This window comes from Lissotriton helveticus, chromosome 1_1, assembly GCF_964261635.1.
Source record: "Lissotriton helveticus chromosome 1_1, aLisHel1.1, whole genome shotgun sequence".
NCBI classification, from domain to species: domain Eukaryota; kingdom Metazoa; phylum Chordata; class Amphibia; order Caudata; family Salamandridae; genus Lissotriton; species Lissotriton helveticus.
The window spans coordinates 1,302,876,522-1,302,948,610 of record NC_136057.1 but is presented as its reverse complement, the minus strand read 5'-3'; positions in this window follow the sequence as shown (position 1 = coordinate 1,302,948,610).

Here is a 72,089-nt window from a genome sequence, read left to right as displayed (position 1 = left end):
TATTAGTCAACATCTACCTAACCCCTTACCAGATCTGATTAAATAATTCAACCTCACTTGTTACAACTGTGCCGATGACATACAGACCTTTCTAAAAATGGAAAGGCTAGAAGACCACCATAATTCAAAACTTGACAGCAACCCTTCCACCATAAATACATGGGTGATGAATAACCACCTAAAGTTCAACAGTACAAAGACAGAGAACATCAGCTCCGGAATATGCCCAAAATACCAGCACAAGGAAAGTAAGACCCCTCTAACAACATCAAGAGAAGTAAGAAACCTAGGGGTAAACATAGATTGAAACCTTTCCTTGATACCACATGTTAATAAGACAACAAAGAACACCTTCTACGCAATGACTACACTGAAAAACATCTTCCTATACCTTGGGTACCAAAAACAGGTACCATCTATTGTCACACTTGTAATGTCCAAGCTTTTACATTGGCAATCCAGTATCATCGTACACAAAAGATGGTAATCCCAAATTCTGCCACAAGACTATTTCTCCGTTTTCACCCAGGAGAACGCATGACTCCAGTCCTACAATCTCTCCACTGGCTGCCTATATCTAGAAGGGCAAAGTTCAAGGCACTCTGCCTTGTCCACAGGGCCTCCCAAGGAAAAGGAATGCCGTATCTACTAGTAAAATTTAAGAACACAAATAAACAGGTTGCTCTTCTTCAGGTTTGCACCATGGATCATCATACAACCTTGCTGCGGAATTGTTGAAGACCAAGGCATCATATATAAGATACGGGAGGGGGGAGACGCCAGGATACTGATTGAACTTGAAGCTGTTGTGCTTGGGCTATGGCCAATTGTATCTGGAATTTGATCAATCAGTATTGTATGCCCCTGTTGTGGTACATGCCGATATCTGTGATGTTTGTTTTGGATAAAAGATGAATAAAGATATATATATAAAAAAATCATACAACCTTGCTAGAAGAAATCCATAGGAGGCACTGCTTTCTCTCTACACTCTACCAAGCTCTGGGACTCACTGCCATCCAAGACTGAAAACATTCAGAAACATATACATTCCAGAACACAGTTGAATACATGGCTGTTTCTGAAAGAACTACCTCCTCCCACAACCCTGGGATAGAATCACAAGTAAGTCAAGTTATAACGGGGTGAGCTGTGGCTAGCCTGGTTATTATATAGGAATGGCAATGCACATATAATCCTTCGGGCACACAGGTCAGCATCCAATTGCCGTTCGTACAGGCTACATACCACCCTGATACTTCTTAATTGCAGTGGCGGCTCGCTTTGAACGGGAGTGGTGGGGGAGTGGATTAAAAACAAGTAAAAAAAACGGTACCTTCTCCGATCTCGCCGCTGTAGCCTCTCCTCCGTTCTCTTCAGGTCTGCTACAGCACCAGAAGCACTCAGGCTTCCAGGCTGTCCCAGCAGATCATGACGCTGCAGCGTCGTGATTGGCCTGAACGTCCTGTTTGGATGCTCAGGCAGTGCTTGGGGAGGCTGGGCATGTTCTCAGAGAACATGCCAACTGCACATGTTGGTTTAGCTGCTCTAGATGCCCGGCCAAACCGTCATGTGCACTTAGAGGAGTGCAAACCACTCCTTTCCTGCTCTGGCGTCACAGAGCCAGCCCCGCCCGACTCCCAAAAGAAAAGAAAATGCGAATAACGTCCTGTTATTATCATTTTCTTTTTCTCCTTTGCACTGCTGAAATAGCAGTGGGGCAGAGGAGCTGTCACTGCTTAATCGTAATCGTAATCTTTTTACACCCACGTAAGACATATCTGCTGCACGTCTTGTCTATCACTTATTATTATACCAGCCCACAAACCAGCCATCACCAACTGAAGAGGCATGGAATAATAGAAGATATCTGCTACATAATACAGGCCAATCAGAGAACTCTAATCTAATCCACCATTGCAGGACTCAACTAGTAGCAATATGCTGTGACTACATATTTTTTCTTTATTTCTTTTATTGGTTTTTGCAATTAAACCAAAATTCAATTCAGTAATGCTTCCTCCCATCCCCCCTCTCCCACCGCCCCATAAGTCTAGAGAGGCAAGTCCCTCTGACATAGCACTTTAAATATAAATTAAAATAAGGACCAGTACATTGCTTGCAGGCAAAGTAAATAGGTTGTACATAGTGCCTATAAATATGTTAATACTAAACCATCACACATTCCCGTGCATCCCTAGGCATATTCACATATCAATCCTCTCCAGGATACTCTTCCTGCTCCACAACAGTTTCCTCCAAGTCCGGCTGAAGGCGAACCTCAACCAGGTTCCACTCCATTCTACCCCCTTGGTCAGTCCCACTATACACCAATCTATGTCGGATGTATGACATTACAATGCATGCTTTTACATTGCATGCTTTTACAATGCGGTTTTTACAACGCATACCATTACAACGCATAGTGCTTTTAGGCGCTGGATAGTGAATTGTTTAATTTACTATTCCAACTCCAGTCCCCGTGGATAGTAGGGAAGGTGTTGGATAGTACATTAAACATGTTCCCTATCCTAGAGCGCCCCCCAGCGCAATGCGTTGTAATGGTTTGCGTTGTAAAAGTTGCGTCGTAAAGGCACTGCGTGGTAAAAGTTGCGTTGTAAAGGTTGTATACCATCTATGTCTCATCACGCATTCCACCTGTACCCATCTCGCTAATTCCCAGAGTCACTGCTTCCTAGTGAGTGGTCGGTTACTCATTCACCGTAATGCTATGCATTTCCTTGCCACTGCAAGACCTAACTCCAACACCTTTTCTGCATATTTAGTGTGATTAGATCTGGTTACTAGACCTAGAAGACATAGCTGAATTGTTGGCAATAGCGGCAGCTCAGTCAGCATTCCCAGCAGCTAGATTACTTTGTTACAGAAGGCCATGTCCATCATATATGAATATAGATCCCAGTAGCCGACCGACATCTAGTACAGTGCTCCTGTTTATTTGGGTCCAGTCTTTGTAGGCTCTGAGTCATGTAAATGTAAAATGTAAATGTATGTGTCTTGTAAAGCGCACTGCTGCCCTGAGGCGTCGTGGCGCTGTAGACTGCTGGGGAACCCGTCCTGGCTATCCCTGTGAGATGGTCCCTACTGGGTATCTCCAGGGTGAAACCAGGCATCCCCAGCGAATGTGGGTGGCCGTTGTAGAGATGAGGCAAGCTAATGCCCAGAGTTGCCGAGTATGATCCCTGGTTAGAGTAGGCACCGAGGCGAGAATTATCGAGTCTGCTGACCCTGGTCCACGACCCTGCCACGTCGGGAATTGAACCCTGGTCCCGGGCCGTTCTCTGCTTCCGGGTCTGCAGCCTCTAACCAGTGAGCCACACCACTCCACTGATGACTCATGATGACGTAATCTCTGTGCACACGCTTGTAATGTTTTAACTTCAAGCATGCATTACGGGTCATATTTCTACAATTGCCTAATATAAATGCCCATTCATGTTCACTCAACTCCTCACCGACATCGCCTTCCCATAGTGTTTTCAGTGTCGTGATACTAGTGGCTGTGCATGGTAAGAGCAAGGCAAATAGGCTTGTGATGAGTTTGCACTTTCCCCACAGTGCCTAATTCAGTACTTGCATCTCCGGTTCCTGCGGAAACCCCTCCCAGGCTTTCCAGATGGCCGATGCCAAACTGGCATAAACTAGAAAAAAAATTACTCTCAACATCCCATCAAGTGCAGAAGCCCGCATAACCCACCATCTTCATATAGATCTCCTAAGCGACGTGGAGCATCTCCTTCCCCCCGCCGTTGGAGAAATTCGGGCGTTGTGGGACTAATCCCAGTACTCCAGGAAACCAGCTGTTGTATGTATATATACTCTTTCCCGCCTTTGCATGCGCTCCCATATATGAAGTAGTGTGCGAGTTTGTTCTGGTAGAGTCGCCCTGCTCTGGCCTGTTTCCTAAGGCAGCGCTAGGACCTATCAGGGTCGAGTCAGGCGAGTGAACATCCCGGCTACAGGATCAACGTCCCCTTCCTGGAACCATGGTATTGTGTGTTGGAGATGTACTGCACAGTAATAGACCCTGAAATTTGGAACCTGCAGCCCTCCACTGTCCCAAGGAAACTTGAGGGCCTCCAGACTGATCCGTGCCCTTCCAAGTCTCCAGTATAATAGGCTTAGGAGCTCATCCAGTTTGCGGAAACATGATTCTGGAATTCGCATTAGCATGTGCTGTACCACATATAGCACCGAGGTAACATGATAATTTTGCTTAAAGCTGTATGGCCCATATCGGACATCGGGAACCGAAGCCATTTTCATATGTTTCTTTCTAGGCCATCCAGAAGTGCACCCACATTTGAGGCATAATTCTCAGGCATGTCTGAGCTGAGATATACCCCCAGATATTTGACCGGTGTTGGTTTCACTTTTACATTAGGTAAGACTGTATCCGCTGTCACAGCTGCCCGTATAGCGTAGAGTACCGATTTATCAGTATTTAGCCAGAACTCTGACTGCACCCCCACTTCCATCAGTGTGTTTGAGTACTGCACCCCATGTGTTTATTGGGTTCCTCTGTGTCGATCTCTCATTTGCCTCCCACCATCTTCCCGGCGTCCTCATGTCTGAGACATATAAGTTGAGCCAAGGGTTAGATAACCAAAGCAAAGATCAGTTGTGAGAGAGGGCATCCCTGTCGATCCCCCTCTCCACCGGCCAACTGTCCGAGAATCTGTGACCCACCGCCACTCTCGCTCTGCTGTCTGTATATAGCAATTTCAACCTTCGCAGATTATCTGCACCCAAGGTGTACCAACGGAGCACATGGTGCATAAATGTCCAGTTGACCATATGGAAGGTTTTGTGCTCATCCAGACAAGCCACCGTGCAGGGTTCCTCCACAGTAGCCTGTTCTGTGATAAGAATTACCTTCCGGATGTTATTGGTGGTGGTAAGACCACCCATAAAACCAGGTTGCTCCGGGTGTATGACCCCCTCTGCAATCTTTGACAGCCTCTGCACCAAAACAATTTTACCCAGTATTTTTGCTTCTACATTTATCATTGATAGTGGGTGGTATGATTCACAATCTGTGGGAAACCTTGCCTGGCTTAGGTAGGAATACTATTTTAGCCACCCTCAACAATGACGGTAAAACACCTGTCTTAAAGGCCTCTGTGTACATGGCCATCAGCGGTGCCCAAAGTAAGTGTACATATGACTGGTAAAATTCAACAGAAACCCCATCAGTCCCCAGGGTCTTTCCTGTGTTCATGTGTTTAATGGCCCAGCTTATATCCGATTCATCGAATGGTGCATTCAGTATGGCTCTCGTGTCTATATCTATACTAGGGAGGTATGCCTTGTTCAGTATATTCGCTATGGCAGCCTCATCATCCTGACTTGTTTGTGCATAGAGTATTGAGTAAAATTGAGCAAACTGGGCCAGGATACCCCCCTGTGTGGTCAGGGTCACCCCATTTGCATTTTTAACAGACACTATCGCATTTCCGCCCTTCTCCCTTTTGACTAACCAAGCCAAGAGTCGGCCTGGGTGATCGCACTGTTCATATTGTATTTCAGTGTAGATTTTGAAATCATGTTTCCCAAGAGTGTCCCAGGCCTCGGCCAGTTCCCCTTGCAATCCTTGTCATGCTTCCATACTTCTTCCATGTGTGGTGCTTATTTATCAATATCAGCTATCCATTGTTCCAGTTTTGTAACTGTATGCCCTAGTGATTTGCGCACACTATATGATGTAGCCATGTGTTTTCCCCATACTGTCACCTTGAATGCCTCTCAGAGTACCCCAGCAGATGCCACTGTCCCAGTATTGATGTCAAAGAACTCCCCACCACCTCCCTAATGTATTCCCGGAACACCTGATCCTGCAATGCCCCTGATTGTATATGACACTGCGACACTGGTGCCACATAGACCCGATCCTGCAGTTCCACTGCGAGTGGTGCATGGTCCAATAAGGTTCGGCCCAGGTACTGGTCCGTGCCATACTGCGCTATTTGTTCCAGGTGGGTGAATATATAGAATATCCTAGAAAAGGTCCTGTGTGAGAATAGAAAGAGTAACCCCTCTTTGTACCATGTTGTGTACTCCAGCAGGTTGAGTGTTTCCTTGCATTCCAATAATGCCCTAGAGGATCTACCAAGGGGTATAGTGGTGAGCCTGGAGCTGTCTAAGCGTCTATCTAGCACATAATTGGAGTCGCCCATACATATGATATAGCAATGGGCATAGGATGTCAATAGTTGTGTCACTGCCTTGAAGAAAACAGGTGTATCCATGTTCAGGCATATGTGTTCAAAAGGATCGTGGGTTTGCCACCTATCTCCTCACTACACTGACATATCAGCCATCGCCGCCTTCAATTCAGTGCGGACCTTAAGGGGACAACTGGCATCCACCCATAGCAACACTCCATGTACCGATGAGGTAAAGCTGTAGTACCATAGTCCATCCCCATTTGGTTAGTATTTTCTCATTTTCCTGAGGCAGCAGGTGTGTTTCCTGCAGCATTACTATCCGGGCCTGATGTTTTTTTACATAGGACCGGATCCTATGCCTATTTATGGAATTCTGTATCCCCTTAACGTTCCTGGATATCGCTTTGACCCCCTTGTATGTAGTGTGTGTGTCGTTTGCATGTCATGGTCCAAGCGTGCTAATATGTCATCGCCTTACCTGTGGCCCAAGCCTCTCTCCATTAACCATAAACAAACCCCCCTTATCAAACTGAGCTCCTGTGTTATCCCCACCCCCCCACCCATATAGCCCGACCCAACTCAGCCTCCACATTAGACACACATGATGTCTTCCTGTTAAAATCTAGATTGCGACGTAAACATTATCGGCGCCATCTTGTCCCTTTTTCAGGCTTGTATGTGCGCGTAAATAGCAGCCATTTTGAATGCCATGGCCTCTCTGCCCACTGCCGATAGCCAGCGCGTCTCTCCCACTCTCACTCTGACCTCGCAAGCATCCCCCGCGCACTGACAGCCCCCGCTCTCACATGCTTGGGCCATAAACCTCCTCTTCTGCGCGGTCCTGCCTCGGAACCACATCCCGTACCCGGCTAACACCTCCCTCCATCCCTTTCGTGATCACACATCCTTTGATGAACCCCTTTCCTCTGTGCCCGATTGTCAGACCCGATCCCAGGCCACCACCTGGTCCTGCAGATGCAGTTTATTGCCCCCTACAGTAGGAAGCTGTCCCTCTTCAAAGGATCTACGACTGATCAAAGCCCCCACCCCATGAGATCCGATCAGCCGCACACATTCCGGGAATTGGCGGAATGTCCAGCTGCGCGATAGCCATCACATGCTGAGATTGGGGTGGGGACTTCTACTGTAGATATGTGTGGGAACGGGCTTGAAGCGGGGATTCCGAGGATGTCTTTCCATACATCAAAGTATTGACAAGAATGTGTTTCACGCAATAAAACCATAAACTTGTGTATAAGAGACGAGGTCTCAGAAATGCGGTGAGAGCACCTCGAGAAGATACCCTGTTGTCTGATTTGACATGTTCTGCTCCGTCGGAATAAACTTCTGTTTCCTGCCTTCCAGTCTCCAGCGCCTGCCTCTTTGTTTAATAATCTCGAGCGGTATAAGAGGCGACTAACGCCGGGCAATACTTAAAGGTTATCAGTTGAAATCTGCCTACCCTTTTACAATTGGCGTCCCAAGCGTGGGGCCCATCAGCGACATGTGGATCCAGTGGGAGAGGTCCTGACGACAGAGTGAACGACTGCAACGATCGGGAGTGCACCTGCCCGATAGACCCTCGTCTGGCAGCCGATCATCTGAACTTCACCGGTTCCGAGCAGACCTCTCTCGAGTGGTCTACGGTCCTGACTGGAAACCATCAGGAGTGCCGCGGCAAATTACGGAGAATAGAGGACGATCGAGCGCTGGAAGCGGAAGACGAGAAACTGTCCATGCTGTCCGGGTAAGGTCGTGTAACACGACAAATTGCGAAGCGATTGTTTGATTGTTTGAAAAATACTAGTATTGCTCATTGATTGTTTTTGAGATATTCTCTGCCTGCAAACGGGGAAGAATAGGAATATTCCCTCTCCCTTTGCAGATGGTGAAGGGTAGGTAGCGCGGACCTTTGTCCCCCTTTGTAATCTGTTTTGCCTATTTTTCTCCCACTGATTGATTCATTGTCCGAACATTGATTGTTCGAAGTTGGTTCTTTTGAGATATTCTCTGTTTGCAAATAACGTAGAATAGAAATATTCTGTCTAGTCTTTGCAAGTAGTGAAGGGTAGGTAGTGCGGACCTTTGTCCCTCTTTGTAATCTGTCATGCCTATCTTCTCCCCACTGATTGGGAGCTGGTTCAGCCCGGACCGCTTATTAGAGATGAACCATCCAGCTCCACTGGAAGGCACCCCTAATAAGGACATGTTCACTAAATATGGATTAGTCACCGTGGCTTATAGTAAGCTATGGCACAAATACACAAGAAAGGATCAGGAAAGTCAGTGGCCACTGTGAGGATCCTTTGATGACGATAAAATAAACGTGCTGGAAACAGCCCTTCGTAACAATAAGACAATGCCCACTATGCTTGATAGTCTCGGCATGTGGCGCAAAGAAGCAGAGCAACGGAAAAAGAGAAACGGAGTTAGGTTAGAAAAAGAGCTACGAAAAGCAGCTCACCTAGCCGCTAAAAGGTTAGAGGAAGAGATAAAGGAGATAAAGGAGAGGGAGGAAGTCAAGCAGAAGCAAGAGTCCGAAACATCGGGCCAGTGTCCCGTTAGAACACCCTCTTCGCTCTACCCTGAGTTACCCTCGAAACAACGAGCGAACGATGATATATTACTAGGTCCCCCAATCATCTACATGCCCCCTCCATATGCCCCTTCCCAACCCTTAGTACAGCACCCGCAGCCCCCAAGTACAGGTGAGACTAGTGCCAGAACCTCGGTCCTCACGGCCTCCGCGCCGGCCGAGCCCCTTGTACTCAGTGCAACGCAAGCAGTAACATTAGATGACCCTGAAGCTAGAAAGAAAGACTCCACTAGAATGAACCGATTAAGCAAAGATGAACGAGCAGGGATCGATAAAATTGTGAAGACACTGGTGGAACGAAAAGAGAGTGAGGAATACGTAACGGATATGTACAATTCATATGCCAACAGCCACAGACCTCACTTTGTCGTGCGATTTTGTTATCATACCCTTAATGCCTATGAGGACCGATACCAAGACAAAGGCCCTGAGAGCCTAATGACTCTGTATAGGAAAGTCAACATTGGAGATGAAGGCGAGTGTGATGTGACGGACCTCTTCACGCGTACGCTTGAAGTTTTCCGCCACCTCACAGAACAGAGACTAGAAACTAACACAACGACTCCTGTGGCGACCGAACCCCGAACAGAGAAAACTGACATGATGATGCCTATAAAGGAGGCCGCTCCCTATTGGGTTCCCCCACGAGGACAGGGAACACATGATGACATTAACCACCAAGATGCAAGAGGGAGGGTAGTTTATAACTGGGTCTACCAACCATGGGATCGGCAAGACATCCTAACTTTCCGAAAGTCCTTGCCTGATTTACGAAAGAACCCCACTGCCTTTTATACGGAATTAGGCAGCCTTAGCGGACATCGATTTGTTTTTCGGGCTATGTCTGCCAGCTGATGTGTGGAAGCAAATCCGGAAAGTCGACCACCATGAGCTGTTCGGACATACCTGGTCACAACTCGATGGTATAGATAAACAACGAGAGCCTGGACAGAAACCTTTGAAATACATTTTAGACCTTCCAGATAAGATCATGCAGAAATTGAAAACCCTGATCCCAGAGAAGAAGGTGGACTGGTCGATAGTAACGGCCTGCCGCCAGAAACCCCAGGAAGACGTATCAGAATACTTCTCCCGGTTTGAGACAGTGTTTTCCGATTACAGTGGCCAGGACATGACCACTGCAACTGGACATCACCTGTTTGTCCAGAATTATATCAAAGGTCTGTCACAGGAAGTCTCACAGAAGCTACAGACTAGCGTGAGTAGTTGGGCGGCCTCCAAACCTGCGGCTATCCTTCAGATGGCCCAGTACTATGAGCATCAAAAGAATGAGAACGATAGGGCGACTGAGAAAATGAAAAAGGACCTGGAAGAAAGGGTGATGATTGCTCAGTTGCAAGGGGTGACTATAGGAAGGGAGCAGTACAAAGGAAGCTACCAATCGAATGCTCCTAGAAATCCACCCCATAGAGACCGTACATCCGCACCCTACGCTGGACGTAAAGACATCGACGAGAACCAGTGTGCGTTTTGCAAGGGATTTGGTCATTGGAAATCCCAGTGTCCGGTTCTGCGAGAAACAAACAAAAATAGGGACACAAGGGAGGTAGCGGGTGGGCCAAGAAATAGAGGACAGGGACGAGGGTACACAAACGACACCAACAACGACAGGCCAGGCAGACCCAACACGTTTGACCGTCCCCGACAGAACCAGTACCAGCAGTCTGACTGTGACGATGCCCACGACTTCGCATAGGACTGCCAAGGGCAAGGGAGGGATCCAGTCGAGCTCTATGTTGACCAGCAAGGTCCTTAAGTCACCGCTAAGGTCCTGGGTACGAAGTCTCCATTTTTGGTAGACACTGGCGCGACACGTAGTGCGTTATCTAAATGACTGATTCCAAGGGCAGCCTTGTCTGGCTCACACATAACATCAATAGGTTTTGATGGAACGCCCACCACTAATCCCTTGTCCACACCGATCTCCTTTGACTTGGATAATAACACCACTGACACGACGTTTTTACTTTCATCCAACATCCCCGATGCCATTATGGGACTTGACTTATTGAAACATTTCCGAGCTACTATTAGATGTTCACAAGACGGAGTTCGAGTCATTCTGTACGACAACCCGACTCTTTTCAGACCTTGTCCCACACGACGCATGTTCTCCATCACTGATGCTGACTCGTCCCTACTCGACACTCTCCCTCTGTGGGCCAAAACTGACTCGGACGTAGGACGCATGATGATCGACCCAGTACACATAACTGTTCGCCAGGACGCAATACTCCCAAACCTTCCACAATATCGGATATCGCCCGAGGGCGAGAAGGCATTGGTAAAGATCATCCAGTCCCTGATAGAGTGGTAGAGGAAGTAGTTAGCAATGTTTGCAACAGCCCTATCCTACCCATTGTAAAGAAGCAAGGTGAGGGAGATGAGAAAGCGTACCGCTTCATCATCGACCTACGAGAGGTCAACAAAGTAGTTGTACCTCAGTACCCCGTAGTCTCAGACATCACCACCATTCTGACTCTGATTTCTTCCACTGCCACCACCTTCACTGTTATCGACCTCAAGAACGCATTCTTCTCCATCCCCATGCACCCAGACAGCCGCTACCTTTTCGGCTTCACCTTAAAAGCCCGCTCATATAGATTTTGTAGAGCACACCAAGGCTACACTGAAAGTCCCAGCATCTATAGCCAGGCCCTCAAGAGACAACTGGACGCAGTCCAGTTACCAGATGGAGTGGTGTTAATACAGTACGTCGATGATATCCTCTTGGCGGCCGACACCACTCCACTTGCAGTCACAGCCACTATCCAACTCCTGCACTTCCTCGCGGAAAATGGCCACAAGGTCTCCAGGAAGAAGTTGCAATTCTGCCAACCCCAGGTCACTTACCTAGGCCACCTCTTGTCCAAAGACGGAAGAAAGCTTACACCCGATCGAATTCAGGCCATTCTAGAAACCCCTGTCCCTAAAACCCAGAAACAAGTCCGCTCCCTGGTAGGCCTTACCTCCTTCTGTCGACAGTGGTTGCCAAATTTCAGCCTCATTGTAAAACCACTACTTTCCCTGCTGGCTAGAAATGTCCCCTTCCCGCTCCCTTGGACCCCTGAATGCCAATCCTCCTTCAAAGAACTACGAGACGCCCTTTGTTCTGCACCAGTCCTAGGAACCCTCGATTACACGAAGCCCTTCTCCCTCTACACCCACGAAAGGGAGGGGTGCGCTTTGTCTGTCCTGACTCAGTCCATTGGCCCCAAGCAACGCCCATGTGCCTACTTCTCTGCCACTCCTGACCCCGTAGCCAGAGCTTTACCTGCCTGCCTTCGAGCCGTAGCTTCCGCTGCTGTCTCTATCCGACAAAGTGAGGGGATCGTGCTCTCGAACCCCCTTACAGTGTTAGTGCCCCATGCGGTTGACACCCTCCTGAACCAGACTAAGATGCAGCATCTGACTAGCGCACGACTGACTGGGTACGAATTGACTCTGCTTGCAACCCACATCACACTGAAAAGATGCACCACGCTGAATCCAGCCACTTTGTTACCCCTACCTGAGAACGACCCCAATGTGCCCCCTATACATGACTGTGTGACCCTCACGGACGAACAGACTAGGAGTAGGGTTGACCTCCGAGACACTGCCTTCCCAGATCCTGACGGAGAGTTATGGGTGGATGGCTCTTGTATTAAACTCCCCGATGGCACCACCTCAGCTGCTTATACAGTTACCACAGCCCGAACCGCAGTTGAGACCGCCCGCATCACGCAACGATCCGCACAAGCAGCGGAACTGATTGCCCTCACACGAGCGTGTATCCTAGCAACAGGGACGATAGCAAATATTTACACAGACAGCCAGTATGCCTTCGGGGTGGTTCATCATTTCGGGCTCTTGTGGAAGGAGAGGGGATTTCTGACCTCACACGGCACACCCATCCTGCACGGAGATCTAGTCTCCGCTCTGACTGAAGCGGTCCTCCTTCCCAAACAACTTGCTGTAATTAAATGCCAAGCACACAAAAAGGTGACGGACATCATTGGGCAGGGGAATGCACTGGCCGACATTACTGCCCGGACCACAGCCGAGAATAGGACAACGACACGCATATACGTGACCAGGTCACAAGCAAAAAAATGGAAGGACGCTAGGGAAACTATTAGGGACATCCAGATGGCCAGCTCACCACACGAATTGACTGAATGGGCACGGGTGGGATTGAAAGACGATGAAGGCTGCTGGCGGATAAAAGACACGAACAAATGGTTGCTACCCAACTCGTACTTGATCCCTATACTGACCATGGCTCACTCCCCTGCACACATAGGATCTGCCCCTATGGCCGAACTTGTCTCCAAAGTTTGGCATAATGACAAAATCACAGACTCAGCTAAACGTCTGGTCCAACAATGTCTGATATGCCTGCAACACAACCCTGGGAAAGGAACTGTCGTACCCCGGGGAGGGTTTGGGGTCCCCAACCATCCATTTGAAGTCCTACAGATGGACTATATCCAGCTAGAAAGATGCCAAGGACTGAAGTATGTACTTGTTGTCGTGTGCGCATTTAGCAAGTGGGTGGAAGCCTACCCAACTCGTGACAACACCGCCATTGCCACTGCAAAGGTACTACTGAAGGAATTATTTCCTCGCTACGGCCTTTGTCGAATTTTGTGGAGTGACAATGGCCCTCACTTCGTAGCCGAGGTTATCCAACTCATCTTGAAGGGGTTGGGTGTAAAACAAAAATTCCACGCAGTCTTCCACCCCCAATCTGCTGGACTGGTTGAGCGACATAATGCCACGCTGAAGCTCAAACTAGCAAAGATAGTGGCTACCACAGGACTGAAATGGCCGGACGCTCTCCCACTGGCATTGTTGTCAATGCGTTCCACCCCCACCAAACACCACTTGACCCCTTACGAGGTCGTTTTCGGCCGGCCCATGAGCGTCTGGTCTGCACCAAAACCGACATCCATTCACGACGTCCAGGACGTCCTAATGTCTGATTATTTGTACAATTTGACCAAAACACTGTCTATTATCCATCAACAGGTGCTGCAGGCCATCCCCGATGCTTCCAGGGGCCCCAGACACGACATCCGACCCGGTGACTATGTATTAATCTGAAACTTCCAGCGTGCAAAGAGTCTGGAACCCCGGTGGACGGGCCCCTGGCAAGTCTTGATCACCACCCGAACAGCTCTTCGAGTGGAAGGGAAGCGGAACTGGCTGCATGCACACCATTGTAAGAAAATCTCCTCAACCCTGACGACGACCGAAGACGTGGCCACCCAAGAAGAGCTCCTGAACAAAGACCGACCATCCCTGAGCTGTTACCCTGATACAGAGACACTTGAATTGGCAGAATTCCCCGATCCCACTGTGCCATCCAAAGAAGGGTATAACCTGCGACGAAAGGAGGGAGCTTCGGCTAAGCAGACCACTGACTAAGTTACAATTCTCAGAACGGTGGCCTAACATTACTAAGGCTGCCAGGAGAGAAGCCAAACGAAGTTTGTGGTTCTGCCCGCTACCGAGCCCCTTGAAGATGATGGAAGCGCCCGATACGAAGATGATGGAGGCACCCGACACGAAGATGATGGAAGCAACCGGACATCCGAAGACCCACGACAGAAACCCAAAGACTGACAAAATACACAGCTCAAAGACTATTGCCCTCTTTATCGCCCTTCTCTTTTGCCTCCTCCTCATGACAACCCTCTGGATCATGGAAGAGAGCGCACCAGCTCATAAGACATTTCTAACTACTGCACAGCCTACCACCATGAAAGAACACTACCTGGTCTCTCTTTCACCTCAACTCCGAGAAAGACGTAAGGAGTTCTGGAACATCTCCTTCGCGCAGTTGCTACACCAACACAACCTTGCCGCCAATGCCACAAATTGCTGGATCTGTGGGTTGTTACCACATGCCACTGGACATTCCATCCCCTTCATCCCTTCACCTTTCTCTGTCCATGGTTCCTGCCTTGCTTGGCTGATCCTCCTGCAGGAGAGTTACAGGGATAATGCCACTTCCAGCGAAACTGTGTCACACTTTTATCATGGGGTCTGGCTGAACAAAACAAGAAGAACTGCTGCTCCCTTTTTCCCTCTGACATCCAACGCCTCTATTCACATGGACATCCCTGCCAAAGAACGAGTTGAAATGCAGGTGTTCAACAACCCAGCCAGACCCACCTTTTCCTACCTCCGGAAACGAACAGCTGCCACCCTGACTGTGGCCCTATCTGTCGTCAATGTCTCGGGCCTTGTATGCATCGAAGGCCTTGGGACACAATTGGTGGGCCACAGCGCTTGCCGCATCACCAGAACTTTGGACTCAACTGATCCACCCTCTTTTGTCACTTCTCTGAACATGTACTTTATCTGTGGTACGAAAGCCTACACCTGGCTCCCAAAGGGCTGGGGAGGTACCTGCTACATTGCCTTCATCCTTCCGCCAACCTATGTGGCCCCAGCAAACCATCACCGACAAAAGCGAGCAAGAGACATTGAGCAAGCCGACTCTACCGGAGCACAGTTCCTGACGCAATGAAGGGACTTGTTCCGCTCTGGGGTCTGATGGCAAACAGCCGTGCCATCCGACATTTGACCCAGGCAGTTGAAACGACGATGAACATTACAGCTGGCATCCTCACAAACAATACAGCCGAGCTTCAGGCGGTCCGCCTGGTGGCACTTCAGAACCGCCTTGTTCTAGATGTGGTTCTAGCAGATCGTGGAGGAGCATGCCGTATCATTGGGTCCAGCTGCTGCACCTACATACCGGACAATTCGCCCTCAGTTTACAAAGCCATTGAACACCTCCACAGACTTTCCTCAGAAGTTCATCAGGAACAAGAAGAATGGTCGCTTGGGAGTTGGTTCTGGAGTGCTGTAAAGGACTGGGGGTGGAGGTTGTTTATGATCATATTGATACCGATTGTCGTAATATGTGGATTCTGCCTGGGTATTCAATGCTTGCCACCTCTGTGCTCACTTTTTGCTAACTGTATCTGCCCTAAGACTCTGGACTTTGAAGCTGAACGCATGAAAGCTTTGTATGAAGTTGAAATCCAAAATATAATGGGGATAGATATAGATTGACAAGCTGGCTAGATATGTTGAAAAGGGAGGACTGTTAGAATCTAGATTGCGGCGTAAACATGATCGGCGCCATCTTGTCCCTTTTTCAGGCTTGTATGTGCGCGTAAATAGCAGCCATTTTGAATGCCATGGCCTCTCTGCCCACTGCCGATAGCCAGCGCGTCTCTCCCCCTCTCACTCTGACCTCGCAAGCATCCCCCGCGCACTGACAGCCCCCGCTCTCACATGCTTGGGCCATAAACCTCCTCTTCAGCGCGGTCCTGCCTCGGAACCACATCCCGTACCAGGCTAACACCTCCCTCCATCCCTTTCGTGATCACACATCCTTTGATGAACCCCTTTCCTCTTTGCCCATTTGTCAGACCGAATCCCAGGCCACCACCTGGTCCTGCGGATGCAGTTTATTGCCCCCTACAGTAGGAATCTGTCCCTCTTCAAAGGATCTACGACTGATCAAAGCCCCCACCCCATGAGATCCGATCAGCCGCACACATTCCGGGAATTGGCGGAATGTCCAGCTGCGCGATAGCCATCACATGCTGAGATTGGGGTGGGGACTTCTACTGTAGATATGTGTGGGAACGGGCTTGAAGCGGGGATTCCGAGGATGTCTTTCCATACATCAAAGTATTGACAAGAATGTGTTTCATGCAATAAAACCATAAACTTGTGTATAAGAGACGAGGCCTCAGAGATGCGGTGAGAGCACCTCGAGAAGATACCCTGTTGTCTGATTTGACGTGTTCTGCTCCGTCGGAATAAACTTCTGTTTCCTGCCTTCCAGTCTCCAGCGCCTGCCTCTTTGTTTAATAATCTCGAGCGGTATAAGAGGCGACTAACGCCGGGCAATACTTAAAGGTTATCAGTTGAAATCTGCCTACCCTTTTACTATTCCCAACTCCCCAGTAAAACAACACTCAAACTTCCCTCTCCTAGCGCGGTGCCACCACGGTCTCCGTTATAGCCCCTAGGTACACTGACACACTGGAGATAAGAATACTTATGTACCTCCTCAGTCACCACCGACCTGCCTGTCATTCTCAAATCACTGTGAAGCGCTCCTCCTTGACTTAAAAAACATTTTATCGGCTACCTCCCTCCCTCAGTTATTGTTGACCTGTGTTCATAGCTAAGCAGCCTCTTTTGGGGCACGTGTCAGTGGTTCTCGATGAACTGCAGTGTCCTCAGCCTGATCGAAAAAATGGCACTTCTCCTGTATGTCCACTCATAGACACGCCGAAGGCCGGAGTGTATAGTCCAGATCTCGCTCCCTCAGTTTCCGTTTCACCTCCATGAATGACCTCTGCCTTTTTTGGGTTGCTATGTCGTAGTCCAGGTGTAAAGAGATCTGATTCCCATTGTCTTCCACATTGGCCTGTTGTATTGCTGCTGCTAATATGTCTATCTTGTCTTTGTATCACAGCATACGGGTTATTAGCATGCGGGGTGTGGCCCCTGGCTTGGGTTTTCCACCTGGAGTTCTGTGGGCCCTGTCTACCAGCAGCTCCCCCTCACCCCCCAACCTGGGTAACACTGTAGGTTGCCAGGACTCCAAAAACTGTTCCACAGTGGTGGTCTCCGTCCCCTCAGGCAGACTCTGCATATGCACATTGTTGCATCGAGACCTTTCTTCCAAGTCCGCCAGTTTGGCCTCCTGTGCCTTCCAACGTCTGTCCTGCTCAGCTAGTTGGCTAGTATGTGCCCCCAGTATTTCATCCGTGCAGTCCCTTACACACTACCTCATCTAGTCCATATCTTGCCCTAGTACCACCACTGTGACGACCACCCCATTTATTTTTTCTGTGAAGGCTTTGCTACCTTTCAGGATCTGATTCTTTTTTTTTTTTTTAAACCTTTATTCGTGTTAAAAGGATATACAAATCTGGGCCTACAACCAAATTGGCCGGCCACAATACGGAAATCGGGCAAAAGATCCAGAGCGAGCATTACAGTACCAATCATTAAGGAGCATGAGCGATACAATCCCGGAAAGGAGGAAACACGGAAGATCTAGGCGACCAGCGAACAGGAGCAGAGAAGGTTAATTTTATAATATGGGGAGAAGGAGTACGACAGGTTCAGTGTCAACATAGAAGAATCCGAATTCCCAAAACAAACCCTCAACAACAGTAAGGGGGTATGGGGCAGCAATACAGGAGAGGCAGCACCGTATACATAGGTATAAAAACAGTTGCGTTAAACACAATCAACATGCGATCACTATCGACTTTGCATGCCCACCACCCAATAGCACATCGGAACCAGCACGAAGGGATCGGATGAATTTCTTACCAAAACTAACCCGTCATACTAACCTTGGGTAATAAGGGAAGGGGAGGAAAGAGGGGGGGGGGGAGGGGGAGAGAGAAGAGGACAAAAAGGGAGAAAAAGGAAGAGAGGGAATTGAAAACAAAAAACGAAAGAGAAGAGCGCCACGCCGACACAGGCGTCCCGCGGCGGGGAACACAGGAGAGAGCAGGAGCATTAGCAACGAGGAGGGTATGGCAGTCGCTATGGAAAACAGCAGAACTATAAGAAGGAGGTCAACGACGCTACAGACCACCCCCAGTCATACCGCGGGAGGCAAGGACAGATGCGGCACTCCTATAAAGAGATACAAAAGGGCCATAGAACTGAGGAAAATGAACATCAAATAGGACCCAACCCACCCATCCCACCCTGCACCCCTGTAGAAGGCTACGGCCTACCCTTCAGACAGCGTGCCTGTCGCCCTAAACCAGAACCCGAAATGCAGTAGAGAGAAGAGAAAGGAAGAATAAATGAGACAAAAAGAGACATGAACACAAAGGAAGAAATGGGAGGGAGGAGCAAGAAGGCGTAAACAAATTCAGTCGGCCACAGCCCTCCGCCCAACCTTACACTCGTTTTACAAATGAACCAGAACGACACAATCTCGAGTGCCATAATACTTACAGGGGGGGACCTCCCACCGCGCTATGAATATAGGCAACTACACCACAAGTACGTAGACCAAAAATCCACCGGAAGTTGTGCACATCACCCCAATCCTTTCTTAACCACAAACCCCACCCACCACATGACAATGTGAAGTGAGCCGCTCGATGCGAGGCAAGCACACAATTGAGCGAAAGTACGATAAAGACGTAGACCAGGGGGGTCAATCAACCCGCAAGTGAGCAAAAGTTCAAATAGGTAGTTCAAATGTATCAGCAACAGCAGCACGGGCGGTAAAAAACAGGAGTTCAGTTTCGCCGTTCGTAAACGCGGGAGTTTCCCCGCTATGTAGAAACACGAACTCATAGATGCAGAGGCAGGCAGCAGTCCAGCATTCCTCCCAGGCACCCAAATGGGACCGGGCTCAGGCACAACATCCGAGTCCCCGATATCAATACTTCGAAGAGGAAGGAGTTCCAAAGCCACTGGCCCACTAAGTGGTCGATAAACAGTGGTAATAACCCTCGCAACAGCCGAAGGGGGTGAGCCAATGGAAGCACTGGGACAAGGGGGATGCATGAAGAAGCGTCCATCCAAGATGGCGGCGGACCGCGAGGAGCGTATAGGGGCATTGGGGGCCAGGGACGCGTGCAAGGATCTCAGGGCATCAAGAACATCTCCAATTGTAGGCTCACGCACACATGTCCAGGCCCCCGTGCAGTCCGGCAACCCAAGTCCGCCGCCACGCGGTGATCCATATTCCAGATAGGCGGCAGCCATTTTGTGGAGTCAGCCCCTTCACCACCCTCCGTTACTCTCAAAACAGTTCAAAATGTAGGACTTTACAGAACTCCGGGGGGTCCCAGCGATGGCGGCCTCGGTGCAGAAAGGGTACTCGCCCAATGCGGGGGTCCGCCTATATCAAACGCCGGCGCTCCTCACCAGCAGAGTACAGGCGCGAGGGTCCAGGGTCGCCGGACGCAGCAGCGGCGGGGGGGACCCCTTCACATAATCAGTCCCCGGAGCATCGCGCCCCGCATCAGCCTCAGGCCACCAGGACTGGCCCGGCTCAGGATCACCGGGATGTTCGCACAACGGCTCTCACCAGTGGCTCTCTCTCTCGGCCGAGGCCGACAGTCACATCAATACCAGGCCGGATCCCATAGGCGAGGTCCCGGGCCAGGCTCCACGGAGGCCCCGGTCCATTCGAAGGGCACAACTTCAGAACCGCGGCACGTCGGAGCTTCCGGGAAAGAAGGTGAGTATGAGCAAAGCGTTATGTTCCCAGTTCTTCGATAATGTGTCGTCTCCGGACAGGATATAAAGCAGGATATACGGGTCAGGCCGGAGGGCTGACGGAGCCGAGCTAAAAGGCAACCATTACGCTCGCGAGCCTGGCTCCTCCCCCAGGATCTGATTCTTCATGTCCATATTCGATGGGGGTACAGAGTACCCCAGGTTAGGTTCCTCAGCAGGTGGCGCACTCTGTGCCATTCTAGCTATTACCTCTTTGATAGGGTGGCGGGTCTGAGAGGCCGTGCTTGGGCATTCTTTAGGTTTTGGCGGCATCTGCACCTGGCAGGGAGTCACTTTTGGGTTCAGGATCTGGGGGGAATTGGGCTGGCCCCCAAAATGTGCACCTTGAACAGGTAGGGTGCACCGCGTGTTGCGCTGTGTGTAGTCGTCTAGTTTGGTCCAAGGGTGTCATGTAATGTTTCAGATCGTAATGTGCAACCTGTTGGAGCAGGCCAGGTCCCGGCAAAAGATCCTATCTATTCATCTGCTCTTGAGCGTCCCACATAAGGGCCCCCTAGGCGAAGGACCCAGCAGCAGCCTCCTCATGTGTCCATAAGAGACTTCACAAAAATTGGGGCGGGCAGGGGTGCCCCACCAGGCCTCTGCCTCTGGGCTTCTCTCGTGGTATTGGAGCGGAGTTCCCACCCCGTGTTACTTCAGCCAGGCAGGACTCCACCTGCAATTAGGGGTGCACTCTTATCTGTCCATGCGGTAGTCTTTGTGCATGGCATTATGTCTGTTGCACTGCTCTGATTCACTGCCAAGTGCCCCAAGGCCGTTAGGCAAAGTATTTGACTTTGTTACTATCATCCCATATCTGATTGTCACCTCGAGATATAAAGAAGTAGTCACATCACATTGCTACTAGTTGGTTCCTGCAATGGGGGATTCGATTGGAGTCCAATGCAGTAACCAGTAATCGGACTTTGGTTATAAGAAATACCATAAAGACACCTGTAGAGCTCATGAAAGCAACCAGCTAACCATATACTGCACTTCTATCCCTCACACGTCTTCATCCATCTCACGGCTAAGTGGTGCTTCACATAACACTTAATCGCACATCGGTGGTCATCACGCTCGACATGGAAACACTTACCTCATACGATTTTTTTTTAACTACCCCCTTCCAACCACACACCTTACATGGCATAGCCTACTGCCCATGTAGTCAAGAGCTTCAGTAGAGGAAGTAATAAATGTTGCAACACAACACAATAAAATGCATGATCTGCAGATTCTGAAGGTGCCACAAACATGTTCTGTGGATTGTTAAGGCATCACATGCATACTCCACAGATGTTTCTGAAGGCATCACACAGTGTTGTGTTGATTCTGAAAGTGTCGCACCTGTTCAACAGACGTGAAGGCATGACACAGATGAATATTACATTTTAAGTGCCTCACACCCATGCTGTGCAGTTTCCGAGGACATTACACATATTTTGTACAGATTCTGAAGGCATCACACACATGCTCTGTAGATTCCGAAAACATTTAACACGTTCACATATTCTAAACACCTCACATTGCTGCTCTGAAGATTCTGAAGGCCTCAAACACATGATTTTCAGATTTTGAAGGTTTCACATATGCTTCGCAGAGTCTGAAGTTCAGCAGTTCTTAAATGCCTCACACATATGTGCTGCAGAATTCAAAGCCAAGACACACATGACGTCCGGATCAAGTCATCATACATGTTCATCAGATTGTGAAGGTATGATACAAATGTTCTGTAGCTTATGAAGGCAAGAAATGTACATGTAGAATGACAGGAATATTCTGCAGACCATATGTTCTGCAGATTTTTGAAGCCATTTCTCATGTTCTGCAAATTCTAAAAACATTGCACACAGGTTTTGCTGGTTCTAAAGAGATCACACACGTTTCGCGGATTCTGAAGGCATCAAATGCGTGTTCTGCAGATTCCGACGCATGCCACACTTACCCTGCAAATTCTGAAAGCAGCAAACACATGTTCACACATTCCAAGAGCCACACACCGCTGCTCGGGTGACTCTGAAGGCCTCACAAGCATACTCTCCACATGCTCCTCAGAATCTTCAGGCATCACAAACACACACTCCAAATTCTGGAGTCATCTCATGTGCAGCAGATTCTGAAAGCATCATACATAGGCTCATGATTTGCGTGGCCTGCATGTTCTACGGACTGCGAATGCACACCGTAGAACACTGTTGTGCAGGTGTTGAAGGGATCACACACTTTTTCAGCAGATTCCTGTAGCTTCTGAAATCATCACTCATTCTCATCTGTTGTGCAAATTCTAAAGTCATAGCACAAACGGGATTTGCATATTATAATGGGATCACACACATTTTGCAGACGCTGAATGTATCACACACGTTCTACAGATTCTGAAGGCATTGCACGTGTGTTCTGCAGATTGTGAACTCATCAATTACTTGTTCCGCACACTCTGAATCCGTGACACAGTGTACAGATTCAGAAGCGTCATATGAATGAATGGCCTACATTTTCTGACGGCATCATACATATATACTCCAGATTTTGAAGACATCAGGGGCCTCAAAAGTGACGCATCGCTGCGTGTGAACAGCGATGCGTCACTTTTCACTGCGCCCTCCTTGCGACACCAATGATGCGTCATATTTACAGTATGACCGTCATGGCGCAAGGAGTTACAGATACGTCAGTATTTCTGACGTATCTGTATGGCGTAAAAGTGACGCATTGCTGGAGTGTGTCACAAAAGTGACGTAACTCCAGCAATGTGTCCTTTCACATGGGGCAAGCCCCATGTGAAAGGGCCTGCGTCAGTCTTACGCCTGCTGTGAGGCAGGCGTAAGAAATTGATGCATTTGTGTCCTAGAAGTGGCGCAGTGAAATCTTATAGATTTCACTGCGTCACTTCTATGACCCTTTCTTGCGTCAATACGTCCCAGTTGCATACATTATACCTGGCGCAGGTATAATGTGGCGCAGGGGTTCACAAAGTGACGCATCTACCTAGATGCGTCACTTTTTAAATATGGCGCAACAAGGCGCATTTTTTACGCCTCTGGTGTGTCAAAAAAGTGACGCACCGGCGGTGTAAAAGTGACGCACAGCCTCATAAATGAGGCCCCACATGTTCCCCAGGTTCTCTAGATCTCAAGCCTGACACGAGGATTCAGTAAGAATTGATACAGGAGAAATGCCTTTTCTTGCTCAATTTTATACTCAGTGCATAAATTAATCAATCTATTGATCGAGGAATTAGGAATAGCGCACACTTACATAGCCAGCAGATTCCTTTATAGAACGAAAGTTGAAAGCATAGTTTACCAGTGACGCAATGAGAAGAAGTTTTTCCTCAATTCCTTTCAAATTCAGAGCTTCATAATTACTTTAGAAAATCGACCAAAAAGGAAAGAAACTGTCACCAGTGCAAAGCCCTGAGCATCTACAAGATTCATTGCACTCTCAACTCTGTTGGTATTTGTATTCAGTAGTCATTCTGAAATTCGTTGGAAAAATGTCATTGAAAAGTTATAAACACCAGATCATTTCTTGTGTATGCGGGAACGGTTTGTTTAAAGAGTCACTTGAGGATGTTCCCATATTTATACAGTGGTTTTCAAGAGTAGGCTGAGTATGCTTCTTGAAGCCACCACAGCTGCATCATTCACAAGAATGGAAGCCGTGGGGGAATGATCCTTGTGTTCCTGTAGCCTAGAAGGGGTGTCGACACGTTTCGACCTCAGTGACTGATTGGTGTCTTCTCGGGATGGGGACTTGGTGCTCTTGTTTATTCTTGGTAATAATGGGATACTGCATCTTCTGTAACCTAAACGCTGCATATAAAAAAAAATTAAATTACAAAAAGTGTTTTTCTCGTCACAATAAGTTTATCTTGTGTGCAAGAGAAAACATCATCAATCGGCACCTCGGGGTAGAATGTTTGCACGGTCTATGTTTGGCGCGGTACAGTGGTTAAGGTCCGCCTAGAAGATGGTCAGACCACATAACGGCAGCGTGGCTGCTGGAACTTAGTATGGGCATCAAGATTGGAGGACTCAGAACTCCTCGTATGCATGTTCTGTATTTTCCAATCACCAGGTGCCATATTATCAAGAAAGGGTAATACATTATCGCCGCTTTTATCGGCAGGAAACTGCCTCTAAAGCGGCGATAATGCTCTTGATAATATGCCCTTGTGAATTCCCATAGAAGCCCAGGTTAACACCAGAACCTGGAATTCTATGGGAATTCACAAGGGCATATTATCAAGCCCATTATCGCCGCTTTAGAAAGCGGCGATAATGTATCGCCCTTTTTTGATAATATGGCCCCAGATTCTAAAATCAGCACACATGCGTTCTGCAGATTATAAGGTATCACACCCACATGCTCTTTGATTAGGCATGCATCACACACACACACACACACACACACGTTCTGCTTATTCTGAAGGCCTCTCAAACACACTAGATTCTGAAGATATCACAAAAATGTTATCCAGATTCTCAAGGCTTTGCTTGCATATTCTGCATATTCTGAAAGGGTAAACCAGTAACTAACTCTATGCCGGCTTAAGTCATGACTCAAAATGCAGGTCTTATTTGTCTTCTATGTTGTTGCACGTACTATGCTGAGGTCGGGGTGTTGCACACTGCACAGTCGAACTGCAACACTCAGATATTAGCTATGTATTGTGCATAGACTGAAGGTTTTGCTTGCATTATGCACATTACAACTCCTGGTTTTAGGAGTCACTGATGTGTTGTGCATAGACACTCTGCACAGTCTGCATACTCCCACAAATTTGATGCATGTGTTGCGCATAGACTGAAGGTGTATTATACACTTGGCATAGTGTAAGCGCTACCGACAATGTCACGCTTCTGTTTTTGCATAACATGAACTTGTCTCACACCCTCTGCACTACGTTCTACCCACAGGTGTAGAGCATGTTTTATGCAGAGTTTTAAGATGCTACACACACCGTACACTGTCCAGATTCTATCTCTAGGTGTTATGTATGAGTTGTTTGCAGACTGAAGGTGTCTCACACATTCCACACAGTCTACGGGCCTATGTGCTTCCCAAAAATATCTCTCATGTGCTGCACAAGTTTCACTTGTGTTGTTCATTGACACAATGTGTCTCACACACACCGAACAGTGCAAGTGCCACACACAAGTGTTGAGAATTTATTGAGTGCAAACTGATGGTGTCACCTCCATCCACACTACAGAACCCAAATGCTCCTCACAGCAGTCACTCGAATGTGCTCGCTATGCCACCAGATTCAGGCCCTGACACCAGTCCTAGGATTCTTGTTTCTGGTCTAGTGAAGACCTGGCCTGGTAGTTTGAGCTGGACTGTACCCATTGGGAACAGGGTCAAGACTGATTTGCATATGTCCAGGTCTAAACTGGAATGGCATGGCGTGCAAACAAATGATGGATTTAACCCAGATCTGTGACTGGGATGAATGTTTGATTAATGCAGCATTCCGTCATCATTTGTTTTTTTAACTCCTGTGCTGTATGCAGACAAGGCGCTATGCACATCTTCTGCATGCAAGAAGACATAGCGGTACACTGCTTCCTTGATGTGTCACAGGCCTCCTCTGTACTTTTTACTGCCTACTTTACATGTAAATGTCACAGGTGCATGTATCACCTGCTCTCGAGTAGGAAGACATTACACGTCTCCAGCATGGGCTGAGCATGTCAGGAGCCGGTCCAATGTAATCTGAAGGCATCGGGCGCCTGTGCGCTGCTGGATGCTTCTCACGCCTCACCTGCTTGCCTATGCATGTCCCAGGTGAAGCGCCTGCTCCACCTAACGACAGAGACGTCAGTCCTCATGAAAGTGCTGAGTATTCAGGCATTCTTGGATTCCTGGCACCACACCCGAGCAGGCCGGCTCACCTCCCCTCCACCCTAGTTGGCTGTGTACAATTTTCAAACAGGGTTGTCAGGGCATCGGGGGTGGGAACATTTCATGATTAAAACGAATTCTTTTAACAGTTGTACACAAAGTGACATAGTCATCTGTACTGAAGTGAAATACAAGCATTTAAGAAATAACCTATTTCTAATCTTAAAGAGTCTTTATCATATGTTTTAATGACATTTGCTCCACTGTTTACATGCTCAATCCTTTGATGTTTCGACTCGTGCTTTGGCGGTTAGAACCAAGCCAGGGCCTTGGATCGACTCAGGTTCTTCTCTCTCTGTGAATTTCCTGGCTTGCCCACCTCCATCTGTCAGACTGGACTGAGTGCAACATTCGAAGACCTCCAATTATGTAGCATGCTATCTTTCAGCACTTGTCCTCTGTGAGCCGTGATGTTATTACCTACCCACTAAATGCTCAGAAGTAGCTAAATATTCTTCCAGCCAGACCTAGCAAGGCCTGGCAGACAAAGGCAGGCCAGAAGAGGTGCCATGTGACGTCCTGTCATCTGAAATGATATCTTTCAGGCCTTCATTCGGTGCAAGTTCCTATGTCAGTACTAGGCCTGGGCGGTGAGCCCTGCTCCGTTTGGTTTGCGGAGTTTTCTGCACTCTGTGCTCCGCGGAGCATGCAAAGTTTTTATTCTCGCTCGCACCCACCAACGTTAAGTTGGTGAGTGTGAGCAGGGAAAATCCTATGCTAGACCACCTCCCAGGGAGATTTCTCAACGGGGAGGTTGCGGATGCTCGCGACCGCTCGCGTTGAGAAACCATCTGTTCACTTTGAGGAAGCTGCAGCTCTAGTAGAAAATCTACCCGAGTGACAGAAAGAAGCAGCGCCTTCTTGTGCTGCGCCTGGTGTCAATCGCAACGATTTCCAGTGTTAAAAATCAGCCGAACTGCGCTACCTAACACCCTCCACTGCTTGCGGAACTCCACGTAGCATGTCAGAGTTTTTTGGTCACTTCGCGGAGTTCTGTGTTGCGGAACTCCGTGAACTCTGCCCAGGCCTAGTCATTACCATACATAAAGCTGCTAATAAGCAATACCTTGTTCTAGCCTGACGTATCAAGACTTACCAGCGACAGAAGTGCGATAGCACTTCCTGTTAAGTGGGATGGCAGCTTTCAGGACTACTTCCTGTGCGTTCCAGTATTATTACCGTACCAATGCATTTTCAGATGTTGCTAATACACCTTCAAATAAGACCTAGCTGGTACTGGCAGAGCCATGCAGGAAGGCACTCTGTTATTTGAAATGTTATCTTTCAGGTCTATTTCCGGTGCATGGCTACCCTTGTTTTTACCATACCAATACACCTTCAGATGAAGATAACACTCCTTCTGTCCAGACCTAGCAACGCGAGACCCACAAAGGCAGGCCGGAAAAGGAGTGCATAAGACTTCATGCCACCCGAACTGTTCAGGGCTTCAGTCTGCAAGAGCCCCTTTGTCAGAACCATACATCAATCTGGTATGGGACTATGCCTCCTTCTAGGCAGACCTAGCAGGCCTTGGCAAAGAGAGGCAGACTGGGAGAAGTGCTACAGAACTCATTGATACCTTACAGATAAAGCTTTTCATAGGGCTAACTCTCCGTCCAGATGTTCCTAGCAAGGCCCGGCATACAGAGGTGGTCGGGCAGGTCGCAGAAGAGGCCTAGGCCCTGAGAATCATACCTGCGAAAGAGTGGTAGGGGAGGAAAGAGGGAGCCTGAGACAGCAGATTCGTCTGGGTGATGCTGATGCAGACACCATATTGGAAGGATGAGGTCAGCCTAGTCTGGAGTAAACAATGGCGGGAGACGGCGTGCCGAGCTGCTGTGGTAATGACAGCCAGCTTCCAGCCCAGGACTACGTCTTAATGTCTTTTCCATCTTCTCAGGCCGTCTGTATATAAACAGGATTTGTTTAAGGAGAAGAGCAGACGCGCTGCCCGGGAGCCGGTGGGAGTGGATTGGAAAACTCCGGCTTCTGGCCTGACTCAGAACCGGCCCAGAATCCTCCATTCTTGCTAGGGAGACGTGCGCGAGAACAGAGCCTGGATTCCAGGCTGCCCTGGGACAGGCAAAGGTCTGGGGAGGGAGAAACAAAGGACAGAATGAGCCAGGGAACAAAAATGCGCATTCCTGCCTCGGACTAGGAAAACCTTCCAGGCAAGCATGGGCTTCTTTTGGGTGATTGGGGCATCTTTTGCCACCAGAAACTGTCCACATTGGTGACTCATGATCCCTATGTTTCCGGCTCAGTGGTATGCTCCCACAGCCTGCAAGTGACGTCTTCAGTACCTGCCTCCCTTGAGGGAGCATTGCCAGTGGGAGGTTCCTGCAGCCAGGAATGCAGGACCATGGATGCTGCATCACCCTCTCATGACCTCCCAGGGCTGCCTCTAAGATGCAGTACTAGTCTCTCGCGAGGAACGGTTTCCACATGAGGTCCTCACAGCTAGAAAATCAGGACCTACAATTCAGTACCTACAAATGCACGTGACGTTACCCGTTCACAACCTGCCAGAGATGCCTTCAGACTGAAGTGCCAGCCTTCTGTGGTGGCACATTGGTAATACATGGTGGTGTTTTCTCAGTGCCCGGACTTGGACCTCATTGTTTCTATAGAACGAAATTAACACTAGATGTTTGGTAGTGGGACAATAAGCACCAAGGGAGCAATAACATGTCACTCACTCATGCTGGGGGTAAGTATGACAGACATATATCTCCAAAGTATAAAATGTGTAAAAATATGGCGAACCCCTAACTTTTCATCAACCTCCACAATCTTCAGGTGTTCCTATGCAGGTATAATCTCAATCTATTCTATGATGGCCGCCCTCCCACCCAAAGTGTTCTGAGGGAGGTGTGAGAAAAGTATGGCATAGCATGAACCAACCAACACAAAGAAAGACAATTGAAGGCAGATCTCACGCCGGCCCAAGAGACACCGTAGATTTCGAGGGCGAGCTCCCTTCGTTCGCAGAGCTCAACACTATGGAACTCCCTCCCCGTACCCTTTCCCATGAGGTAGACTTTAGAAACTCTTAGTAAGTTCTGAAAACCTTTATTTCCTTTTAATCGGATAATGTGCACACTGCTTAATAGTCCCTTTGATAAGGGCACAAGTCGTAAAAAAAGAAGTGGGGGGACGCTGTCCCCGGAAGTGACGTCACAACAGGAAGTGACGTCACGAAAGGTGCCGAGCTCCTCGTCCCAGAGAGGCCAAAGAGTGAAGTCCAGCTGTTTGGCAGGGGGGATGGTGTCCCCCCGGTAAAATAAGTGGGGGGACGCCGTCCACCTGCGTGGTACCCCAACTCGAGCCCTGCCTTTGAGGCGCCTGATCTCACAGCAAAGGACTTAGTTCTGCAGATTCCTCTTCCCCAACACTGCTGGCATGAGCGCTCTAAAGCAGCTGACGCGCTTCCTGAGTAGTGTACAAAAACAAATAATATAAAAAAACAAAATAAACTCAACGCATTGGCCTTTGAAACAGTAAAAAAAAGTTTTCTTTTATTTCTCTGTATAAAACAAATCGCTGTAGAAATCAATTACCCTTTTAGTTGTTGAAATACCCATGAGTTGCCTGGTCCATCCCGCAAGTAACCGAGACACTAAGAAAGCTCCTGTTAGTCATTTTGGGTTTAAAGACTCGGAAGTGATAGTTCCACAGCGGGCTCTATAGGATGGCGTAGACCACAGCAACTGATAATTCTGAGATCTTGCTGGGTGGCTCCACTCAACTTAATTTGTAAAAAAACATAAGTGCATTGACCCTTGTTATGAGGTCATTGTAACTTGCACCATCCATTGCCCTCACTAGTACCATCACAACTAACCACCACACTCATACAAGTGTGACAATTCAGACTTTAAATATAAATTAAAAATGACTAATACATGTCGCTCAAGCTATTCTTATAGCTTTGAGTGGCAGGTACTACTGATTTTCATGTATATTTAATTATTAAACAACTGTTGTCGTGCCTCTCACAAAATTAGACAAACAGTGTCACCTGTGGCAGCTGCTATAATAGCTGGTGTAGAGAATAAGGTGCTGGTGCTGAGCACCAGAAAACACCGGCTCAAATTAATCACTGTCATCACCTATTTGTGGTTGAAAGAGCAGGAAGGAACCGGTGGAGGTTACTAGCTGAATTCAACAGTGACCAGGTAGTTCCCATTACAGGTGTGCGTGTGTGTCATAGACAATGTGGTGACCTCTGCTGTACCATGCACTCAATATCTGCGACAGACTGGAATGTTCCTGCACCCTGTTGCTAAATGTATAGCTGGGTACAATTATTTGTGTGTTCAACCTTCATGTGTGATGTTATCACTAAGCCCCGGCCAGAGATCCTCTCTGGAGCCCTGAGCGCTGTCACGAGGGAGCACCACGCGAGTCCACCTTCACAGAGGTCTTCTTGACAGGCATTTAGTGGGAAACACAGTGTTGATTTTGGATATCACGTGAAAGAGATGAGTGATGCTTGTTAGCAATACACATTTGCCCCAGTAGGTCCCATGTTAGATTGGGGCTTGGTGTGGACCAAAGAGTTGATTTCCAGTATCATTCAACAATCCTTATCGATGACACACATTTTTGGCATTGAGGCCATGTCAACGTGGCCACTGGGAGAGGACAATAGGTTGATGTCTAACATCAGTTAGATCTTTGATACTAGAAATGCTTGTCAGTATCTAAGTTTCTGACATGGAGTCACATGCTGGAGCGGGCGATGGATGAGTAACTTAGGTAGGAACAATGATTATTAGCAAAACACATCTCCAAGAGGAATCTCCAGTGCTGAGGATCTGTGGACTCAATATCACTTTCACATGGACCTTAGACATCAGCAAGCTAGTTGAAGAAACACCCCTTCCAATAGGGAATCCAAAGTTAGAGCGGGTGTTTGTGAGGACAACGGGGTTGAAATTAATACCACTTGGTAATTTGACGTCAACGATGCTTGTACTCGGTGCTTGAATTTCTGACCCGGAGTCCCAAGTTGAGCTCTCCTTCCATCTGACATAAAACAGTGATGAGGAAACTCATTCTTTCCTATGTACAATAAAGTTATGGGAGGATCTGAGCCAACGGAATGACTTCATTGGGTATATACCGTCTCAGAGCACGGGGGCTGTTCCCTGCTCTACATTTAATGTATCTGAAGTACACCATGAGGTCACCACCACCACCAGTGGAACAGTATGTTCTGGGCCGCAGAGCTGGCTGTCAGTGGAAACATGCCGCTCGGGGCACGCGTTGGATACATTGCAACCACACTATAGAGAAATGACTGAGGGGACGCCGTTAACATTTCCACTCCTTGACTTGCCCTTACATTGCAGAATTCGACACCACCTCGCAGCAGAGAATTCCACCAGGTTGTATCCCGTGGGCAATTTTTTTTGACATATGCCGACTCATTGATGAGGTGAGTAAAAAAACACATTGAGCAAAAAATCTTCCTCTGAAATGTTTAGTGGAAAAGTTACATTCATGAAAGCCACGCCTTCAACTCCTGGAAGAATGTGCACGTCTACAGCTTCTTCTGCACCCACAGGGAACAACAGCCTCATGTTTGAGTACAGACTTTTCTCCAGAAAATACAGATTTTTTAGTTCAGTGCAAAGTTTGGACAGTTTCCAAATTTCTGCAGATTTGTGACATTTTGGAAACTACCTCCAACTCATCTAACCACTCGGCCGAAATGTCCAGGCAGACAGCAAGCGTGTAAAACATTATAAAGATAGGGGGATGACTGGAGCCAGGCGGGTGATGCTCAATGGCAGCTGTTAACATAGACTTGTAACACTACAGGCACCATCTTTGATGCGCCTTCATTCTGTGAGCTGCTTTTCCGAGTTGCAGGACAGTAGGCGCATGCGCAGTATACCTGACAGAGGGGCTGCCCAGACTTTGGCCCATAGTCACCCATTGGCCCTGGCCACATTAGCTGAATGCGGCAAGCATGTGTGCGTTAGTCATTCTACAAACATACAAATGGGGCCTCAACTATGATGTGTGAGGGTGAATATTGCACGGTTTCAGGACGAAGAAATGCTGATGAAAATTCTTTTCATAATTATTTCAGAAACATTAGTATAATTTATCACAATGATTTCCTCAACTGTGCCCTGTTTTTCCCCTCAGGTCACCTACCTCTCTCCAGGTCATTACAGATTCTGTTTCTAGTCCTGTACTTTTTATGGCAGTCCATTGCATTCTGGGTTTTGTAATTTTGTTTTATTTCCATTGAAGTAATTACCAATGATTTGTAGATGAAATGTTCAGTACTGGAGATAGTGCCTGTATAACCCGGAGTGATGTAGTGTGAGATTTGGGTGTATCATATTGTATGGTGTGTGACCTTAGCATGTAATACACTTGCAAAAACTATTTTGGGTCCAGTCAGGCTCATTTGTAAAACCTTTAGCTCAACCCTGGGTAGCTGTAGCTTTGAGCTGCATGGCATAAACAAAGGAACTAGTGTAAAGCATTTAACAGTACCAAACAATGAAATAAGAAAGTCACGCAACAGAAAAGAAATCTAACAACAATTTATAAAAATAGATTATATTTTAATTCATATTTAGGGTTCAAGATGAACAAAATCCACCAGAGGGTTTTAGAGATACAGATTAACGTCGATCTCAGTTTAACTGCAAACAAGCAATGGTAGCGGTAAAGTGTGTAAACTTCTGAAAAGTGTGGAAGAGTTGTGTTCACCTACTGTGACTTGTGCTCAATCCAGGAGCCATAAGCACAGTCCTCTCTTCCCTAGACTAAGGTGCAGCAGGAGCAGATCAGTAGACAGTGCAGCCTCTCTTTGCAAAGTCCAGTGGTCTGCAGGGAAGTAATGTTTCAGGCTTTTCTCCAGTTCCAACATGATCTGAGGTTCAGGGTGCCAGGGGAGCCATAATTATGCACTGAAAGTGCCCTGGGGAGATGATGCCGTCACTAGCCAATGGGCTACCAGGTTCCTTCTCACCCTGTCATGACTTACTGGCTATGTGTGGTATCTAGCAATCCCATGGTGCACTATTCTGCCCACTCTCAAGATGTCTGAACTCTTCTTTGCATGCAAGGAGCTTGGCAGCCCACCCTAGAGGCGTGGCTACCTGTGGATTACATGCCCATGTGAAAAACATTTTGGGCCCTGGTCTCCCCTTTCTGTTCCCACAGTCAACCTGTCTACCTAAACTAAGGACAACCCCTCAGAAGTATGTTTGCCCTTTCCTCGCCAAAGGTGGCTCCGCCTTTTGAGCTTGCCTTTTGGGCTAACACCATGAGGGGCTTACTGCGAAGGGGAGATAGCACCTCACCCTGTAGCAGCCTGCTGTTTTCCCCAAGCCTGGGAGTCAGTCACAATACTACCAGAAAGCTGTCAGGTGGCCAGTGACTGTGTAAAACCACTGGACAAAGTAAGTCACAGAGTGGCAACTTTCTAAAAGTTGTATTTTTATAAAAGTGACATTAAATTCGACTTGGATATTAAGTTGGGTTTAATGGCACAATTAATTTGATACCTTAAGGTACCCATTTCAGTAGTCCCATTCAGAAGTTAGCTGGGCCTAGTGATCAGCTGAAAATCTGTGTTAGTCAATAGGGCTACTTACTCTTCCATAGCAAAAACAAACATTTGGATGTTTTGCTGTTAGGACACATGTAAGCAATACATGCTCCAGCCAATAATATACAGCTCCCCGATTTAGGGCTGTGTACCTTCCTTAAGGGAGACTTAAATATATTGTTAAGGGAAGTAGGGCCTTTTCCATTGGTGTAAATGGCAAAGTTGAACTAGCAGTTTTAACACCGCCCCTCCAGTTTGCAGTGGCAGGCTCGGAGCCATTGTGTTCTATTTCACACACAGGGTAGCACCATCAGTGCTGCAGCCCTAGGAAGAAACTTTGAATTTCATGTCTGGGTACCATATACTAGGGACTTATAAGTAAGTCACACTCTGCCAAATGGGGGTAGCCAATTCGATATACACTTTCAATGGGTTAGCACACTGGCACTGAGGTCTGGTTAGCAGACCTTAGTGTACTCTCAGAGTCGATAAACAAGCAGCATCGGTCCAAAAATGAAGGGGGGGGGGGAGAACATGCAAAAAGAGACATTTCCTTACACTGACCACTTCCAGACAAAAGGTGATTAGTATCTAACTCTTGTCCTGGTAGGTCTCATCATGTAAGTGGAGGTTAAAGTCATCTGCTTTGGCATGGTCAGATCCAAGTCTATGTTCTACTATAAAGCCCATAGCCTATAAGGATATGGACCATCTTAACAGTTTGGGGTTCTCTCCTCTCACCTACATCAGCCATCTGAGAGGTCTGTGGTCAGTTTGAACTCTGAAGAAAGTGCCAAACAGGTATGGTCTCAGCTTGTACAAGGACCAACCACAGCAAAGGCTTCCCTTTCAATGGCACTCCAACGGTGCTCTCTGGGGAGGAGCTGCCTGCTGATAAAAGCAACTGGTTGATCCTGACCCTGGTCATTCAGCTGTGATAGTATACTGTCCCAATCCCATGTTCTGAAGCATCAGTTTGGATGACAAACGCCTTGCTAACGTCAGGTGCCTTCAGGACAGGTGCTGAGCACAATGCTTCCTTAAAGCTATCAAAGGCCTGTTGACATTGGTCAGCCCAGATCACTTTTCTGGGCAGCTTTTGGGTGTTAACTCTGTCAAAGGTGCCACTATGGTCCCATATCCTTTGACAAATCGTCTGTAGTACTCAGTCAAGCCAAGAAAGGCTGTGACTTGGGGTTGTGTCTTTGAGCTTCCCAGGCCAGAATTGTCTGGATTTTGTGCTGGCAAGGTTGTACAGGGCCTCCACCAACTTGGTGTCCCAAGTACACAATAGCCTCTTCCCTATTTGTCTGGGAATTGCTTCCCTTGATAGTCAGCTCTAACACTTTCCTGGGGTGGAGAAGGTGATCCTCAGAGGTGGACCTAAACACAGGCATATCATTCAGATATGCTGCAATAAAGTCTTCCAAACACGAGAGTACTCTGTTTACGAACCTCTGGGAGGTGGCAGATGCATTTTGCACCCCAAAGGGCATCACTTTGAACTGAAAGTAGCCTTCAGGAGTTGAAAAAGCATACCTCTCCTTGGCTCCAAGTGTGGGGGCAATCTTCCAAGAATCTTAAGTCAGATCAAAGGTGCTCAGATATTTTGCAGCTCCCAACTTATCAATGAGCTTATGTGCTCTAGAAATGGGGTGGGCATCAACCTTGGTGACTGCATTTAAGCCTCTGTAGTCCACACAGAATCTCATCTCTGTTTTTCCTTCCTTGGAGCTTGGCTTATGCACCAGGACTATTGGACTAGTCCATGGGCTACTAGAGGGCCCAGTCACCCTCAACTCTAACATCGTATCTAGGCAACCTCAGCTTTGATGCCAGCTTTGACCTGGTCTCACAGTCTATATATTTTTGTTTTGACAGGCAAGCTGTTAACCGTGTCCACACCATGAGTACACTATGTTGTCAAACCTGGGGTCAATGGAAAAAGTTCAGCAAACCGACTCAGCAGGTTGTAACAGTCTTTTTGCTGCTATTCTGTCAGAGTGGAAGAGATAACTACTCCTTCCACTGAGCCATCTTTGACATTGGTAGTCAGTAGGTCAGGGAGAGGCTCACTCTCCTCCTCTTATTTTATTTATTTATTTAGAAGTTTTCTATAGCGCTAACAAGACCCGAAGGTATGAGAGCGCTTCACAGTAGTGGGCATGAAAAAGAGAACAACATGAAACAAACCCAATAAAAGCAATCGGCGAGAGACAATTTGGAAAGAAGAAAAGTTCGGACAGCAGGGCTTCTCGGTACTGGATTCAACAATACCGCATGGATTCTGAGACGTTTGCAGCTCCAAGTTATCCATAACCAAGGGAGCGGATAAGGCACAAGGATTTAAGTTGTCTCTTGAATTCTACATAGGACGGTAGAGTTCTGATGTGCGGGGGGATGGCGTTCCATATTTTGGGGGCATTTCCTGAGAAGGAGCAGTCCGCAGTTCTCTTCCTTCTGGTTTTTGGTAGGATGAGCAGCAGGGAATTAGAGCTTCTCAAATTTCTGGCTTGGCCTGCTTTTTTGAGCTTGTTAGCCAGGTATTCCGGTTTGCCGGTGTGGAGGGCCTTGTGGGTTAGGCAGGCCGTTCTGAAGGTACTTCGCATTTCCACAGGGAGCCATTCGAGTTCTTTGAGAGCCGGGGAGATGTGATCATATTTTTTGCAGCCTGTGATCATTCTTGCTGCCGCGTGAAGTGTTGTTTTTAGTGGAGCCAGGTGCGATTTGGGGATGCCTGTTAGGATTGAGTTCCCATAGTCCAGTCTTGATAGAACTAGAGGTTGCGTGGCTAGTTTGAGGTCCTTGTTGGGAATGTAAGGTTTAATTTTGTTCAAAAGTCTGAGGTTGAAGAATGCGCTTTTCGCCGAGTTCTTAATGTGGTTTGTCAGGGTTAGTTTGGGGTCTAAGGTGAAGCCCAGGGATTTAACGGAGTCGGCTAGCGTGAGGTTACCCTTGAGAGCATCGATCGACTTTAGCCACTCGGTGATTTGAGGGTTATCTTCTTTGTTTGAGATGAGGAGTGTTTCTGTCTTATCGGGGTTGAGTTTCAGGTGATTCTTTGTCAGCCAGTCTTGAACTTCATTTAGGACATCGTTGAGTCTCTGGATGTCTTTAAGAGAGGAGGTTTCCAGGTAAATCTGCGTGTTATTGTTATTGTTATTGTTAGTTCCGGCTTTTATAGCGCCAACTCACCGGCAGGTCTCAGGGCGCTTGTGACCGAAGGGCAACAACTACATCATTATCGGAAAGAAGGGAGCAACAGGAAGTTTAAGCTGAGCTTAGCGCATCCCTAAACAGGAAGGTTTTCAAACTTTTTCTGAAGCGAAGGAGATTACCTTCTTTTCGGAGGGTCTCAGGAAGTTTATTCCAAAATTTTGGGATCAGAGCAGAAAAGGATCTCCCCCCTTTTGTGGCCAGCCTAAACCGGGGGCACACCAACAGCTGTGCGTCTGAGGACCTTAATCTCCGTTCTGGTTTGTATATCTCCAACCTTTCCTTTATGTAAGCGGGAGCTTGCCCGTAGATTGCCTTATGGGCTATACACAAACTTTTAAAAACAGATCTTTGCCCAATAGGCAACCAATGAAGGTTCTGCAGCAATGGAGAAGCATGGGATCTTCTTGGAAGTTTAAAAATAAGACGTGCGGCGTCATTTAGGACCACCTGCAATCTACTGATCAAGGACTTTGGAAGGCCCAAGTAAAGGGCATTTCCGTAGTCCAGCCTTGAGATTATTGTGGCAGAGACTACAGTGCGAAGCATAGACTGGGATAGGAGAGGGACTAACTTTCGCAGTTGTCTAATTAGCCCATTGCAGGTGCCGACTATAGAGGAGATCTGGCTACACATTGACAGTTCGCTGTCAATCTTAATCCCCAGGCTTTTCACCTTGTCCACTGGTGTAGGTGTTGGACCTAATTCCTGGGGCCAGTACAAATCACTCCATGGGGAACCTATAGATGATACAACTAGAACCTCTGTTTTTTCAGGGTTGATTTTCAGAAGGTTCATAGTCATCCAATTCACTGTGAATCTTAGAACATCTTGCGCATAAGTCTGCGCCAGCGCTGTGTTCTCTATGCTCAGCAACAGTTGGGTGTCGTCAGCGTAATTGAATACGCGACATCCCATCTTTGCCAAGGAGCTTATCAGTGGTTGCAGGTATAGGTTGAAGAGGAGTGGAGACAATGCGGAGCCTTGAGGGACCCCGCATGTCAGATTTCCCACCTCCGATACCTTATCCCCCAACTGAATCCTCTGTGTTCTCCCTACTAAAAAAGATTCCAGCCACCTATAGGCCGTGTCTCGAATCCCGAAACTAGCCAATCTGTCCAGGAGCAGGGTATGGCTGACAGTATCGAACGCCGCCGACAGATCTAAAAGTATCAGGGCGCTCGGTTTCTTACTGTCAGCCATCCCTCTAAGCTCATCCAGCACCGAGAGCATCACCAGCTCGGTGCTGTGATGTGCACGAAACCCCGCCTGCAGATCGTGGAGAGAATGATGTGACTCCAGGAACGCGGACAGGGACTTCAGTACATGTTGCTCAAGGATTTTTGCCAGGAACGGGAGTTGCGAGATGGGCCTATAATTTTTCAGAATCTTAGGGTTTGCTCCTGACTTCTTCACTAGCGGCTTCACTCGAGCTTCTTTGAAGTTAGCTGGTAGCCGTCCTGTGTTTAGTGAGTTATTCAGGAGAGAGAGGATGTGGTCTTCCAAGGTAGGGCGTGCTAAACGAAAGACACTAGGGGGGCAGGGGTCCGCCGGGGAGCCAGATTTAACTTTATTCATGAGTTGCTCAAGACTCATCGCATCCATCGGTGGAAAATTTGAGATGTGGGTTTGGATTTCCATAGAAATCTGGACATCCTGCAGCTTGATGGACTCAGTCACAGTACCATTCCCAATGTCCTGTAAGATGGTCTCTACCTTCTCTAGAAAGTAGTTTTGGAAAGTATCGCAGCTGATTGCTACTTCCATATTTTCGGATTTTTTGCTCAGTTCAGTTAATATTTTGAAGGTTTCCTTCTGGACATTTTCAGCTTGTTTTATACGCTTTTCATAGTATTTAGCTTTAGTGTCCAGGATGAGCTTTTTATGGATGTTGAGCAAGGATTTATATTGCTCTCGACTTTCCTCATTTTTCTGTCTCCGCCAATTTCGTTCTATATTTCTAAGTTTCCGCCTATGCTCCCTTAGGTCAGATGTAAACCATGGAGCTCCCCTTCCAGCTTCTTTTACCCTTTGCTGCTTTTCTGGTACAATCCGATCAATTGCTCTGAACAGATTGCTAGTAATGTCCCCATACTCCTGGTCGAGGTCAGTATTAGGGGCAATTGGGTAAGCCAATGCCGAAAGGGTAGAGGACAAAGTTTGTAAGTCAACTTTCTTCCATTGACGGACCTTCTTCATTTTGGGTGGCAGTTGTATCGGCTTTGCATTGATGGGTACCTCACAGTAGATTAGGTGGTGGTCTGACCAAATGCAGGGTGAAACCCTCAGGAGTGCTACTTTGGGATCTAGCGTCCAAATGAGATCAAGGATATGTCCTTTTATATGTGTAGGGGTTTCTATCAGCTGTCGAAAACCCAATGAGAACATGGTGGTCTCCAGAAAGCGAGCTGCTGGTTCTTTTACTTCCCTATCCCAGTGGAAGTTGAAATCTCCGGTTACTACTATATTTTTATATCGAGAGCAAATGTCCGATATAGTAGCCATAAACAAATCGTTAAAACCTGGATTTGAATTAGGTGGACGATACACTGTAAGGATCACTAGACACAGATTGTCAAACTCGATCTTTACTGCAAGTGTGTCAGCTAGATCCACAGTTTCTGCCAATATTTTAGTTACGATTAGAGATTTCTTGAAGATAATCGCTACTCCCCCCCCTCGGGCATTATTAGCACGATTGTGCCATACTATATCATACTCACTCGGGGCAGCTGCTATGATGTCAGGTAATGAGCTATCCCCGAGCCAGGTCTCCGAGAGGGTAAGGACATCAATATCCTCAGTTTGGAGTAGAGTAAAAATCTCCAGATTATGTCTCTGTAATGACCGTGTATTTAGGCAGGTCAGCTTTAAAGAGCGTGTCATCCGCGTAGAGGTGGAAGTGGATGTTGGCGTTCCTGAGTAACTTAGCGAGTGGTTCCATGTAGATGTTAAAGAGCTGGGGGGAGAGCACTGATCCTTGAGGGACACCCTTGTTGACTTGCTGGGTATCGGAGGTGAAGTTCTTGATTTTTATTAGTTGCGAACGGTTGTGTAAAAAGGAGGAAAACCACTTGAGAACTACCTCGCCAAGGCCGGCTCTTTCTTGAAGAGTCATGATGAGGAGCTTGTGGTCCACCGTGTCGAACGCTGCTGAGAGATCAAGGAGTATGAGGAGGCAGCACTTGTCAGCATCAAGAGATCCATGGATGTCGTCTATGATGTTCAGCATCGCGGTTTCAGTGCTGCGGCCTTGTCTGAAGCCAGATTGGAGGGGGTCCAGGAGATTGATGTTGTCCAGATGTTGCGTCAGTTGCAGGAGTACACAGCGTTCAAGTGTTTTCGAGAGTAAAGGGAGGTTGGATATTGGTCTGAAATTGTTCAAGTCAGTTGAGTCGAGACCGGGTTTTTTCAGAAGAGGAGTGACTTGTCCCATTTTTAGACAATCGGGGACCACATCGCTTTGTAAGGAGCTGTTTATGATTCTTCCCCAGATGGGCGCTAAGGTAAGCTTCATTTGTTTGATTAAAGATGGGGGGATGGGGTCTGAGATGTGTGCTGAAGGTTTTGAGGTCGAGATCAGCGCGATTATCTCGGTTTCCTGGACGGGGCGAAAGCTTAGCCAGGGGGAGGGAAAGGAGTCGGATGGGAGTGCCACTGGGGAGGCCGAGTAGCTCTTCTGGAGGTGTGGGTTGTTGATGTCTAGAGATAGTTCGATTTTTAGGACTTTGTCGTTGAAGAAGTTGGCAAAGTTGTCACAGAGTTCTTTGGAAGCCTGTAGGGTTGAGGGCAGGGGCTTTGTTGTTTGTTGTCTGATTATGTTGTAGAGTTCTTTGGGTCTGTTTTTGGATTTGACCAATGCCTCGCGGAAGAAGCTGGATTTCTTGTTTTTGATATGGTTGTTGTACTTCCTACGGGCTGATTTTAGTTGAAGGCGGAGAATGGCGGTTGGGTTGTTTCTCCACTTTCTTTCTTTGGTTCTCAGGTTTCTTCTTTCTGCGTTGAGGTCCGCAGTGAACCAGGTTCTGGATGGAGTGGCTCGGCTTCTTTTGAGCTTTAGAGGAGCTAGATTGTCAAGTATGGCGACTACCCCCGAGTTATAGTGGTCGACGAGGTCGTTGGTCGAGAGGTGCATTGTGTTATTTGGAAGAAGAGCGCTTAGTTGACCTTCCAAGATGTCTTGGGGTACTTGGGAGAGGTTTCTCGACCATTTAGGCGGGTCTTGCGGAGGTTTAAGCGAGATGATGGGGTGATTGATGTGGAATAAGATCATGTGGTGATCTGACCAGTCAACTGGTAGTATGTGGTTGACCGTGATAGAATTCTTTTGGGCAATGATGGCATCCAGTGTGGCTCCTTTGTAATGAGTCTCCTCAGTACAGTGTTGGGTGAGGTTGTTCTCATCAAGGAGGCTAGATAGCGATTTGATTAGAGGGTTGTGGGTCTCATTCCACCGGATGTTCAGGTCGCCAAGAATTAAGTTTTTGGAGTCGCCCAGTGTGTCTTGTGCAATCAGGTTTGATAGTTGTTCTCCAAACTCGTTATTTCTGCCCGGGGGGTGATAGAGTAGGTGGCACAGTAGAGAGTCGTTGTCTTTTGTCTTGATGACGGTGGATAGGCATTCAAAGGAGTCATACTCGAAGGAGGAGGTTTCTGTGATGCTCCAGCTGTCCTTGTGGATGATAGCGACCCCACCTCCTCGTTGTTTAATCCTATCTTTGGAGATGAGGGAGAAGCCGGGTGGAACCAGCATGTCTAGGCAGGGAGGGGATGTCTTATTAAGCCAAGTCTCCGTGAGGAACGCAACGTCAATGTCATGAGTGAGGATGGCTTCGGCTAGGTCCGTTGCGTGTAGTGAGGCCGATCTGCAGTTGATTAGGAGGCAGTTGGTGAATTTCTCCTGATTACTGGTGGTTCCCTCTTTAGTCTCTCTAGGTATAGCGGTGAGGACTGGTAATCTCTGTGTTTTGACGATGGGTCGGTCTTTCCGGTGACCTGTGATGACTTGAATTTTGGATTTGGGTGACTCCGTAGGGGAGGAGTCATAGGTGGCGGCTAGTAAGGCTGCTTCCCTGTCTGACATAGGAACTTCTGGTCTAGGCGGCCTGGCGGTCGGGTGATTTGAGCCCACTGGAGTGGGAGAGGAAATAGAGGACGTTTTGACGTGGGGGGAGGTCCGGGGGGAGAATTTGTAGGGGTTAAAGACTATACCAAGGTTAGAGATGATTTCTGAAAGACCATGGGTGATAGTGTTGACCTGGTTTTCCAGGGCTGCGAGCCGTTTTGATATGGCCTCAAGGAAGGGGATGTGGGCATCCGCGGTGGGTCCGAGAGTGCTAGGGTTCGAGAGGGTGGGTTGGGAGATAGGGGTCAGGGTGAAGGACGGGGGGGTGTTCTGAGTGGGTTGGGAGATAGGGGTCAGGGTGAAGGACGGGGGGTGTTCGGGGTGGGTTGGGAGATAGGGGTCAGGGTGAAGGACGGGGGGGTGTTCAGGGGAGGGTCAGGCGGGGGTTTAGACAGGGGGGAGGAAGGGAGGAGGACAGGAGGGTGTTTGGACAGGGGTGGATTGAGGGATGTAGGGAGACTTGAGGGGAAGTGGCTCGTTATCTGAAGGCAGCCTGTTGGCGTGGGGGTGATTGCTGTAGGAGGCTGTCGGAGCCTGGTGTTAAGGGAGGTGAGGTAGTTGGAGGAGGGGGAAGAGGAGGGGGATTGAGTGTCCTGCGGATGTTGGGTGGCTGTGCATGGAGGGTGAGGTATTGCTGGGGGAGGGGGGCCTGACGGGCTGGGTAGGGGTTGCGGAAGGGAGTATCGCGGTCTTCTCTGTAAGTTGTGGTCGTGGTCGGAGGCGGCGTAGAGGCGAGGATAGGGAGGGTGGGAGGGGCTGACCTGAGTGCGGGAAATATGGAGTCGAAAGCTTCCAGGTTCTCATTGTTAGCTTGGATGAGGACCGTGCCATTGGTAAAGATGGTCACGGTTATGTAGCCTCTGCCAGCTGATCTGAACGGAAGAGTCGTGGTTAGTTTGCAGCTGTGGAGAGTGGAAGTTGTTTTGGCGATAAACATCCGCGATCTAATCGTGGAGACCCAGTATTCCGGTCTTTCAGTGTGGAATATTAGGTCCATCTTGGTCGGTCCATTGGAGGCCGAGTGGTAGATGTCCGTGATTAGGGTTTCTTTGTGATTGCGAATGAGTTTCTGCTTGAAGGTGCGTCGCAGCTTAGTAGAGAGGAGTGGGGGGAAAATGATGGTGAAGGAGTTTCGGCTGTGAGGTTTAAGGTGGGCAAGTGGGGCTGGTGGAGGAGGGGGGGGGCTGGTCCCGGGCCATCGTGGGTGTGGTGGAAGGGGAGCCTGATTAGGTAGGGGTGTGGCGCTAGAGTGGCCCGGAGGGCAGGCGACGGATTGAAGGTGCAGTTCAGTAGGACACGTGGTTAGAAGTCATGTGGGGCATTGCAAGCCCTCCTGGTCCGCTATTCTGCGCAACGGCTTGCAGGTGATGGTCGGGGCAGGGCAGTTAGACCCAGGGCCTCTGCCTAGGTGGAAGGCACTCTTTCCCTTCCTTTACTGCTCTCTTCATTCACTTTTTTTTTTTGTCTCCTTGTTGTAGTCCTACTTTTGTTTTTCTTGGGTGTCCCGGTTATGAGTTCACGAGAACTGATCACACTGGAGATATGGCAAGGGCCCCTGTAGCTCCCTATGCATGATGAGGCAGGACATCCCAGTTGCCCCTCTGTTTGGTGCCCCCAGTATCTACCAGTATCTCTCTGTGTGGGTCAGGCGACGTCCTCTTTGGCCGCCATTTTAAAGTCAGGCACGGGGCCGGCGGTGGCTGGAAACATGGGGCTCTGATGAAAAGGCTTTATTTAGTGGGGTAGTCGGAGCTGAAGCTTGGTGGTGCCCAAAAGAATGCCAGTACTCACAGTGTCGAAGAGAAGTGGCTACTGAGTAGGCTCCGGTCAGGCGACGTTCTCTTTGGCCGCCATTTTTAAGCCAGGCGGAGGGACGGCAGCGTTGGGAGTCCTTGTGCTCCGGTTGGGGAATTTAATCACTGCCAGTGGTGGTCGGGGCTGAAGCTTAGCGCCCTCAACCCTTTCACGACCTCGGATGATGGAAGCCGCGGCTCTGGGGGAAGGCTCAGGTCAGGCGAGGTCTTCAGGAGCCGCCATTTTGAGGACAGGCGTGGAGGGCAGCGTCGGCGGAGAATCCCTGAGCTCCGGTGCAGGAGCTATGGTCTTCCAAGGCTGGTCGGGACTGTGCAGCTCAGGTTTCACCGTGCTGGCATTGCTGAGGGATCCGGACGCGGTCGGCTGCTCTGCGCGTGAGTGTCCTGGGGTCGCTGGAGGGCAGAGGAGCGCCGATCACCGTGAGAGTGATCAGGCGACAGAACTCTGCTTTCCTGTAGCGGGACAGGCTGCACTTTTCCGCCGCAGATTCCGGTCGCGTTCCTGGTGCTAGGCAGCGCTGGGGGGGGCTCTGATTAGGTGATATTTTGATGAGCCAGGAGCTCGGTTTCGGAGCTCTCTACCCCTGCGGCCATCTTGTGCGGTAAATCAATTAATAAAAAAAATCATCATAAGCATTGTGAAGTCTGCTCTGACATGATGGAGCTGAGCATAAACACATGTATCACCCTATGGGGTTGTCTGGGAGTTACAAGTCCACCAGATATGTGACTTCACCCTTCTTCTCGAAGATAGAGTAAGGCCCAATCCACTCTGCTTGGCGTGCCCTAGGGGCCACAGTCTCTAAGACCCACACCAGTTGTCCAGGTTGGTATTCAACCATAGAGGACTTCTGGTCATACCAGTCCTATGTTTGACAAACTCCTGGCGAACCGCAAGGTTTTTGTTTGCTTCCTCCATGTATTCAGCCATTCTGGAGGGAAGGCCAAGCGCATAGTCCAAAATGTCTTGTTTGGGTTCGCAGAGAGGTCTCTTCCAACCTTCTCTCACCAAGTCAAAGGAAATCTTACAGGGCATCAAAAGAGTAGTTGAAATGGACTGAAACCTACCCCTTTGTGTAGGACCTCCAAGCATCCAAACAGCAGGTATGGTAGGAGAACATCCTGTCTCCTTTTAAGATTCCCAGGCAAACCTATAGTAATGCCTTTCATGGTCTTGTTGAACATTTCCACAAGACCATTTCCTTGGGGATGGTAGGGGTGGTGGTGAACTTATCAGTCACTCCACACTCACCCCACATTGCTTTCAGATAGGCACACATGAAATTTGTCACCCTATCTGAAATGACCTTCTTAGGGAACCCACCTCTGGTGAAGATGCCAAGCAGAGCTCTAGCTAGTGCAGGAGCAGTATTTGTCTCAAGGGGAATAACCTCTGGGCATCTGGTGGAATGTTCTAGGAGACCAACAAAATTGATCAGTACCCTCTCAAAGGGAGTCCTAACCACAGGCAGTGGTATGAGGGGAGTCTTTGGCTTGTCACCTACCTTGATGGTGGCTTGATAGGTGACACAGGAGCAACAAAACTCCTTAATTGTTTCTGACATCTGAGCCCAGTAGAAGTGATTGACCGTGTTTAAAGCTCCCTGCCTTAGGGCTAGGTAGGTCTTACTTACTGGAGACTTACATAAATTGTTATAGGAAGTGGGGACCTTGCCAAGTCCAACTAGCAGTTGTAAACCTGCTCTCCAGTCTGTAGTGGCAGGCTGGGAGCCATTTTGTACTTTGTCACACACAGGGTGGTGCAAACAGTGCTGCAGGCCTGAAAGGACACTCTGCTTTACATGCCCTGGGTACCATATACTCTGGACACATAGGTAAGTCAGTCTCTGCCGATAGTGGTAGCCAATTCGATATACACTTTGCCATGGGTTAAAACACTGCCACTGAAGTCTGGTTGCAGGGAAAATGGTCCCAATACATACATTTAGAAAGAACAAATAATTCTGAATAATGCAGCAAGAATAAAAAAACAAACAAGAAAAACTTCTGAAGGTGAATGAGAGATGTTATTTAATCACATCCTCATTGAAGCATCAATGTGACAAACACTTCACTTTTAAATATACACATATATACCATGTGCCCGAAGAAAGGGAAGGGGTAGGGTAGGTAAGTGGTTTTGTGGTGAGGGATAAGTGAAAAGTTTCAAAGATTCAGTGTGATTCAGGCATATTAATAAACCACACAGAATAACAATCGCAATCCTAGTCCATATGGCGGAACACAGTAACACTGATTCTGTTGTTCATGGATAGGAGTTGGTGGAAAAAGTCGACGTTTCGACCCCTCATGCACGTAGGTTGAGTTGCACCTTACTGTGGGGTCTTCCTCAGGACAATGTGGTGAGGTGGGGGCACCAAAAGCGCCACACGCGTGGCATTGATTCAGACACAAAGTTCGGCCCGTTGGTTCCTCTCATTGGAAAGAGTACAAAGTGTTAATCAAGCCGCGTTGTTTCCATCAAAGTCGAAACTTAATGATGTGACCGCCCGTGCGTTAATCTGCATTAACGGATATCTGCTTCAGTTATATACGACTATGATCTGGTCTGGTTAGCAGGTCTCAGTGCACTCTCAGAGGTGATAAACCAGCAGCATCAGTCCAAAAATGTTGGGGTGAACATGCAAAAATTGGCATTTCCTTACAGGTGGTCACTCTACTTCCTCCATAAAGTTGAAAATATTTTGGCAATATTTTGCATTTTATACCCTCAGATTTGAGCTTGTGTCTAACATTTACCTGGGTTTGAAATCCCATTTAGATTAGTGCACTGTTACAGCGTCATGCCAAAACTAGTGTGTCTTGCGCATCTCCTGCCTAAACATACAGAGCCCGTCTATTCCATAAACATTGCACAACTACCATTGATCTGTTGCTGGTGTTGTCTGGCGGTGGTTGCAAGCTTGGAATCACTGCAGTTGGTGGTACTGGCCTGTAGTGGCAGTGGTAGTGGATGAGATGGTTGCCCTGTACTGACATTGGCTGGAATGGTAGTTGCATTGTAACAGATTGAGTTGGCCTGTACTGGCAGTGGGTCGAAGGGCGGCTGAAATGCAGATAGTAAAAGGGCATTTACTGGCAGTAATGATGGGTAGAAGCACAGCACCTAGTTGCATTGTGGCTGGTAGGTTTGTTTGGTTGGTGGGAAGGCTTCCGGACTGCAGCTGGTTGTGTGGACCTTTACTAGCAGCGGTGTGAGTGTAATAGCCAAAGCTGGCGGATTATTGGAACAGGAGTGTTCTGACAGTATCAGTAACTGGGAGGGTGGTAGAGCTGAATCTAGTTGGGCAAGCTGGTTGGGTAGGCAGTGGCAATGGGTGGTAGGTTAACAGGATTGCAGCTGGTTATGTTGACTTTTATATGCCCTGGCAGTGGTTGGCAGCTATGCACTTGACTGCATTGGTTTCTGTTGATGGCCGTGCCACGTGAAAGCCCTGCAGCTAGTAGTGGCATTCAGGGTGGCATCACTACAGCTGGTAGTATTCAGCTTCCGTCAGTAGAGGCGGTCAGTGGGAGGTGAAAGCACCGCATGTGGTTGGCAGACTGTAGAGTAAAGGGATGGGTTTCCAGTGGTTCTGCTTCTCAGTGTGTATCACTCAGACTAGTCCTCATTGGAAACCCAGTATATACGATAATCTGGCCAAAGCTCTAATATTGCAAAGCTTTGATAACTGCCTCCTCAACAGGTTGTGTATTAACTTCCGGTTGACCCCACTGTTAGTTTCTCGGCTCTGTTGGTGGAGCTGTTGGAGATCAGCTGCATATACCTGTCCTTACTGGGCTGTAAGTTACATTAAGACTATGGTGGGGTAGGTGGGTAGAGGGAACTGGCATTTAGAATGAAAAAATTAACTTCTCATATCAAACATTCAGGGGCATATGTACAAGCGGATTGCACCACCGGAACTTCACTTTTACCAACGTTCCGGCGGCGCAATACCCAGCCCTATATTTACGAAGAGGCGTTAAGCCACTTTCTGTGGCTTAACGCCTCTTTGCAAATATTGTGCCCTTTCATACAGGTATCTGCTTGAAAGGGGAGTGCAATGTGCGTTGCTGTGGGGATTCACCACAACACCCATTGCTTTTTGATGCTGCCCCAGATTAACAAGGATCTGTAAATCTGAGGCAGCACCCAAAACTAATACCATGAAAAAGCAGGTGTTAGATTGCGCAACCAGGAGAGATCATTTTATTTCTACTTGTTTTTACTTTTTCTTTGTGTGCTGCAGAGCACACACAGAATTAACAAATCGCCATTAATTATTGTTTTTGTGCATGAAGGGGCCCATTACTGCACAAAAACAATCATTAATTAATGGCGACTTGCTACGTCTATGTGTGCCGCAGAATGTAGCACACATAGAAGTAACAAATCACCATTATTAATTGTTTATGTGCTAGAAGGGACACCTTCCTGCACATAAACAATCATCCCTGCAACACAGGCACTCTTGCACTATGGCGCAAGGGTGTCGCAGCTTTTTTTAATGCGGCGCTAGGGAAAATACAAGGGTGCGCCGTATTATTGTAAATACGCCGCATCCCTGCATTTTGGAAATGGCACAACACTGGAAAATTTGCTGCTGTGCCATTTCCTTGTACATTTGCCCCTCAGTTACATTTCAACACTTACGGCCACATGCATCAATATTGCTTTTCGCGAATTCTTATTTGTGAAAAATAAGGAGTCGCAATTAAGAATTCTCAAAAAGCAATGCATCAAAAAATCGCAAATATTTTTGCGATTTCTTAAAATTCCTTATTTGCGATTCACAATTTGCGAATCGCAAATAAGGAATCCCTTTACATTCATTCCTATGGGCCTAGAGGCCCATAGGAATGAATGGGAAGTAATTTTCATTTTGCGAATAGCAATTTGCGATTCGCAAAATGAGAATGCAATTTCATGGGTGCAGGGGGGGTCCAAAAGACACCCTGCTGCACCCCTGAAATTTGACTTTAAGTACATTTTTCACACTCACATGCCCCAAGGGCATGTGTGTGTGTAAAATGAAACTTTGAAAAAAGCACTTTTGTGCATTTTTCAAAGTTTTCGCAAATTACCATGAAGGTCAACTTCATGGTAATTTACCTCTCCCTATTTGCGAATTCGCAATTTTTAAAGTGTCATGCATTGCATTTAAGAAATCGCAAATTGAGATTTCTTAAATGCAATCGCAATTTAAGAAATCGCAACATAATTGCGATTTCTTGAATTGCGAAAAAATAAAAAAACATGATGCATCCCAAAATTGTAAATTGCATTCGCAAACGGCCGAATTTTGCGATTCGCACCGTTTGCGAATGCAATTTCCAATGACGCATGTGCCCGTTTATAACAAATCAGGCCTTTTACATCCTGCATCATAGTAAGCTCATGGAAAAAGTGTTAAAACTTTAACAGAGCTCTCTATAGAGACGGCACCGAGAGCAGAGATGCACTGTCCCTGGTGTCAGGGGACTAGTTTAGGGGTTGCCTGGGGCTTCAATTTAGCCGTTGCTAACAATGTCGCTGCTCGACTTCTCTGTAGTGTAACCAGTCTGACTGATCTTTTCAAACTGTGCCCGCCTTTTGCTTTTGCCTTTGCTGAAGAAGCGCGGAGTATTTGCTAATTGTAATTACTATGAATCTGAAGAAAACAAAAGAATTAGCCTGAATTGAAAGGAGCGCATAACCATTGTAATTACAGTGAATCTAAAGAAGTGCATGGGTATTAGAGTGTTCTCTAATTTGCATAACTATTACAATTGCAAAGAATTTGAAGAAATGTATTCCTATGGGAATTACCCAGTCTTTGAATAAATGCTTAACCCTTGTAGTTACAATGAATTTGAAGAAAAGCAGAGAAATGTTCTTGATTTGAAGAAGTGCATAACCATTGTAATTACAATGATTTTGAAGAAGTGGTGAGCTATTGTAGTTATCCTGAATTTGAAGATGGAACACTTAAAGTTATGCTGAATAAGAAGAATTACATGTTTAATGTAACTACCTTGAATTTCAAGTTGGAGCAATTGGAATTATCCTAAATTTGGAGAAGCACATATCTGTAGAAAGTACTTTGAATTTGAAGTGCAGAGCGATTAGAATTATCCTTCACTTGAAGAATTATAAAAACTTTAGAAACATCTGGTACTTGAAGAAAGGCAGAGTGTGGAAACTGCTTTGGGTGCAGGGCAATCGGCAATTACTGGAATTTAATTGTGACAGTTGTGGTCTATGAAATGTGGTATCCCTTGTACATCTTACTGATGGAGCCAAACTGAGCACACCAAGAACATTTCTTTATCAAGCAGCGCATAGGATAGCAAGGCAGAGATTCCAAAGCTTCCTTAGATGCAAATGAAAACCAGTCTTGCAGCCCCTCTTCAAGTAGGGAACTGGGTAAAAGTATCTTTAACAAGGTTCACAAAATATGTCCCTTCTTTGAATGAATGATTGACATTTATAAAGCGCTGGCTTTCACTCCAATGGAGCATCTTGGCGGTAGGAACGGGTAGACGCAGTGTGTCAGGGGGTGTGGTCTCTAGAGTCGCTGTGGTCAGATCAAGAATAAGGCCAAACTATCTGGAACTGTGAAGATCCAAGTTTTCATTGACTCCATCTGTATAAGTCTCAGTTGGGTGGGTAAATGTTTCCAAGCTTTTGTCCCCAGTACCACGATAGATTTTCCTCCTCTGGGCATGAAACGGAAATGGGTGCGGGGGAGGGGGGGGATACTAATAGATTTTCCTTGGAAGATCTCAAATTGCGTGTAAGTACACATTTGTCACAGAATCTACACAATGCACCAGGTCCTGTGTCCTGCATTTGTCACAGAGATGACTATGTCTAACCCCTTCCTAGAGGGGTTGTCATCAGGGATTTCCCTGCTCACTTCAATATTTAGTTCATGTTCAAACTTGCCTACCACTTTTAGGCTGTAGTTTTATGTGTTAAAAGCATTGTACTTTTCATAGTTCTCCGCCCTGGCTCTGCAGGAATGTGCACGTACACTCACTCTTTTACAGAACGGTCCCGGGGGACACCGACTTGGCAAGGTCAAAACAACATAATCACATGGACTTAGTTTTCGACACTTTTGCCTCACAGAGCCAAGAATATCGAGTCAAACCTGCCAGGCTATGTTAAGATTACATTTTTAAGATTCAGACTGTTTTATATCCCGATTTATGAATTTATGAGTAAATGGAAGCCACCATTCAAAGGAAAAACTGCTTGTCGACTCTGCAGACTCACTATAAAAACTCTTCTGCACATTTTATGTAATTGCCCCTAACTCCTGTATTTAAGGAAAATGTATCTATGATCGATTTTTAATAAGGCCAATATAAAATCTACTGTGGAGGCTGTTAGATGCTGGATTACTGTTGGGAAAAAATAGTGCAATCAAAACGCTAATGCCATTCTTAGATTAATTTATAAAATACTAATTTAGTAAATTAAGCTAACTGGTTTCAAACATCGATTTTAACATATGCATCTAGAACCTTTTAAGGATCACCTGATATTTGCCCCTATTGTGATACTTTATATTTTTTATTGTAACTATTTGATGAATACTCTAACTCTAATTGTGATCTGCAAACAGTGGAATATATGTTCCTTAAAAAGTTGCTCTGTTTGCCACCTTCGATGGCCTCTGAATTAATTCACAGGGAAGTGGGAATTAGCTGCTTGACGGACTTAATAGCATTCAGGCCATTATTGATTTGGAGATCAATATGGCTGAACCGCAGGGGCGGATTGGCACTGCGGGCACTCGGGCATGGGCCGAAGGGTCGGTGTCTCAGTGCACTCTGTGGGCCGGTTTTTCCCCCTTTACCAGTCCACAGAGAGCACTGACAGGGAGAGGAAAGCAGCTTCACCCAGTGTTCCATCGTTTTAATCTCCCCATCGGGCTGATCTTCCCCTTCCCATAAGCCCCGTAGGGGGAGACCAAACTGATGGGGGAGAGCACCTAGTTAGAATGTGGGCTAGTTCAGTGATGATCAGCTGTGGCCTCTCCACCCACTGCCCTGCCAAGCAATCGCTGGGGAGGGGTGATTGTGTGCAAGATTCGGCCTCCCAGGGGGCCAGGTGTTGCTCAGGCCTATGAGACATTTTCACCTCGGCCCCCTGGGGCCCACAGCAGCCCAGAAACAGTGTTTTCTTTAACACCTCACCCACAGCCCTTCATTTAGGCCATAATGGGCGAGGAAGGATGGGTCTCACTATGGGGGCCAGGTGATGTGGGGAACTGCACCATCTTCACCTCAGCCTCCGCCTCACCCCCATGGATGGCCCAGAAGCTGTGTTTTTTGCATTATCCTCTTTCCTGCCAGGCCATTGCCCTGAGGCAGTGAAGGGCTGGGGAGGGTTGAGTAATTTACAAATAGCTGGGGCCTTGCTGCTTTCAGGTGCTCCTGCACTGGAGAGCTGGGGAATAACATTTTAATAGAAAGGGGCCTTGCTGTTTTCAGGTGCTTCTGCTGGAGGGCTGGATAATAATTTTTTAATAGAAAGCGGCCTCGCTGTTTTCAAGTGCTTCTGCGCTGGAGGGCTGGAGAACAACATTTTAATAGAAAGGGGCCTCGCTGTTTTCAGATGCTCCTGCGCTGGAGGGCTGGGGAATAACATTTTAATAGAAAGGGGACTTGCTGTTTTCAGGTGCTTCTGCTGGAGGGCTGGGGAGTAACATTTTAATAGAAAGGGGCCTTGCTGTTTTCAGGTGCTTCTGCTGGAGGGCTGGGGAATAACATTTTAATAGAAAGGGGCCTTGCTGTTTTCAGGTGCTTTTGCTGGAGGGCTGGATAATAATTTTTTAAGAGAAAGGGGCCTGCTGTTTTCAGGTGCTTCTGCGCTGGAGGGCTGGAGAATAACATTTTATTAGAAAGGGGCCTCGCTGTTTTCAGATGCTCCTGCACTGGAGGGCTGTGAAATAATTTTTTAAGAGAAAGGGGCCTCGCTGTTTTCAGGTGCTCCTGCGCTGGAGGGCTGGGGAATAACATTTTAATAGAAATGGGCCTTGCAGGTTTCAGGTGCTCCTGCGCTGAAGTGCTGGGGAATACATTTTGTTTAATAGAAAGGGGCCTTGCTGTTTTTAGGTGCTCCTGCGCTGGAGGGCTGGGGAATAACATTTTAATAGAAAGGGGCCTTGCTGGTTTCAGGTGCTCCAGCGCTGGAGGGCGGGGGAATAATTTTTTAAGAGAAGGGGGCCTTCGCTGTTTTCAGGTGCTCCTGCGCTGGAGGGCTGGGGAATAACATTTTAATAGAAAGGAGCCTAGCTGTTTTCAGGTGCTCCTGCGCTGGAGGGCTGGGGAATAACATTTTAATAGAAAGGGGCCTCGCTGTTTTCAGATGCTCCTGCGCTGGAGGGCTGGGGAATAATTTTTTAAGAGAAAGGGGCCTCGCTGTTTTCAGGTGCTTCTGCGCTGGAGGGCAGGGGAATAACATTTTAATAGAAAGGGGCCTCGCTGTTTTCAAATGTTCCTGCGCTGGAGGGCTGGGGAATAACATTTTAATAGAAAGGGGCCTTGCTGATTTCAGGTGCTCTTGCACTGGAGGGCTGGGGAATAAATTTTTTTTAATAGAAAGGGGCCTTGCTGTTTTCAGGTGCTTCCGCGCTGGAGGGCTGGGGAATAATTTTGTAATAGAAAGGGGTCACGCTGTTTTCAGATGCTCCTGCACTGGAGGGGCTGGGGAATAATTTGGTAATAGAAAGGGGCCTATCTGATATTCAGGTGCTCAGCTTGTAGGACATTGTCACCTTGGCCCTGTGTTCTTCCCAAGAACAATATCCTCCCACTTACATTCCTTGTGTGTTTCATGAAAGGGCATGGCCGCGAATGTGGGCCACGCCTGTGAATGTGGGCCATGCCCCGCGATTGTGGGCCACGTCCTGAAAATGTGGGCCACGCCCCGAAAATGTGGGCCACGCCCCATAAATGTGGGCCACTTTTTTCGTCAGTGCCCGGGCCAAATTGTGATCCCAATCCGACCCTGGGCTGAAGGAAAAGACGCCTTCAATAGAACGATTATCAAAGACTGTTTCCGATTAGATAAGTGTCTCAAGATTCCCTAGCTCAATTACATTGTACATAGTTTTAAGGATCTTTTTAAATTAAATATTTTGGATAACCCTAACACAGTAACCAAGCTGCCCAAAGCAGAAATGAGGAATTTGTTTCTGCTGCATAGAAAGAAGAGGCGTCTAAGTAACATAGGGCAGCAAACAACCTGCCAGTTTTACAATTCTTATTCGGTTCTCGAGGGATTCCAAACCTATTTGAGCCAGGTAACCAGATCATCGCATCGATATGTACTCACAAGAATGAGATTTGGTCTTGTCCATCACTTTGGTAGCTTTCCCATGTGTAAAACATTATCCTGCCTCCCCTTGCCCATGTGACGGCCACACTAAACAAAGCACTTTGCACTTTCTCCTCATATGTGACTTGTATTTAAACCTTCGTATTGAATTTTTAAAACCCTTGTTTATAAAATATTGTACCTTTACTACGGAAGCTGCTATGAGTTTGATTTTTACAATGCGAGAACCTGATATTTATTTCTTTACTGCAACTTTTATTTTAAAATCTATCGATGCAAGGAAAAGTATGATGTTTTAAGCAGTATTAATAATTTGATTGGATTTTATCTATTTAATGTACAGAATTGGTTCTTTTAAACTAATGTTTGCTCTGTTGTATTTTCTTCCTGTGCTTTTATTGTTGTTTTATACAAACCGAATAAAGCTTATTGAATTGAATTGATGAATACAAACCATTTGATTGACTACAACCTTGCCTAACACTGTTAGGCTGTAGTTTTATGTGTCAAACGCATTATACTTTTCATAGTTCTTTGCCTCTGCCGTCTACACTCACTCTTTTACAGAGCGGTCCTGAGGTCACAGAGCGGGATGTGGTTGAAAGTGGGAGGCTGCTGGAAACGACAAACGTCTCAGAGAACTTGTGCACCAAGCTGAGACCCCCTTACCACAACCAGGCTCCTGTCTCAGCTTCTTCGGGCTCAAAGCAATCTGCCAACCAAAATGGACAGAAGAACCCACACAGATTGGGGAGCAAACAAGGACAAGGCAGCACTCAAGCAGGAACTCGCTGGAGGACTGAATATGTTCCTCAGTGTTAGTGCCCCAGAAACCCCAGGCCTAGAAATCCGTAAAAGTCACAAGGGGTCAATAACACTAGAACAGCTGATTGTGGTTGAAAGTTTTTGTTATGGGATTCATAGGTGCTTTCTTAAGGACCTGCTGGTTGCCTTCAACATTTTCCCATGCCAACAGATGACAGTAACTCTGGGAACATGGAGTGGAGAGAACAAAGGTGCAAATGTGTGGCACCTGTGGGAGCTGATAATTCCCCAATTGCTGAATGGATTTCGAAGCACTTTGCGGGGCTCAGCCCAGCTTGGCTTCTTCTAGCTGCCTCACATATAGACTCCAGGCCAACACAAAAGGCTGGAAGTTAGACCTCAAAGATCTGAGGGAGGAAGACTAGGGGTGCACTGGTGGGATCAGGCATAAAGGATGCTCACCACTAATATATCCCCTGGACCACAGTCATTGTAGAAGGTGGCCTCTAGTCCTTCTTGCGTAACTCCTTCGCTCCAGGTAGCTGGCCTGTCGATCTCCTTTCAAGGTAGGCTCTCTTCTTTGGGGCACACTACAGTAATCCCCTTCACACTAGGTAAGACCCCTTCCTTTATGCAGGTCCACCAGCGCTTGTGGTAGGATGCAGAGATCCTACCCTTGGGGCACAGCAATGGTTAATGAACATTTCTGGCCCCGGAACAGGGCAACTGCCCCATTTGTATGCACAAAGTGTTCGAAATGTCAAAATTTGGGGCGACTCCTCTAATCAGATGCACACTACACGATCACTTCATAAGAAGGTGTTGTCCAACAGGAGCTTCCCGCCTGTCATTTCCAGCATTTCATTACTTTTGTGTATTTGACCCAGGAAGGTAAGAGAGAAATAGCACTCTCGCGGGTGAATCAGGCGACAAGCAGTAAAGAGCGGATGAAGCACCCTTACCCACCCTTATGTACCGGCTGTAGTGATTCTCTGGAAGTGGATGAATATTCCAGGGCCTACTCCCACGTGAGCCCAGGACAATTTACCTTTAAACAGGAATAATCTTGAATACTTTCTGGCATTTCGCATTATGATTATATGTGATGCTCGAGCTAACACCATTTGGCCACATCGTGTGAAAGAGATTTAGTTTGAGTAAAATCTTATTGAGAGAGCTCAGGAACAACACGATTGAGCTGATTTTTAGCGTGTAAGGCCTCCTCACTTTGGACGCCAGATATGGGATTGGCTTTTTGCGTAATAGTGCTCATTTTTTGGGTATTATGCTAAATTTCCATTATGTCAATTATGGAGGTTTCACTCGGGCTTACTCCCAAGTCAAGCATACGAATTGGTCAGACTCACCCAAGAACCCTACATTTGGACTGACCTTTCACACCAAGGGATCACTAAATGGATTCCTGATGCGCCCACTCAAGCAACAGAAAGACCTTGCACATAGAAACTGGGCATGCACACTGCATCTGTGTCCAACCTAGAAAGAGCAAAGGAACCACTTAAGGTAGATTTACCGAAACTTTAAAGAAGTGTAAGCCAGCCAGCATCTAGACCCCTGAAACTAACAAGTAACACGCATTTGCAATGCAATCGGTCTCTCGTTTGTTAAAATTAGAGTTTTGGGGTTTGTAAATGACTGTGTTTTTTTTAACTTATGTTTAGTTGTTTGTAGTGGAGTGGATGCATGTTGTTTGTAGAGGAATTATGTGGTGTTTGAATTGGAATTATTAGTTGCTGAATTATGTGTTTTGGAATTGTGTGGTGTGCAGTGTATTGTAAAGATGTGATATGGTGAATAGTTACGGATGCGAGATGAATAAAATAGAAGGTAAGAATTAAAGGGACAGGTAGTTTGTGTATGAAGTGGTGAATGAATAGTAGATAAAGGAGCATAAATAGTGTGTGCAAAAGAGAGATAGAAGGGTTATAGATGTATAAAGAAGCAGCGGTTGTGTCCGTAGAAGATAGTGAACCAAGAGCAGGAAAGTGTGTGTTTGTTGTTATTGTTTGAAAGTTATTGTTTGAAAGTGTGTATATAGTTATGAAAAGAATTAATATTATAAATGGTGGATTAGTGAGTGAGATAGTGGTGGGAGAGAGTATGAGAGTGGTAGAGGGAGTTGTGGGAGGGTTATTTTGGAGGGGGTGTGTGAGGTGGAGTTCTACCTGGTACAAGGATGTAAAGGGAGGTAGTGTGTGTTGCTAGGAAGTTTAGATGTATGATAGGGAGTGTGAGGTAGGAATGTGAGGGGGCAGTGTAATTTTGAATGAGAGGAGGGAGTGGTTGTATGATGGATAGATGATAGTGGCAGTGTATGTGTGTGTGTGTGTGCGTGTCCATGTGTGTGTGTGAGTTTGAGAGATTACAGCGTTTTATTTGTCTGCTTGGAGAAGCTTTTTTATTCATTGATAATAAAGCGTGTGTACTGGTGTAGGACTTTTTATTATTTGCATTAAATGTAGACATGTTCAACCTATGTAGAAAATAGAGCAAATGGCACAGCAAAAGTTTAATAATGCGCAAATCTGCTGAATAAAGTAATTTAAAAACATAAAAATTGGATTGGTTTTTAAAATAAAAGTCTTCCTCAAATATGTTTACACATCCAAAATTAAGCCCTGGTATCGTCTCAAGGTAGAGCCAGTATGCAGCTACAGAAGCTAGAAACAGGGAAATAAAGTGATTTGGCCGGGATCACACAGTTTCCTCCCCTAAGCTAAAGCGGACTTGTTTTTAGTCTGTAAGTAACCTACAGATCACATCTCTCCAGCTCTTTGGGTTATAACAATGTTGACTATATCAAAAGAGGTTCTGTAATACCACGTCCATTTGGATGGTTCTGGATGAAACGTCGGACACATAGTCCAGCAATAAGAGGTGTATACTGATTAACACACTAAAACATGTGGTGAAGGAAATAGCACCTAGCATAACGAAATCTTACTGGATTAGCTATTGTTGTGAATGTAAATGCGAATTAATGAAGTACATTTCATGATCATTAGTGAAAACATGAATATGTCTGTGCTTTCTCCCCCGTTTTCCTCCTCTTCTTTTACAGAGACCATTGGTCACTTTTTTGGCACTGATTATTGGTGCCTTGCTTCACCTGGGCCAGCTCATGCCCCGAAGCACAAATATTCAGCTTATTTTTGCTGGCATATTTGTAGGACAGTAGGCCTACTTCTATAGAACTGAGCTATTCACAGTAGGGATCACGATACGGTCCTGATGAGTAGGCAGTAGGGGACTGCCTATGAAACATGTCGACTCGGTAGTCAGTAATTGCTCTACCTATATCCCCTTTTTAATATTCCCAGCCAGAGAAACCAATAAAGTGTATTTGTTCTACTAGCCAGGGAATTTTTAATTTTTGAAATTTTTTTGCATTCACTAGTTAGATCCCTACACTTCACTTATCATCACTGCACCCACACATAGCTCTGTCACATTTATAGTGCTCCCGCGTAGTCCGTCTGGTCGTAGCACGCCCCGCCCCATTATAGGGACGGGAAGACCCCTATGATGAAGCATGACACTAACGGATTTTTTTAGTGTGTGAGGGGTATTTTTTTTTTTTTTATTCAAAATATTTTTATTGAAAATAAATTTTTCATATACAGAGCAAACACATTTGTAATACTTGTACTGTTCTTGCAAGATTGCGGCCTGGCGGGGCCTGAGAGAGAGAGGAAAGGAAGAGAAAAAGAAAAGAAATGAGGGGGGGGGGTGTTCACTGTTCCAAGTATGCGTCGAGAGCTTCCCACATGTTCTCTTTGGCAGTATGATTTGCCGCCTTTTGCTTGGCAGTGATATTGTCTGCCCCCCGGAGGAAGGTTACCCAGTTGAACCATCGCTTAAAGGTGGCTTTGCTGGTGTCCTTCCAGTTACCCAAAATCGTTTTCACTGCAGCCGTCAGAAGTACATCGACCAGGTCTCGTACTTCTTTGGACTGGAGTTCTGTTGCTAGGAAGGCAGTGGCTATCCCCGCTAGCCCTCTTTGTATCTTACTTCCCGTTATTGTGTCTATGACGTTATAGACCTTGCTCCAGAAGGTCTTGACTCTGGTGCATTCGTATAACATGTGGGATAGATCTCCCGTGGCCATCTGGCAGTTCCAACATGTGCTGCTTTCCCTGGCTCCGACCCTCCCTAGTTTCGCTGGTGTCCAGTGCAACCTGTGGAGTAACCAATATTTGGTTTGTGCTAGCTGTGGCGTTATTTTGTTTTTGGACGCTGCCGTCCATAGTTTGGCTCTTTCTACTTCGTTCAGCTGTCTCTGTATGGTCTCCTCCCAGAATGCCAGTGTCTTATTGTTTAGGGTTGTGGTGCGTGGTGTAATTAGCTTGTAGATTTGTGCTATTTGGTGGCCTGTCTTGTTTAAGTTTTGCGCGTATTGGATAATGGTGGGTGTCTGTTTCGTGAGTCCTGCTCTGGTGACAGCAGCTTTGATTTTGAGGAATTCGTAGAACTCCTTGTTAGGGAGGGAGGTTTTCTGTTGTAGTGCCTTGTAGGAGAGTGGGTTGCTCCCTGCCTCTAGTTGTGATGGCGTTGTGATTCCTCTGCTACGCCATTCCTTGCTGTCTAGTGTTTTCCCTTTGTATGTGACTTTGGTGTTATGCCACAGAGATTCCCATTTGGTGCCTTTGATACTTACTGCCATTTCCCTGTCCACTCTCAGCAGCGCTGTTTTTGTGTTGTGGATTATTGCGTTTTTGGCTTCTGGGTGCTTGTGCGCCGTGAGGGCCATAATTGGGTCTGCGCCCCCCAGAATACTCCTTTCCAGGTCTAGCCATACCGGCATGTAGTCTGGCGTAGGGGCTATCCAGTGTAGTCCCTGTTTGGCCAGGGATGCCGTCTGGAAGGCTTTGTAGTTTGTGAGGTTCAGTCCGCCTTGCTCTTTTTTGAGTCTGAGTTTCGCTAAGCTCATTCTTGGTTTTTTCCCTCCCCAGAGGAACATGTTGATGCATTTGTCTAGGCGTTTGTGGAATTCGGATGTAAGTGTGAGAGGCAGCATGGAGAGCAGGTAGTTTAGCATGGGGGTGACCATCATCTTTATTGTCTCGATTCTCCCCCACCAGCTTATGAATTTGGGGCCCCATGCGTCTAGCTTGGACTTAATTTTTTTTAGCATTGCTTCCTCATTATGGTCCAGTGTCGATCTTAAGTCCCTTCCGAAGAGGAGGCCTAGGTATTTTAGGGGTTTCGTTTGCCATGCTAGGCCGGATGTGCCCAGGACAGTCTTGGTGGTGTGGCAGTTCATAGGTTTGCATTCGGATTTCTTCCTGTTGAGCTTGTAGCCTGAGACATGTGCATACTCCTCTATTGTCTGCACGAGTGCCTTAATCGACTCTTGTGGGTTGTTTGTGGTGATCAGAATATCGTCCGCGTATGCCGCTAGCTTGAAAGCTTGACCCTCTATCTGCACCCCCGTGATCCGGGGGTTTGACCTGATCATGTGGAGGAGTGGTTCTAAGGCAAGCAGGAATAGCCCCGGTGAGAGGGGGCAGCCTTGCCTTGTCCCTCTCCCTAGTGTGAGTGTGTCCGATGTGGCTGCGTTAACTACCACTCGTGCCCGGGGGTTCTCGTACAGGGACATGACCATGCCCCTGTACCTTTCGCCTAGTCCAAACTTGAGCATGCATTGGTTTAGGAAGGGCCATGAGACTCTATCGAAGGCCTTTTCCGCATCTAACGCGATCATGACCGCCTTCTCCGCGCTATTGGCCGTGCGGTTGATTAAATGGCATAGCAGTCTGGTGTTGTCTTGCGAGAGTCTGTTTTCGAGGTAGCCCACCTGAGATTTGTGTATGAGGGCGGGGAGGAGTGCATTTAGTCTGGCTGCCATGATTTTCGCGTAGATTTTGCAGTCCACGTTAATTAGGGAGATTGGCCTGTAGTTGTGTGGGAATTGGGGGTCTTTCCCTTCTTTGGGGATGACAATAATGTTTGCCTCGGCCATTGAGTCTGTCATATTGCCTTTTTCCGCACATGCTTGGAATACTCTGACAAGCGTGTCTTTGAGTAACGGTTGGAATTGTTTATAGAAGGTGGCTGTGAAGCCATCCGGTCCTGGGGCCTTGTTAGGTTTTAGTGAGTCTATGGCCATCCCAACTTCCGCTTTACTTATGTTTTGGTCTAGGGCCTCTCTTTGTTCGTCGCTTATTCTGGGTAGGTCAAGCCTCTCCAGCAGGCTTGCCCCCCCGTCCGCATCTAGCGATGTGTCCGCAGTGTATAGGTCTTTGTAGAACTTCCTGAATGTTTCGAGGATATGTTTATTAGCTGTGTGTGTCTTGTTATCTGCGTCCGTTATTGTGGCGACGCAGTGCTGCCTTTGCTTGGCTTTCAGGTAGCCCGCCAAGGCTTTCCCTGCTTTATTGGCCGAGCATAGGTTTATGGATTTATATTTGTTGATCCATGTGGATGCTCTCTCGCTTAGGATTCTGTTTAGCTCGTATTTTTTTTTTGTTAGCGTTGTGAGTGTATTCCTGTCTGTTAAGTTGGCCGTGTGGTTCCTTTCTAGCCCCTTGATTTGCTCCTCCAGTTCCTTAATTTTCTTGTTTCTGCCCCTGTTCATGCGTGCTTTGATGTTCATGAGTCTCCCCCTTATTGTTGCTTTGAGCGCGTCCCATAGTGTTGCCGCCCCTGTGTCTGCTGTGTCGTTATATTGGAGATATTCTTTGATCGCTTCCTCAATTTCGGTGATGTTGGCGGGGTTTTCGAGTATGTCACTGTTTAGGCGCCATCTCTTGCTGGGCGTTTCGTTTTGCTTGCCACTCAGGGAAAGGGATATGTGTGCGTGGTCCGAAATTGTAATGGGTCCTATTTCCGTTGTGTCTGTCAGGTGTGTGTGTGTGTTGGACATGAGTATGTAGTCTATCCTGCTGTATGAGTTGTGGGGGTGCGAGTAGAAAGTGTATTCTCTGGCACTTGGGTTTTGTAGCCTCCATGGGTCTGCTAGTGAGAGTTTGGCGCATAGGTTTTTGAGTATGTGCTGTTCTTGTGAGGTGTGGCTGAGTCTGTGTGGGTGTCTGTCTGTGGCATTGTCCATCGCCTGGTTCATGTCTCCTGCCATGATTAGTAGCTCGCCCAGTGGGATCTTGCTAAGTTCAGTTTCTAGATCCTCCCAGAATCTTTTGTCTCCCGTGTTTGGCCCGTATATGTTGGCTACGTGTATTTTCTCGTCACCTCTATTGATTGATGTAATCAGCCTCCTTCCCATGGTGTCTGCGGCATTGTTGTGAGCCTGGAACTTCCCTTTCTTACTGATCAAGGTGATGACTCCTCCCTTTTTGTTGACTGCCGGTGAGCATAGTACCTCGCTTATCCAGCTGGCTTTCAACCTGTTCGCGTCCTCTAAGGACACTCTAGTCTCTTGAAGGACATATATATCCGCCTTCAGTCTGTTTAGGTATTCTAGTGTTTTCCGTCGCTTGACGGGGTGGTTGAGTCCCTTGACGTTAAGTGACACTATTTTTATGTCCGAGGCTATCTGTGCCTGGCCCCTAGTGTCGGGTAGCATCATGGTGTGGTATTTGTATCGCTATGCATGAGCGTGACGGTACTGTAGTGCGTCTTTGCTCTATGTTTGCTAGCTAACAGCCACCACTCATAGGTCCCCCCCTGGGGTGATGGATGGGATGGGGTGTTGTGTGTGGGTATAGGAAAGAGGAGAAAGAAGAGAAAGAAAGAAGTGTACCTCCGCCAGGCACCGATTGTCCATGATACTGGGCCTGCCCCCCAGCCCTCCCCCCCCACCTCCCCCCTCCCCCCTCCCCCCTGTCAACGTACTGTAAACGTGCGACAGCAACTGTTCCCGCCCTCCGCTTCCCCGGTTCATTAAAAATCAACAAAACCCTCTCACCCCCTCCCTGTTCCCGTGCTGCGCATTTAGGCAAAGGATATTAGTTGTCAAGTGTCCAAGGACCTGTTATTCTCTATGTGTGGTAGTCCATGTTCCGCTGGGCTTGTTTTGCCTAACAGGGTAGGAGAGTTCAGTGTTCCTACACAAGTCCAAGGATCACATTCCCCTTGTTGAGGTATTCCCTTCTTCCGGTAGGGCCCTTTTGTCCATTGAGGTAGTTTGTTGTTTGCCTTCCGATGTGGAGTGTTATTTGCCGCCTGCTGCTCCCTTCTCTTCCGTCCCTGAGCTGTCTGATGAGGCTCTTCTTTTTGCTGTCCCGGGCGTTGTTTGTTCCATCTCCTCTATCTCTGGCTTCCTGAGGTACTTGCGTAGTTCCGCTGGGTCATCGAACATACGTGTGTCCTGCCCGTCTGTTACCCTCATTCTTGCTGGGCCAACAAAGCTGAACATTACTTTTGCTCTCTTCATAGTGTCTCTCAGCGCGAGGAACCCTTTCCTTGCTTCCACCGTGCCCCTTGAAAGGTCTTGGGTAAAGATTATTTTCTTGCCTTTCCAGATGGGGGTTTGACCTCTGCGGGCGAAGGCGAAGATCGCATCGGTGTGGCTCGATCTTAGGGGTTTGCAGATGATCGTCCTAGGCCCTTTCATGTGCGCTTGTTTTGTGGCAGGGATCCTGTAGGCCTTGTCGATCTCCAAGGCTCAGTCGAATTTTATGCCCGTCAGCTTGGGTATCAGTGTCTCGAGTAGCGCTGCACATGATCCCAACCCCTCTTCCTCATCCTCTGGTATGCCCAGAATTCTAATGTTTCCCCTCCGGTTTTTGTCTTCTTGTTCTGCGAGCCTTTTCTGCAGCTCACTGGAGACTTTGGAGATGTAACAAATGTCTTTATCCATGATGCCTGATTTATCCTCTATGTCGCTGATCCTTCTCTCTGTCTCCGCTACTCTGCTTGCCGTTTTGTTCTGATCTGCTCGTATGGCTGTGAGTTCTAGCTGGACGTTGTCCATTGAGATCTTTGTGGCCTTGGCTAGGTCGTTGGCTTCAGTTATTTTTTTGACGAGCTGGTCCATCGCAGACTCTGTGCTTTGCAGGTTTTTCATTTTGATCGGTGATTCCAGATCTTTCCTAATTTTTTTGTTATCGCCGTTCATTGTCTCTAGGCCTCTTCTTCCTTGATGTATGGACAGTCTCTCCTTCTTCTGCAGGTTATATTGTGCTTCCTTTGGTGGGGAGTTTTTGGCAGTCGCGACTGTGTCTGCCTTTGCAGTGCTCCCGAAGGTGAACCTGCTTGGCCACCTTATCGACCTTGTCCTGGTTTTCCCGGACACCAGGGCTACCGCACAGCGCCAGGTGCTAATTCCTGGTGTTTTGCCTTAGTGCTCCCTCCTCTCTGTCGCTGCTCGTTTGACTGTACCACCGCACACTTCGCTGTACCTAAACCATGTCTCACCTAGGCAGGCGGCAGGGTGTGGTCCCACTCTGGCTAGGTAGCAGCACTGACGTGGTCTGGTACTGGGCTACTGTCTAGCTGGCTTTTGCGCCGCGGCTGAAAAGCACCGATGTTTGCTGTCACTGCCCGTTGTTATGCTTCCTTGTGATGCCTCGCTGGAACACCTCCCCTTCCGCCCGGCCACCATAGACCACTCGCGCCTTGTGCCACGCTCCGTGCCTGTCTTTGCGTTCGGCTTGTAGTCCTTCGTGTTCCAGGCTTGTGCGTGCTAGGACTGTCTCGTATTGCGGTGTGTTTGCGTGGCACAGGCTGTTTTTTTTTTCCCCTGTGGTGTGGTCTAGTGCGCTGTACCCTCGTCCAAGATGGCCGCCACCTTTGTTCACCTCCCTGTATGGGTCGCGCCTTAGTTCCTCTCTATTTTGGTGGACGGTGGTCGCGCGGATGGAAGGCGCCTTGCAGCGGTGTCCTTGCGTTGGCTTACGCCGTGATTCTTGCCCTTCCCAAGATGGCCGCCACCGTTGGTCCCCGTTACCCGGTGGCGCTGCACAAAATATCTTCTGCCTCACTGGCACCGCGTAGGGTAGAACAGGCTTCGCTTCTGCCTCTTGGGCCTTGCAGCGGTGTCCTTGTGTTGGCTTACATGCACATCTGCGCCTCAGGAAGACCGCCGTGCTGCGACGTGGATCGCCCCTCTCAAGATGGCTGCCGCCTTTGCTCGCCTCTTGTCCGGGACACTTCGTTCGCCGACTGCCCCCCTGGTTTTCCCTGGCTTCGGTGGACGGCGCTTGTGAGAGGCCTTTGTAGGAGGCACAGTGATGCTGCGCTCCTCCCCTGCCAGCGCCGGCTTGGGTCTGCCTGCGGCGCTGTGATTCTTGCCCTTCCCAAGATGGCCGCCACCGTTGGTCCCCGTTACCCGGTGGGCGCTGCACAGAATTATCTTCTGCCTCCCCGGCGCCGCGTAGGATAGAACCGGCCTCGCCTCTGCCTCTCGGGGGTTGCACTCGTGCCTCCTTTACAGGTCAGTGTTCGCCGTATGATTCTGCCCCGCCTTGCTGCCGCTCTGCTGCACTGCCCTCGCGGTGATCACTTGCTCCGCTAGCCCGCTCTCACACTTTCCATGCGGCTGCTGGCTTCCTGGTGAGCCGGCGGGGGGGCCTGCTGGGCAGCTTGCCTGACCTCCGTAGTCGTTACCTTCTTGTTGCGCCTCCAGATGTGGTCAAGATGGCCGCCTGTGATTCTGCTTCTGTCTCTTAAGCGCGTGTACGGCCACCTCGCTGTCTGGTGCCGCCGTACTTGTCTCCGCCGCACCTTGTTCTCCACCGAATCCACCACGTGTGTCTCCGGAGCTCCTTACGGTCTTCGCAGCGTCTTGACTTCGCCTTGTCCTTTTTTTTTTTTATTGCCCCGCCATCTTGGGCTTGCATTCGCTTCCCTCGCTTCTCTTAAAAGTGGGCTTTTTGATGCCTTTGTATTTGCGCCACTCACTTCGGCTCTTCACCTCCGCTGCTTAGCACATTCCCCCACACTACCCTCCGTTTTGTGTGCGGGACCAAGGGCTATCGCTGGTTGTTTCGCTGTTCTTCTCCCCGGGGTCGCGGAGCTCTCGAACCTAGGCGACCGCCCTCGTTGCCATCCAAGCCACGCCCCCCGTGTGAGGGGTATTTTAAACAAGCACACGTGCTCTCATCTTTCCACCGTCAAGAGAGAGCCTATCACTTCACTATAACTAAAAAATTCTTAAAAATATCTTGCACCTCTACACATTGATAGAATCTTTATGTTTACATATACCACAGCCATCGCCCGGGGTCCGGCACACAGAAATTGGGTGAAAGGCTGGATACCCTGTCTCTGCTAGTAAACTGCACCATTCCACTTGCACCCCCCCCCGCTCCCCCTCCTCATCCCGCTGTTCTTATCCCCCATTTCTTTCTTATTATGCCATTCAATGTCGTTCACTATTGCATCTCTTGCATTGAAATCCTGTTGTATGCTTTTACTTCAATAAAAAATTACGACACAAAAAAATGAGGTTGTATGGAGGTAATATCGTACTTATATATTTATGCATTGCTGGAAATCGGTACAAAGACACAACTTTTTTGAAACAGGAATACCTGAGAATTAATGATCTAACATGGACTTGGGACTGGACCTCATCCAATCATTGTTGATGTTGATTATAAAGTTGTATGATGGGTTGCAAAGCAAACAAGTATTTAAAATGCAATAGGTCTCACCTTTGATTAAGTTAAAGCCGTTTCCTTTGCTAATGCTATTGTATAGCAAAGCAAATGGCTTTGACTTAATTAAAGGCGAGACCTATTGCATTATTAATACTTGTTGCTGTAGAAGCCGTTGCTGTTGCAGGTCAACGTTCATTGCATCACCGAGTCCGCCGCTTGGTATACCCCAGAGTAGTGACGAGCATCCATCTTCATCCACGGACAGACATGCGGGGTGCTCATGATCACCTTTGGTTTTTCTTTGTTCACCCTAAGTTGGCAGGATATGCTCAGACGTGAGTCCCTTACTCACTTTGCCACTGGAGTCAAGCAAGCCCGGCTGAAGACGGCTGCAATGCCAGAAACCAGTCCTGGGAAGCTTGATTCCGGTCCAGGGAAGACATGGCTTGGCAGTTCGGGCTGGACTGTTCCCATGAGCACAGGGTCAGACTGATTTGCATATGGCCATGTCTGAACTGGGGTGGCGGAGTGAGCTAATGAACGGTGATGGATTAAACCCAGATCAGTTGACTGGGGGTGAGTGTTTGTATTGTCAACGCTCCGTCCATCACCACCTTTGTTTTTTCTTTGTTCGCCCTAAATTGGCAGGGTATGCTCAGACGTGAGTCCCTTGCTCACTTTGCCACTGGAGTCAAGCAAGCCCGGCTGAAGACGGCTGCAATGCCAGAAACCGGTCCTGGGAAGCTTGATTCCGGTCCAGGGAAGACATGGCTTGGCAGTTCGGGCTGGACTGTTCACATGAGGCACAGGGTCAGACTGATTTGCATATGGCCATGTCTGAACTGGGGTGGCGGAGTGAGCTAAAGAACGGTGATGGATTAAACCCAGATCAGTTGACTGGGGGTGAGTGTTTGTATTGTCAACGCTCCATCCATCACCACCTTTGGTTTTTCTTTGTTCGCCCTAAATTGGCAGGGTATGCTCAGACGTGAGTCCCTTGCTCACTTTGCCACTGGAGTCAAGCAAGCCCGGCTGAAGACGGCTGCAATGCCAGAAACCGGTCCTGGGAAGCTTGATTCCGGTCCAGGGAAGACATGGCTTGGAAGTTCGGGCTGGACTGTTCCCATGAGGCACAGGGTCAGACTGATTTGCATATGGCCATGTCTGAACTGGGGTGGCGGAGTGAGCTAAAGAACGGTGATGGAATAAACCCAGATCAGTTGACTATGGGTGAGTGTTTGTATTGTCAACGCTCCGTCCATCACCACCTTTGGTTTTTCTTTGTTCGCCCTAAGTTGGCAGGGTATGCTCAGACGTGAGTCCCTTGCTCACTTTGCCACTGGAGTCAAGCAAGCCCGGCTGAAGACGGCTGCAATGCCAGAAACCGATCCTGGGAAGCTTGATTCCGGTCCAGGGAAGACATGGCTTGGCAGTTCGGGCTGGACTGTTCCCATGAGGCACAGGGTCAGACTGATTTGCATATGGCCATGTCTGACCTGGGGTGGCGGAGTGAGCTAAAGAATGGTGATGGATTAAACCCAGATCAGTTCACTGGGGGTGAGTGTTTGTATTGTCAACGCTCCGTCCATCACCACCTTTGGTTTTTCTTTGTTCGCCCTAAGTTGGCAGGGTATGCTCAGACGTGAGTCCCTTGCTCACTTTGCCACTGGAGTCAAGCAAGCCCGGCTGAAGACGGCTGAAATGCCAGAAACCGGTTCTGGGAAGCTTGATTCCGGTCCAGGGAAGACATTGCTTGGCAGTTCGGGCTGGACTGTTCCCAAGAGGCACAGGGTCAGAATGATTTGCATATGGCCATGTCTGAACTGGGGTGGCGGAGTGAGCTAAAGAATGGTGATGGATTAAACCCAGATCAGTTGACTGGGGGTGAGTGTTTGTATTGTCAACGCTCCGTCCATCACCACCTTTGGTTTTTCTTTGTTCGCCCTAAGTTGGCAGGGTATGCTCAGACGTGAGTCCCTTGCTCACCTTGCCACTGGAGTCAAGCAAGCCCGGCTGAAGACGGCTGCAATGCCAGAAACTGGTCCTGGGAAGCTTGATTCCGGTCCAGGGAAGACATGGCTTGGCAGTTCGGGCTGGACTGTTCCCATGAGGCACAGGGTCTGACTAGTTTGCATATGGCCATGTCTGAACTGGGGTGGCGGAGTGAGCTAAAGAACGGTGATGGATTAAACCCAGATCAGTTGACTGGGGGTGAGTGTTTGTATTGTCAACGCTCCGTCCATCACCACCTTTGGTTTTTCTTTGTTCGCCCTAAGTTGGCAGGGTATGCTCAGACATGAGTCCGTTGCTCACTTTGCCACTGGAGTCAAGCAAGCACGGCTGAAGACGGCTGCAATGCCAGAAACCGGTCCTGGGAAGCTTGATTCCGGTCCAGGGAAGACATGGCTTGGCAGTTCGGGCTGGACTGTTCCCATGAGGCACAGGGTCAGACTGATTTGCATATGGCCATGTCTGACCTGCGGTGGCGGAGTGAGCTAAAGAACGGTGATAGATTCAACCCAGATCAGTTGACTGGGGGTGAGTGTTTGTATTGTCAACGCTCCGTCCATCACCACCTTTGGTTTTTCTTTGTGCGCCCTAAGTTGGCAGGGTATGCTCAGACGTGAGTCCCTTGCTCACTTTGCCACTGGAGTCAAGCAAGCCCGGCTGAAGACGGCTGCAATGCCAGAAACCGGTCCTGGGAAGCTTGATTCCGGTCCAGGGAAGACATGGCTTGGCAGTTCGGGCTGGACTGTTCCCATGAGGCACAGGGTCAGACTGATTTGCATATGGTCATGTCTGAACTGGGGTGGCGGAGTGAGCTAAAGAACGGTGATGGATTAAACCCAGATCAGTTGACTGGGGGTGAGTGTTTGTATTGTCAACGCTCCGTCCATCACCACCTTTGCTTTTTCTTTGTTCGCCCTAAGTTGGCAGGGTATGCTCAGACGTGAGTCCCTTGCTCACTTTGCCACTGGAGTGAAGCAAGCACGGCTGAAGACGGCTGTAATGCCAGAAACCGGTCCTGGGAAGCTTGATTCCGGTCCAGGGAAGACATGGCTTGGCAGTTCGGGCTGGACTGTTCCCATGAGGCACAGGGTCAGACTGATTTGCATATGGCCATGTCTGACCTGGGGTGGCGGAGTGAGCTAAAGAACGGTGATGGATTAAACCCAGATCAGTTGACTGGGGGTGAGTGTTTGTATTGTCAACGCTCCGTCCATCACCACCTTTGGTTTTGCTTTGTTCGCCCTAAGTTGGCAGGGTATGCTCAGACGTGAGTCCCTTGCTCACTTTGCCACTGGAGTCAAGCAAGCCCGGCTGAAGACGGCTGCAATGCCAGAAACTGGTCCTGGGAAGCTTGATTCCGGTCCAGGGAAGACATGGCTTGGCAGTTCGGGCTGGACTGTTCCCATGAGGCACAGGGTCAGACTGATTTGCATATGGTCATGTCTGAACTGGGGTGGCGGAGTGAGCTAAAGAACGGTGATGGATTAAACCCAGATCAGTTGACTGGGGGTGAGTGTTTGTATTGTCAACACTCCGTCCATCACCACCTTTGGTTTTTCTTTGTTCGCCCTAAGTTGGCAGGGTATGCTCAGACGTGAGTCCCTTGCTCACTTTGCCACTGGAGTCAAGCAAGCCCTGCTGCAGACGGCTGCAATGCCAGAAACCGGTCCTGGGAAGCTTGATTCCGGTCCAGGGAAGACATGGCTTGGCAGTTCGGGCTGGACTGTTCCCATGAGGCACAGGGTCAGACTGATTTGCATATGGCCATGTCTGAACTGGGGTGGCGGAGTGAGCTAAAGAACGGTGATGGATTAAACCTAGATCAGTTGACTGGGGGTGAGTGTTTGTATTGTCAACGCTCCGTCCATCACCACCTTTGGTTTTTCTTTGTTCGCCCTAAGTTGGCAGGGTATGCTCAGACGTGAGTCCCTTGCTCACTTTGCCACTGGAGTCAAGCAAGCCCGGCTGAAGACGGTTGCAATGCCAGAAACCGGTCCTGGGAAGCTTGATTCCGGTCCAGGGAAGACATGGCTTGCCAGTTCGGGCTGGACTGTTCCCATGAGGCACAGGGTCAGACTGATTTGCATATGGCCATGTCTGAACTGGGGTGGCGGAGTGAGCTAAAGAACGGTGATGGATTAAAACCAGATCAGTTGACTGGGGGTGAGTGTTTGTATTGTGAACGCTCCGTCCATCACCACCTTTGGTTTTTCTTTGTTCGCCATAAGTTGGCAGGGTATGCTCAGACGTGAGTCCATTGCTCACTTTGCCACTGGAGTCAAGCAAGCCCGGCTGAAGACAGCTGCAATGCCAGAAACCGGTCCTGGGAAGCTTGATTCCGGTCCAGGGAAGACATGGCTTGGCAGTTCGGGCTGGACTGTTCCCATGAGGCACAGGGTCAGACTGATTTGCATATGGCCATGTCTGAACTGGGGTGGCGGAGTGAGCTAAAGAACGGTGATGGATTAAACCCAGATCAGTTGACTGGGGCTGAGTGTTTGTATTGTCAACGCTCCGTCCATCACCACCTTTGGTTTTTCTTTGTTCGCCCTAAGTTGGCAGGGTATGCTCAGATGTGAGTCCATTGCTCACTTTGCCACTGGAGTCAAGCAAGCCCGGCTGAAGACAGCTGCAATGCCAGAAACCGGTCCTGGGAAGCTTGATTCCGGTCCAGGGAAGACATGGCTTGGCAGTTCGGGCTGGACTGTTCCCATGAGGCACAGGGTCAGACTGATTTGCATATGGCCATGTCTGAACTGGGGTGGCGGAGTGAGCTAAAGAACGGTGATGGATTAAACCCAGATCAGTTGACTGGGGGTGAGTGTTTGTATTGTCAACCCTCCGTCCATCACCACCTTTGGTTTTTCTTTGTTCGCCCTAAGTTGGCAGGGTATGCTCAGACGTGAGTCCCTTGCTCACTTTGCCACTGGAGTCAAGCATGCCCGGCTGAAGACGGCTGCAATGCCAGAAACCGGTCATGGGAAGCTTGATTCCGGTCCAGGGAAGACATGGCTTGGCAGTTCGGGCTGGACTGTTCCCATGAGGCACAGGGTCAGACTGATTTGCATATGGCCATGTCTGAACTGGGGTGGCGGAGTGAGCTAAAGAACGGTGATGGATTAAACCCAGATCAGTTGACTGGGGGTGAGTGTTTGTATTGTCAACGCTCCGTCCATCACCACCTTTGGTTTTTCTTTGTTCGCCCTAAGTTGGCAGGGTATGCTCAGACATGAGTCCCTTGCTCACTTTTCCACTGGAGTCAAGCAAGCCCGGCTGAAGACGGCTGCAATGCCAGAAACCGGTCCTGGGAAACTTGATTCCGGTCCAGGGAAGACATGGCTTGGCAGTTCGGGCTGGACTGTTCCCATGAGGCACAGGGTCAGACTGATTTGCATATGGCCATGTCTGAACTGGGGTGGCGGAGTGAGCTAAAGAACGGTGATGGATTAAACCCAGATCAGTTGACTGGGGGTGAGTGTTTGTATTGTCAACGCTCCGTCCATCACCACCTTTGGTTTTTCTTTGTTCGCCCTAAGTTGACAGGGTATGCTCAGACGTGAGTCCCTTGCTCACTTTGCCACTGGAGTCAAGCAAGCCTGGCTGAAGACGGCTGCAATGCCAGAAACCGGTCCTGGGAAACTTGATTCCAGTCCAGGGAAGACATGGCTTGGCAGTTCGGGCTGGACTGTTCCCATGAGGCACAGGGTCAGACTGATTT